Source organism: Quercus suber, unplaced genomic scaffold (genome assembly GCF_002906115.3).
Source record: "Quercus suber isolate HL8 unplaced genomic scaffold, Cork oak 2.0 scaffold_237, whole genome shotgun sequence".
In the NCBI taxonomy this organism is placed as follows: domain Eukaryota; kingdom Viridiplantae; phylum Streptophyta; class Magnoliopsida; order Fagales; family Fagaceae; genus Quercus; species Quercus suber.
The window spans coordinates 858,362-919,839 of record NW_027069694.1 but is presented as its reverse complement, the minus strand read 5'-3'; the positions used below and the strand labels follow the sequence as shown (position 1 = coordinate 919,839).

The window sequence follows — 61,478 nt, the reverse complement described above, 5'->3', positions numbered from 1 at the left end:
TTTTTTTTTTTTTTTTTTTTTTTTTTTTTTTTTTTTTTTTTTTTTTTTTTTTTTTTTTTTAGTGGAAATTACAGTAAATCCACCTGTGGTTAGACTCGTTTCACTTTGCCTATCTGTGGTTTAAAACTTAACACTTTGCCCACCTGAGATAACTTCCGTTAGGGCTCTGTTACCCACCTCTACCTTTGCCGTTGGAAAAACATATTTATAGGTAAAAACAGACATAACAAAAATAAAAAAGTTAGGGTTTTTGATTGCTTAAGAACTTCTATGAGAACAAAGTGGAGGAATAGATCTATATCAATATCAACAATCTCATAACAACTCAAAATTTTAAAACCAATTTTTACAACAAGACCAACAATTTCAAAACAACTAGCAACGTTATTAACAAAAGATGTTAGCACAATGTTGGAACAAAATGCTCTAAATGATTAGGAAATGCCAAAACTTCTTAGAAGAAATTCAAGTCATCACTCATCCTCAAAATCTCTTGGTGTGGCAGATGTAGTGAGTGTGCAGGAAACAACACAAATAGAAACCACTACTCCTGCTTTAGCACCAACCAAACTGCCTCCAGAAGTCTCACTTCATCGCTTGGCTCATCTTAACAAGCCAGAGATCCCAGTTTTACTTCTAGCCACAATAGCTGTTGTAGCCAATGGATTAATTTTACCTATTTACGGGATACTACTATCATATTACTCCTATTGATAATGTCAAAAATTGTCAGTGAGCTGCATAGTCCTCGCGTGCTCTAGACAGAACCTATGAAACAGAAATAAAGAGGACATTGCAGAGAGTACCGATGTGGTACCGGCCAAATACCCTCTGAACATTAAGTTAGAGAGGATTTCTACAACTCTAGAGTGCCAGAGCTAGGAAAATTATGCGTACCTTGATTTGTCAAGGTTTTGGGGTTTTTATAATAGTGTAGAGATGACCTTAATTTCTTGGTGGAGAGGGTATTTCCTTGTAGGGGAGATCTTCATCAATATTCGCAATTTACAGGATTATTTCCTTACATGGATTCCTATAATTATGGTAGGGCATGGAGCGTAAGACATTTCCATACCAGAATCCTTGGAGACTACCCATGCTATATGGGTGCCATGTAGATGCCATAAGGGTGACATGTAGATTCAAAAAACTATTCCTTTTTATCCGTTCACTCAAAAGTGTCTGTCCGTCTCCTTAACTTTCCGTCCGGGTCGCGAATCCATCTACCAGCTTTGTTAGACAAACTGTAACGTCTCTTCTGGTTACCTCGTCTCTAAAGTCTGATTCCATTAATTCAATCTGTCTACCCTGAAATTTACCCCTATCAGCTGCCTGCCCACTCCATAGGTCCTTAGCTTGATGCACCAAATGGACATGTAGGGTGACGGCCTTAGCTAGTTCTTGGGAATCGTGCTTTGATTGATAAGGTGGTTGAGAGTCATAAATGCTGTGGGACACGTGGTGAAATTTTAGTGGCTGGTTACTCGGATTAAAGCATCACTTTGTCTTTTACGCTGTTTCCTTTATATATATGTCGCCTTTCCCCTTCGTTTCTACTCTTTACAACCATTTCCTAGTGTTAGAGCGCCAACGTCATCTGCAAGAATTTAGTACTCCATCACCTCAGCACATCCGTTCACCACATTGCTTCCATCTCTTTTCTGCATCGTACACCTGTAAGTGCTCTCTGTCCTGTACTCATATGTTTTATTTTCTTTCTTTTTTAAGTGTTATATGTTCGTCGCGTATATAGACCTGTAGAGTCTTAGGAGTTTACCCGTCACTTGTAGGTGTAATAATGTCTAGTAAAGCATCAAGTGAACAAACGTGTGTCCGCGAAGGAGCGGGCTATAATGAGGTGTATCCGTCAGGTCAAGACGACCCTAGCACCTCTTATCCGAAAAGGGTCCTATCTGCCAACTCACCTTTTGAGAAGGAAGAGGAGGATTCCGACGTGGACAGGTCAGAGAGTGGTACAAGTGAAGACTCAGACGGCAATGAGAACATTGAGTCTCTTATTAGATCCATCATTGGCCCTGACGACCTTAGGAAGTTCGTTCTTCCCCTCATGTAGATGATCAACGACTTTAACTCAACCATTAAAAGAAAACATTTTAACACCTTACAGGAGAGATATCAGATCCTCGTAGACATCCCCATCCGTCTACCCTTTAAGTTGGAAAAGTGCTATTACCATGGAGTTGACAACGTCGAGGTGCGTGAGCAAATGTTCAAGGCGGGATTTAGACTGCCTTTGAGCGCTCTCCATCGTCGCTTACTCCAATACTTAGGACTAGACATCACCAAGACTTCTCCGAATGCTTGGAGGATCTTCCTTGGTGTGGAGGTGCTATATGGGGTTCTCACTAAAGGGAGACGTCAACTAACCATGGAGGAGTTCTTCCATTGTTACTGTCGTTTCGAAATTGTCAAGTCTAGGGGCATTTACAACTTCTTGCCAAGGAAGCCATCGCTTAGGCTAGTGTACAAGACTCTTGACTCTAATAGGAACTAGAAGAACTGGTACTTCTTCATCTAGGGGGACAACTGGATGTGCCATCCAAATGAACGGGAGAACATGCCCCTTATTGATAGAACTTAGGGTATAATGCCTCCATCTAGTAGGCTTTTACTTATTTAAATTTGCCTGTTTATTTATTTTGTTCGTTTTACTTATTAATCTAACTGTTTCTTATTGCAACTCAAGACCGTCCAGAGGTTAACCTTGAACAATGGAGCTTTTTGGAGAGGATCTTCAAAATCTCCTTAAAAGAGAGGACGTGGCAGAAGCTCGTCACCTTAGACACCTTGCACTAGTACTATAAGGGTCCCGAGCCAACATCTATTGCTTGTCGTTAGGAAAAACAAGCACACAAACGTGAGTCCGTCGCCTATTTCTTGTTTAAATTTGTTTATTTTTCAGTAATTTTTGTCTAACTCTTTCTTTCCGTCCCTTTTGGTGCAAAAATGGAAGACGATAAGAGGAGGGATTACATCCATTAACAAGCCGCCGCACAAGCAAAGAAGAAGTAGGAAGAAGGCGTGCCCCCTAAGGGAACGGGTCCACTAAATCCGTTCATTAAGAGAAAAATGACAGACAAAGTTGACCGTCCTTCCAAGAAGCCAAAGGTGGTGACTAGCTCAACCATCGGGGAGACGCCTCCGACTACCAAGCTACCTCCTCCGCCCCATCTTGGAAAAGGGAAAGGTTGATGACGGCCCAAGGTCCCGTGTTTGAGAAGCGCCCCGTCCTCCTCCGTGAGGATTCGCGGTACGCCATCGGGCAGCACTCGTCCATCATCAAGGATGATGATTATAACGACTTAGATAACCATGCAACTGAAGCCATGGGGGAGACGGGCCTCTTCAGCTTGGCACAGGTGTGTATCCATCCCTCTCACTTTCCCGTCTCTTTGTTACCCTTGTTTCTAAACCTCTGTTTTGATTTTTGCAAAGGGTGCTTATGATGAAGGGCCTGATGGACCATTGCATGGCTCGAGAGAAGTTGGTGGATCGTCTGAAAAAGAGGGCTAAGGCTGCAGAGACGAAGGGATAAGTCGAGGTGCTGAAAAATGTGCTTAAGGACAAGGAAGGGGAGATCTCCTCGTTGAGGAAGCAAGTCCTTCGGGCGAAGAAGGACGGGAAAATGGAGTTTTGTAACTTCAACGCCTTCCTTTACAAGCTTGGTGGTTGCTTTACCAACGGCTTCAACGACTGCTTCCATCAGGTCAAGGTTTCCTTTCTTGATCTGGACTTGTCTCAGATCTCCATCGATGTTGTGGCTCAGACCCCAACCAGATCCGTCAATCCTGAAGGAAATAACGAGTTGGTCGCGGACGACCCCACTCCCGCGCTCAAGGAGATAGGGAGGCTGCTCCTCAAAATGAACAGGTTAAATTGGTCGAGGATGAGAACCATCTTCTTAAGGAGGCCAAGACAGTTGACCATGAGAAGGTCATGGACGAGGATACCCCCGTTAACCAACCATAGATTTTGAAGTTTTATTCTCATTTTTCTTTTTTCTCTTTTATTGTTTTTATTGTAAAAATCTCTGGGAGAACAATATTTACGCAATTTTTTAACATTACCCATTGTTTTTAGGCTTTGGATATAAACATTTGCCCTCCATGGGCTTTTTATATCCATCGTTTTACTTGCTTGCTTGAGCATGTAGGATAATTTTTACTTGTTCGTTCTATGGACTTAGAGATGTTGGACTCTTTGTATCTTTTATTACTTCGTCCATAAACTTAGCAGTCTTTGGAAGTTGGTTTCTATCCGTCCGTTGGGGAACCTATATCGCTTGTCAGTGTTCGTTCACTCTATGGACTTAATAAATTTTTGAATATCAGTTGTACCCGTCTATTGTATGGGTTAAAAAGTTTTAAGGCATCCCTTGGGATGCATTCATCATCTTAAGGATTTCAATGCACCACTTGGGATGCGTCCATCCACATAAGGGCTTAGTAAATTTTAAGGCATACTTTGGGATGTATCCATCCATTTAAGGACTTTGTAAATTTCAAGGCATCTCTTGAGATGCATCCGTCCACTTAAAGACTTAGTAAATTTCAAGGCATATCTTAGGATGTATTCATCCACTTAAGGACTTTCTAAATTTTAAGGTATCCCTTGTGATGTATCCGTCCACTTAAGGAGTGTTTTGCCATAAGGTCCTGGTACCGTGCTAACCTTTGCTCAGTTCTTGCTTTTACCTTGTCCACTAGGTCAAGCTGTAGGTGCATGGCTTCGTCATTCATAAATCATCATGGTTTTTCACTCTGTAGCTTGTGAGTCCGACCTCAGCAAGGATAGCGGCTTCATTCCCGTATGCTAGTCGAAATGGTGTTTCTCCTGTAAGTGCTCTGGCCGTCGTTCTATATGCCCATAGTACACTTGGTAGCTCGTCTGGCCATATACCCTTTGCCCTCTCGAGCCGAGTCTTGATGATTTTGAGCAAGGATCAGTTCATAACCTCAACTTGTCCATTGGCCTGAGGGTGGGTGGGTAAGGAGTAGTGGTTCTTGATCCCCAGCTATGAGCAAAAATCCCTGAATGACTCGTTATTAAACTGTCTTCCGTTGTTTGAGACCAAGACTCTAGGGATCTCATACCTGCAGATGATGTTTCTCAAGATGAAACTTCGTACGTTTTTCTCCGTGATGGTGGCCAGTGCTTCAATTTCCACACATTTGGTAAAGTAATCTATACCAACCACTAGGAATCTCAGCTATCTCGCTACTGTCAGGAACGGGCCCATGTTGTCTAAATCCCATTGAGCAAAAGGCCTGAAGCTGTCATTGGAGTGAGCTCTTCCGTTGGTTGTTTGATGATGTTTCTAAACCTTTGACACTTGTTGCAAGGTTTAACATAGGCTTTGGCATCCTTCTGCACCTGCCCAAATCAACTTGTGTACTAGTGATCGTGACCCTGATTAGTTCCTGCAGATCCCTTCATAAACTTCTCTCATGACATAATCTGCTTCCTTGGGACTTAGGCATCTTAGGTACGGGTGGGAAAAGCCTCTTTTTTACAAGACACCCTTTATCAGGATGAATCGTGCCACCTGAACCTTCAGCTTCCTTACGGCCTCCTTACCGTTAGGTAATGTGCCGTCTTTTAAGTAAGAAACTATCGGAGTGGTCCAGTTGCTTCCCGAGCCTATTTCATATACACCGACGTCATCTATCAAAGGTGAAAGCTTAACAAAAGAAAGTACCTCACTGGGGATGAGCATGTGTTTTGTTGAAGTGGCTTTGGCAAGACGATCGGCTTGCTCGTTTGCTTCCCTTGGGATTTGAACAAACTTGGCATGAAGATTGCCTACCCATTTCCTTACTTGCTCCAAGTATCTCTTCATCTTTTCTCATTTGCATTCATAGTCACTGTTCACCTGACTTGTGACCACTTGAGATTCGCAATACACAACCATACTTATGGCCTCTACTGCTTTGGCGAGATCCAGTCCAACCATTAAAGCCTCATACTCATCTTCATTGTTGGTTGTAGGAAAGTCAAGATGAACCATGCACTTTATTTCCTGCACACCGACGTCATCTATCAAAGGTGAAAGCTGAACAAAAGAAAGTACCTCACTAAGGATGAGCATGTGTTCTGCTGAAGTGGCTTTGGCAAGACAATTGGCTTGCTTGTTCTCTTCCCTTGAGATTTGAACAAACTTGGCCTGAAGGTTTCCCACTCGTTTCCTTACTTACTCCAGGTATCTCTTCATCCTTTCTCATTTGCATTCGTAGTCACCATTCACCTGACTTGTGACCACCTGAGAGTCGTAATACACAACCATACTTGTGGCCCCTGCTGATTTGGCGAGATCTAGTCCTACCACTAAAGCCTCGTATTCCGCTTCATTGTTGGTTGTAGAGAAGTCGAGACGAACCATGCACTCGATCTCATCCCCTTCTAGAGAGTGGAGTACTATTCCTGCTTTGCTAGCCTGCTTGTTAGACGATCCGTTCGTATGGATACTCCACTAACGATGCTCTTTTGCCCCCTAGCCTTCCATATTGGTGAACTCCGCAATGAAGTCAGCAACCACCTGTCCCTTCATGGCAGTGCGCTGGCGGTACTGTATGTCGAATTCACTCGACTAAATTGCCTATAGTGCCATTCGTCTAACGGCTTCAGGGTTACTCATTGCTCTTTGTAGAAGTTTATCCATTAGAACGACCACAGTGTGGGGCTGGAAATATAGCTTGAGCTTGCGAGCCGTGGTTACTAAGGCAAAGGCTAGCTTCTCCATTAAAGGGTAATTCTCCTTTGCCCCTCAGAGTGCCCGGCTAGTGCTAGTGTAGTATACAGGCTTCTGCACCCTATTTTCTTCTATGACTAAAGCTACACTACGGCAGCTAGGGAGACGGCTAGATAGAGAAATAGCTCCTCCCCTACTTTAGAAGGACTTAGCAACAGCAGGGAAGAGAGGTATGCTTTTAGTCCTCGAATGCTTGTTGACATTCGGCCGTCTATTCGAAGGATTTTTTTCAACGTACGGAAGAAGGGCAGGCATTTGTCCGTTGCCCTTAACACGAACCTGTTCAGCGCCACTACCTTGCCATTTAGGCTTTGCACTTCTTTCACGTACTTAGGTGGTGCCATCTCCATTATGGCCCAGATCTTATCGGAGTTAACCTCAATGCCTCTCTGAGACATCATGAACCTTAGGAATTTTCTAGCCTGAAAGGCCACAATCTGAATGACCCCTAGTGATTAACCCTAATTAATTAATTTAGCCAAGTTTATTAATTAATCAATTAATCATGCAATTTTATGGAAGCATAAACAAATCACCAAAAACTAAATATGCAGCGGAAAATAAATAACACGATGATTTGTTTACGAATGGGGAAAACCCTAACGGCAAAAACCCTACCAGGTGATTTTCAGGTCACCACTCCCGAAACTCCACTATTATCAAATCAAGCGGTTACAAGTAAAGGAATCCCAAGTACCTTACCAACCTACAGTTGAACCCTTACCCCAATACCCAATTGGATTTGATCTGTAGTGACAGTTCCCACCTTTGATGCACGGCTCCCAAGTACGTGACTAACCAATGCGCAGATCCAAGTACGCGACTTCAGAACACCAACTAAGGAAGAATGGTTGGCTGCAGAGTTCTTCAATTCATCCTTTATGATGAATAGCAGGAAGATGCTTGGTTACAAAACCCTACGGTGCAAACACACAGCAACTTCTTGATGGAAGATGAACTAGGTCAAGAACTTTGTCTTTTGATCACAAGTTGCTTGAACAGAGATTGCTCAATGATAATGCAACTTGTGTCACACTTGATGGCTCTTAAAAGAATCCTTTTATATGTTTAGGGATAGAAGAAAAGAAGGCCCAAAAACATATTCACGAATCTCAAGAAAATCAGATTGGAAATCTGAAATTTTAAATCTCGACAGATAACAGGTGTCGAGGTAGCTATCGAAAAGGTGTCGAGCTTTAAAAACTTTGCACTTCAGCTTGCTTTTTCTTGGACAGACTTGATGACTTCAACACTTGACCTTGAAACATTGTTTCTTAAAGTATTAAAAACACCTAGAACTACCCAATTACAAGTAGAGTGCGTTTTGTCAAAGGATTAGCCAATTTACATAAATAAGTGACATATGTTTTTAATCAAGTTAAAACATATATGTCCTAACAATCTCCCCCTTTGGCAATCCGTGACAAAACCACAACAAACAAATGAGCATATGAGAGAAGTCATAAATCACTCAACTTATATTCACTTATTGAATACAATAAAATCTATCCTAACACAAACTCTTGAAAAAATTTACAAGAAGAGAGTTTATGGCAAGTAGACTTTGACAACCTGTATTTCTGAAACACTTTAAACAAAACTCATCAAGGCATCTTATGTGAAACAGAAATAAATAGATTGCATACAAGTATAAAGAACATGTGTATAAAGATAGAAAAGATACAACACATGAAAGAGAGAGGTGAAAGAAACATACATCCACATATAAAGAATATAAGTACAATGTATGTAAAATGGTCAAAGGACCTCATATACAAGATCAATGTATCTAAGAGATAAGAAAAGAAAAAAAACATATATAGCCTCACTATATCCCTCAAAAATGACAACACTCCTCCTATCAAAAATGTCCTATACTAACTCTCCCCCTAAGATGACTACTTTCATAGCCCAAAACTACTCCCTCTTTTTGTCACGAGTGACAAAGGGTAGAGTGTCATGTAGACATCTCATCGGCAGAGCTAGCATCCCCATCATCATCATCATCATCATCCTCATCATCCTCAGAATCTAAAGCTGCTGGAGTAGGTGGTGAAGGAGTAGCCTCTGGAGCAAATCCACCCATGGTCGCCTGCCGTCGTGCAATATGATCAACACGAACATTCACCTGATACAACTTAGCAGATAGTGTATCAAGATGAGTGTCCATGCGCTGCAGCTGCGCCATAATATCTCCAAGGGATACATCGCTCGAAGAGGAAGAAGGAGCAGATGTAGATGGAGCTGATCTGGATGGAGCCGAACGGGAAGGAGGAGTGGCACCCGGCTGTCTCGACCTGAACTGCGCCTCACTACGTTTTACGGTAGCGGCATCTATGGCAAATATGTGTGTGAAGTGGTCGAACACAGGAAAGGGAATGGAAAAATGGCGTAGAATCCGCGTGATAGCAGAAGGAAAGATGAGCTTATCACGGGACGCCGAATCAAGATAAACATCTATGATAGACCGGATGAAGTGAGAAGGAAAGTCTATGGTCAGATGCTCTAGAAGTGATAGCAAAAATCGAGCACGAGGCTCTGTGATAGAGTTATAGTGAGAAAGAGGATGGAGAACAAAAGTTATCACCATGTTGATAAATCTAGGACCTTTAGCAAAAGGCCTACATGATGTGAACTGATGCTCACCCCAATCAGCAGGGCACTCACAAAAAGCGGAAATGAGCTCATGTTTGGACACAGTCCTCAGACGCTCACAAGAGGGGTAATTAGGAAACTCTATCCTAGGTACCCGAAGCACATCCGCAACAAGCTGCGGTGTGACAGGGATGCGCGTACCTCGAACGCGAGTGAAGAAGAGAGGTACTGAAAGATCAATCCCGTGCATGTTGGAGTAGAACTCCTGTATCAGCACGAGAGAGCAAGTGACCAGGATGTCACACAGTGACCTCCATCCCCTACTGTGAATGACAGAGGGAAGGTCAGTATCAGCGGAGTCCGCCAGAATGACTTGGCGTTCCGAATGAACACCTCGTTTAGAAAAGTTCTCCGAAAATGCCTTATGGGCATCTCCATCACGGAACCGAAGGTTAAAGGGAGCAGTATCAGAAGAAGTAGAAGCTCCAGAACGTAGAGGGTTCCAAGCAGGAGTGGATTTACGTTTGGGTGCCATAGACACTACTAACGTAAAAGAATGAGAGAGAGAGAGAGAGAGAGAGAGAAACACTCAGAAAATTTCCTAAAACAGTTTAAAAATGACAAATATCTTGAATAACAAGTACCTATGCATGGGAATGCATGATCATGTGAGATGCAAAACAAAAAATTTCATCATGGGCTCAGCCCAATCCAATCCTACCAGCACACAGCATATAGCACACATATAAATGCAAGTAAATATCATTATAATGCACATGAAATGCAATGTATGACATTTTAACAACATTTAAGTGTAAACCCAACCCAAAATTTCAAGAAAAACTCAACAATTTTGAAAAACCCCAAATTTTTACAAAAAATCCCAAAAACTAGGTTTTAAAACATGCAATGCATGAAAAAGGAAGAGAAAAGAGATCTTACCAAGTGATTTGAGCAAGAAATGATCAAGATCCAAGAGGGTTGGAGGATTTGAGTGAAAGGAGAGTGAAAGGGAGATGAACAAACACGGAGAGATCAAGAGAGATCGAGTGAGAAATGAAGAAAATCGCGACAGATCCTTAAATAGGCACCTCAGTAAATCTCGACAGCTGAGGTGTCGAGAGGTATAGAGGAAGCTGTCGAGGAAGGTATCGAGGAATTAGCCGTCGACAGCTAAAGGTATCAAGAGGTATCGAGATGCAAGAAGAATTTCAGATACGTGATGCTCGATCGATCGCAAAGGTGTCGAGAAGGTATCGAGGAGACAGAAGATATCTCGATCGATCCACAAGGTGTCGAGAAAGAAGACTCAAACATAATAAGTGAATCTCGATCGATTCATCAGGTGTCGAGAATCTATCGAGGGGACAAAAACTTTCTCGATCGATCCATCAGGCGTCGAGACAGGTGTCAAGATTGCGATAAGAAACAACTTGAGAATCTAGACAGATGACTAGGTATCGAGGAGGTGTCGAGGAGGTGTCGAGCCAGCAGTAAAAGGCAGTTTTTCGAGAAGGAAAAAACACAGACATGAATGCAATCCAACACACATCTCAACCAAAGATCCACTCAACATATAAATCTCTCAAAACCATCTCTCAACAACAAAAAAAATAAGCACAAGGATCCTCCAAAACACACACACACATTAAACAAGTCTAACCAATTTTATTTTTCAAAAACAAGTTATGACAGTTTAGTGAGCATACATTAGCACATGTAGAACCTTTGTGATGGCCAAATCATATTGTACCTGCACATGTATCAAAAGTAGCAAAGAATATTGCGTGTTGTGTGTGAAAAACATCGCAAGATTGCATATGTGTATACAAGTTATGACGATCTGAGATATGAGAAAATAAATTTTAACTTACACACAATTATAACTGTTTGATGGGGACTATCACCTTCGAGGTACATCCTATAACTCCCACATCTCCTAGAATACACGCTTGCAACCATATTTAAAGCATTTTTTATCTTTTTGCTTTTTATTTTCTTTGCATGTTTTCTTTTATTTTAGCATATCATACATGGGCATATAAAAGAGAGAAAAGAAATATCCAAGATGTTAAGCATTTGACATCGCACTTTTACTATGCCGAAGCATACGAATGTCTTTGATACTGCACTTTTGCTATGCCGAAGTATACAGGTGTCATATTATGATTGGCGGGCAACAGTGGTGAGATGGTTATTTATGCCTTTCTCTTAGGATTTTCCAGTCCTACCCGTCAAAAAGAGTGATATGAGTGTTAAGTTTTAAGAGATAACCTAATCTTACTCATCACAAACAAGAGCCACAAAGCTCACTTGCTTAGTTGTGCATAGAGATGCTCATCTAAGCTACAAGAGATACAAAGTTTAGAGAACTTTGTTTCATTGGCCATCCAAGGTACACAAGTACCAAAGTACACAAAACGCACACTGTTTTTGTATTTTTCTGATTTTTCAATTTTTTATTTTTATTTTTATTTTTATATCAAAAACAAAATAAACAAAACTGAAAGTAAACACACAAAACATGTTAAACAAAATGAAGCAAAAACTAGACTGAGTCAGTAGAAAAACAAAACACACAAGCAATGCAATACACAGAAAAACAATAAGGGAAAAGAAAGTGATGAAATCACTTAAAATCTTTTTTCTTCCACACCTTGGAAGATCCTTTCCTTTGATTGAATCCTTGAACCGGCGGTGAGGGGGAAGAATATAACCCGTTCAAGTTCGAAAGGAACATGAGGGCTTTCAGAAGATCTCCAAGAGGAGCAAGAGAGGATTGAAGCTGATTTTGGCTTCCAGATGCTATCATACCATTGCTCTGTTGAGTGGCTAACCACTTATAGCAATTTGGTCTAGTATGACCGGCAGCTCCACAATGATGACAGAGATGCTGCTTCGTTTGTTTAGGCTTTTGAGAGTTAACTTTCTTAGCCCTAGGGTTTTTAGCATCTTTCTTATCTTGCTTAGGGGGTGCTCCTAAGATAGATTTACCCTTGTCTAAGTTCTCACTAGCTAATTCAGTTTTAACATCAATATTCTCAATTTCAGTATTATTAGCAAGAAGAACAAAAACAGTATTGCTAGTAGAAGCAGTATTAGAGAAAGAAATACCATACCCCAAACCAGTTCGATCCGAAGCAGATTTCTGATTGCTAAGCATCTCATCAAGCTTTGCACTTGAAGTCCTCTCTAGTTGAGCTCTGACTTGAAACAGCTCTGCTTCAAGCTTCTTGGTCTTCTCAGCCAAAAAGTTGTTTTAAATCTCAGTGCTCCAATAGTTTGATTCGCCTCATCAAACTTTGTGGACAACTCTTCACGATCAAGTTCCACATCACTGAGCTTCTTGGTGGCCAGCCTGTATAATTTCTCATGCTTTTCAGAGAGCTTGTAAATTCTCATAGGCTGAATGGTATCATCTTGATCATCCATTTTCTCAAATTTTGACTCCACCAGTTCTTCTTCTTCATCCACTTCTTCAACAATCCCTTCAGTGGATTGACTGTGGCAGTGAAGGCATTTAAGATTCCGTCATCCTCATTGTCGGAATCATCTTCAGGCTCAGTGTCACTTAGGTTGCAGCAAGTGCCTTGCTTTTCCCAATGCTCTTGAGATATGTAGGACACTCATGTTTCATGTGTCCAACCCATGACATCCAAAGCACTTTGGTCCTGCAGGAACAGTGTACTGACCCCATCCTTAGCATCCTTCTTTCCTTTGTCTTGGCTTTTAAACTGAGAAGAACTGAACTGCCTACGGTCCTTGTCGAAGCTCCTTCCATTGGCATTCTTCATAAACTTCTTGAACTGCCGAGTATGTAGGACTTCATCTTGAATCTTCATCATCGGAAGACTCATCTGTATCACTGCTCTTTGCCTTCAAGGCCATGCTTTTACCTTTACTTGACTTGCCAATCCTAGATAATCCTATCTCATAGGTTTGCAAGTTTCCTACCAGCTCAGTCAAAGGAATCTTGTCAATGTCCTTTGATTCCTCTATCGCCGTAATCTTGGCATGGAATCTCTCAGGTAGAGATCTGAGCACCTTTCTTACAATCTTGGGTTCAGGGATGGTTTCCCAAGATTGAAGGCTGAGTTACTATGTCCTTGAGCTTGGCATAGAACTCATCAAACGACTCATCCTCCTCCATCTTAATTTCTTCAAAGCTTGTAGTGAGCCTCTGAAGCTTTGAATCTTTGACAGCCTTTGTTCCTTCATAGGTTGTCTGGAGGATGGTCCAAGCCTCCTTATTTGTGACTGCGCTAAATAGGGCATTTAACGCTCTGCTGTTGAAGTTAGCCCCTTGATCTTAGTATCATCCCAATCGGCCGGTTTTCTGTTGGCTTAGTCCAGCCAATCTCTACAGCTTGCCACACCTTTTCATCTAAAGACTGCAAGAAACTCTCATGCGTACTTTCCAGTATGCATAGTTAGTGCCATCAAATAAAGGAGGTATAATTAAAGATTGTCCTCTATCCATGACAAACAGGGGTCAATGGATCAACACAGCAAAGATTAAACCCTAATCAGAGTGTGCTTGCTCTGATACCACTTGATAGGCCACAATCTGAATGACCCCTAGTGATTAACCCTAATTAATTAATTTAGCCAAGTTTATTAATTAATCAATTAATCATGCAATTTTATGGAAGCACAAACAAATCACCAAAAACTAAAATATGCAGCGGAAAATAAATAACACGGTGTTTTGTTTACGAATGGGGAAAACCCTAACGGCAAAAACCCCACCGGGTGATTTTTAGGTCACCACTCCCGAAACTCCACTATTATCAAATCAAGCGGTTACAAGTAAAGGAATCCCAAGTACCTTACCAACCTACAGCTGAACCCTTACCCCAATACCCAATTGGATTTGATCTGTAGTGATAGTTCCCACCTTTGATGCACAGCTCCCAAGTACGTGACTAACCAATGCGCGGATCCAAGTATGCGACTTCAGAACACCAACTAAAGAAGAATGGTTGGCTGCAAAGTTCTTCAATTCATCCTTTATGATGAATAGCAGGAAGATGCTTGGTTACAAAATCATACGGTGCAAATACACAGCAACTTCTTGATGGAAGATGAACTAGGTCAAGAACTTTGTCTTTTGATCACAATTTGCTTGAACAGAGATTGCTCAATGATAATGCAACTTGTGTCACACTTGACGGCTCTTAAAACAATCATTTTATATGTTTAGGGTTAGAAGAAAAGAAGGCCCAAAAACATATTCACGGATCCCAAGAAAATCATATTAGAAATCTGAAATTTTAAATCTCGACCGATAGTAGGTGTCGAGGTAGCTATCGAGAAGGTGTCGAGCTTTAAAAACTTTGCACTTCAGCTTGCTTTTTCTTAGATAGACTTGATGACTTCAACACTTGACCTTGAAACATTGTTTCTTGAAGTATTAAAAACACCTAGAACTACCCAATTACAAGTAGAGTGCGTTTTGTCAAAGGATTAGCCAATTTACATAAATAAGTGACATATGTTTTTAATCAAGTTAAAACATATATGTCCTAACACATCTCATAGACTATATGATAATGTCCAAATATTCATGTTGAGATAATAATAAAACAACTTTTTTAATTACAATATTAAGTCATACATAATACCATACATAATGTCATACATAGCATCATACGATAGGATTTAAGGACACTAATCCTAACACCAGAATGGTTGGCCAATGTGGTCATGGTAAAAAAAGAAAATGGTAAGTGGAGAATGTGTGTGGATTTCACCAGCCTTAACAAGGCATGCTCTAAAGATAGCTACCTGCTCTCGTGCATCGACCTCTTCGTAGACTCTATAGGCGGTCACCAATTGTTAAGTTTCATGGACGCCTTCTCCAGGTACAACTAGATTAGATTGGATGAAGCAGACCAGGAGGAGACTTCATTTGTCATAAGCCAAGGACTTTTCTATTACAAAGTCATGTCGTTTGGACTAAAGAACGTAGGGGCGACATACCAAAAGCTTGTGAACAGGATGTTCACCCAGCATATTAGGTGGAACATCGAAGTATACGTAGACAGCATGCTTGTAAAGAGCGCAAGGGAAATTGACCACCTAGACAATCTTCAGGAAACGTTTAAAACCCTTCGCCTTTACGACATAAAGCTCAACCCCAGTAAAAGTGTTCGGTGTAGCATTAGGAAAATTCCTAGGTGGCGGCCATATTAGAAATGTATGGTGTGGAATCCAATCCCGACAAAGTTTGAGCCATTTTAGAAATGATGCCTCCAAAGAAAACTAAAAAGGCACAAAGCCTGAATGGTAGGGTGGCGGCCCTCAACAGGTTCGTCTCCATAAATGTCTGCCCTTCTTCAAGACACTAAAGAAGGCTTTCGAATGGATCGACGAATGCTAGAAGGCTTTTGAGGAATTGGGGGTGTACCTTGCGTCCCCACCATTACTCAATCCATCTAAACTTGATTAAAAGCTCTCCCTTTACTTAGCCGTGTCATCAATGGCCATCAGTTCTACTCTTATACAGGAGGAAAACCATACGCATTTACCTATCTACTACACCAGTCGAGCACTTCAAGGAGTTAAAGGAAGATATCCCACAATGGAGAAGCTGGCTTTCGCATTAATCACAACTGCCCAAAAACTCAGGTCATACTTACAAGCACACACCATAGTGGTCCAGACAGGCAAACCACTACGGAAGGCAATGAACAATCTAGAGGCAGCAGGGCAACTAGTTTTATGGGCAATAGAACTCAACGAGTTTGACGTCCAATACCGGCCCAGAACTACAATCATAGCATAGGCTTTTGCTGATTTCATTGTCGAGTTCACAGCAAAAGAAGATGAGGAGGAAAGGTCGGCAACATGGATGATATGGACAGACGGTTCTTCCAACCAACGGGTCGGAGGAGCTAGGGTCCTGCTATGGTCGCCAGAAGGAGATACAATTAAGTGTGCAGTCCGTCTCCAATTCTCAACAACCAACAATGAAGCGGAATATAAAGCGGTCCTCTCGAGTCTTGACTTGGCTAAAGTAGTGAAGGCCATGTCAATAGTCATACACTGCGATTCGGAAGTGGTTGTCAGGCACATCAACGGTGACTACGAGGCCAAAAGCAAATGGATGAGAGAATATCTAAACCTGATCAAAAGAAAGGTGAGCAAGGGGCTCTCAGCCAAGTTTGTGCAAATTCCAAAGGAAGAGAATAAGCAAGCAGACCGTTTGGCCAAAGCTGCATCTGTAGAGTGTATGGTCATCACTAATCAGGTACTATCATTTGTCCAATATTCTCCTGCCATTGACGAAGTAGAGGTACAGGTGATCCCCATGGGAGTTGACTAGATGACGCCAATTGTATCCTATCTCAGGAATGGGACCCTTCTAGAAGATTGCAATGCTTCCCGCAAGCTAAAGGTACAGTCGTCATGTTTTGTACTAATTAGGGATGTCTTTTACAAGAAGGGCCTCTCCTGTCCATATATAAGGTGCCTAGCCCTTGCAGAAGTAGACTTTGTCATGTGAGAAATCCACGAAGGAGATGTGGAAACCATTCAAAGGCACGCTTACTGGTCTACAAGCTGATACGAGCAAGATACTATTGGTATACTGTGCAAAAGGACACCCAGTCCTAAGTAACGGCATGTGACAAGTACCAATGCTTTAGCAACATCATACGATAGCCATCGGAGGAGCTTACACCAATGAGTACCCCCTAGTCATTTGCCCAGTGGGGATTGGACATAGTAGGACCCTTCTCTATGGTAATGCGGCAGCTCAAGTTGCTTGTCGTAGGGATTGACTACTTCACCAAATGGGTCGAGATGGAACCATTGGTCACTATCACAGAGAAAAATGTTTGAAGCCTCGTCTAGAAGAGTATCATTTGCCACTTCTGGATCCCCAAAGTCTTCGTCTCTGACAATGGAAAGCAATTCGATAGTGACGCGTTCAGAGATTTCTGCCAACAATTAGGGATCAAGAACCACTACTCCTCCCCTGCCCACCCTCAAGCCAATGGAAAAGTTGAGGTTATAAACTGATCCTTGCTTAAGATGATTAAAACTCGACTTGAGGGGGCAAAGGGTATATAGCCGAATGAACTACCTACTATCCTGTGGGCATATCGGACGACGACTTGCACATCTACAAAGGAGACACCTTTTCGCCTCACATTCGGGAGTGAAGCCATCATCCCGGCAAAAGTCAGATTGACTTGCGATCGGATATCCCACCATAATGAAGAGAGGAATGAAAGGGAGATGTGCCTACAGTTGGATCTTCTAGACGAAGTCAGAGCAACGGCAGAACAATGAATTGCTTGTTATTAGGACTTAATGGCAAAACACTACAACACCAAAGTAAGGCCTTGTCATTTCCAATTTGGGGACCTAGTCCTGAGGAAAGTAACAACGGCTACTAAAGACCCCGCACATGGCAAATTAGGCCCCAATTAGGAAGGACCTTACAGGATCGTCGACTGCCACAGAAAGGGGAGCTACTACCTAGAGACCCTCAATGGACAAAGACTCCATCACCCTTGGAACACCGAGCACTTGAGAAAATACTACCAGTGGAAGACAAGTGCAGCCTATTTTATCGATTCCTTTTATTATTTATATTAAAGTTGGATATTGAAAGATGTTGAGGTTTTAAGGATATTAAGTTTTTTATAAGCTTTTCTTATTTATTTATAAGACTTAGAAGGATTATCGGAAACATTTTCTTACTATATATACCCCTCAGTGAATCGCCCAAAAAAATTATGCTAAGTCCTACCTACGAGGTGGAAGAATGACCAAAGATACCGACGGGTACCTGATTTCAAGAATTATACTAAGTCCTACCTACGAGGTGGACGGACGACCAAGGGTACCTGGTCTCAAGAGTTATACTCAGTCCTACCTACAAGGTGGACGGATAACCAAGGATATCAACGGGTACTTGGCCTTAGGAATTATACTAAGTCCTACATATGAGGTGGATGAATGACCAAGGGTACTAATGGGTACCTAGTCTCAAGAATTATACTCAGTCCTACTTACGGGGTAGATAGACGACCAAGGATACCAATGGGTACCTGGTTTCAAAAGCTTTGCTAAAATCCTATTTACAGGATAGACAGAAGACCAAGGATACCAACGGGTACCTAGTCTCAAGAGAGCCATTAAGTAAAATACACAAATATTACTAACGGATGAAATAAAATATCAACGGATAGCAAAGGCACAAACACGACCAGGGCATATCCATAATTGTAGTAAAAATAAAATGACAAGTATAAATAATGGTTAAAAAGCAGTAGATATAAACATAACGGGGTAAATGTTTTTACATAAAGCCTAAAAGAAGGGGCATTTACCACTATCTTACAAATAAACTTACAAAAAAGAAAGAAGAATTAAATACAACTAAAAAAAGAGAAGGATAAAAATCAGAATAGGGGAGCATTGGAGATAGGATTATCCCCAGTTGTTGGGCCATTCACAGTAGACGGGAATACAAGAGCCGTTGGGCCTTCAGGAGCAAGTTGGACGATGACCTCAGCATCAGGGTACTTTATTTCCTCGATGATGTGGACAGAGTCTTTAGTCTTATTGCTAACGGCGTTGTTTCCCTTAGGAGTCGGTGGGACGATGTCGTCTATGGCGATTTGGGACAAGTCCAAATCTGAGTAAATGGCTACAACTTGTTTCAAGCAGTCGTCAAACCCTTCGCCATAAAAGACATCGCAGTCATCGAAGAAAGGCTGCAAGATCTGGAATGCCGCCATAGCGTCAGCTTTGGCCTTGTCCATCTGCTTATGAAGAGCGACCACCTTCGTCGTCAGGTTGGTGTTCATTTTCTCTACCTCCTCACGAAGATAGGTTTCCTCCTTAAGCAACAAAAGCTTGCCCATCAGCACAGCATCAGCTTTGGCCTTATCCATCTACTCATGAAGAGTGACCACCTCCGTCGTCAGGTTGGTGTTCATTTTCTCTACCTCCTCACAATGATAGGTCTCCTCCTTAAGCAAGGAAAGCTTGCCCATCAGTTCCACGTTGAGAGTACAGACGGCCTTCTTGTACTGGTCCCTCTCCTTGTTCTTTATTTCTTAACATTTGCAGAATTGTCGGATCACTCCTTCGTTAGCCACATATCTGTCTTGGAGGGCCTTCATCTGCGCCAACGCTTGAAATGAAAAACAATGATGGTTTGGATAAGTATACAAGAATTACGGACTACTAAAAATGACGGATACATACCCTCAACAAGTCGTAAAGACCAGAAGCCCCCAGATCCTCTAAGGTGTGCTCACTACATGGGTGCAAGTCTGTCTCTTTAATGATCGAATTGACCATCTCGTCAGCATAGTCTTTGTGAGTGACCAACCTCTAGACGGGGCTAGGGAGGACAAGCCCTTTCCTCGTCATCAAGCCCTTTCTAGCCTCATGATGAGGAGTCGGGGGGGACTTCTACTACTAATCCCCAACATATGGGCCTGTCCCTTTCTTGGATGAATGGTCTTCCTTAGCATTATTCTTTCTCTTTAGGGCAGCTTTGGAGGCCACCTTAGGGACTGACGCCGATGCCTCACCTTGCTACTTACGTGCAATAGTGGACCTCTGCACCATCGCCCTCTACCTGCCTATGCCCATTTCTGAAAAAGAAAGGGGTGACAGAGAGAGTTAGAAAAGTAACAGATGAACTAAAAGGTGAACAAACACGAAAACTTACAATGACGGGAAAAGGCTTGCAACCGTCGGGCTATAGACGTTGCTTCTTGACCACCACAGAACGCATGAAGAGTATCAAGAGTGACCAAGTCCTTCCATTTCCTCTACTCAAAAGGGATTTCCAAAACACATCTAAGAAAGTCCTCCTGTTTGTTGCCAATCTGCGAATGAATTTGAGTTGGAAACGAAAAAAAAAAAAAGAAAAGTGTTAGATGTATAACTAAAATTGATGAGGTGGTGAAAAATGAATACAGACGACACACCTGACTCCCTCACAATGCCCCCAGTATTATCAAACCCGTCAGACATGCTATCCTACTCCTCAGGTCTATATACCCAATCCATCCCTTGAACAAAAAAGTATATGTTCTCCTAGTTCCTATTTGAGTCAAGCATATCTGACACCAGCCTAAGCGATGTCTTCCTGGCTAGAAAGTGGTAGCTGCCCTTCGATGAGGAAATCTACCGAGGCTTGTAATAGTAGAAAAACTTGTTGAGGATAAGGCGACGGCTACCACCACTTAGTTAACCCCATATCACTTCAGCCCCAAGGAATATCTTCCACGCATTAAGGGCGATTTGGCTGACGGATAGGCCTAGATAATTGGCAAGCTGATGATGTAGCTTCGTCAGCAGCAATCTCAGCCCTACAGTGAACATGGCATCATACATGCCAACGTCTGCTATTTTTCCCGAGTAACACCACTCAAACTTCCTAGGTAGATAGATGGGAATGTTCTCAGGAATTTGGAAATGGTCGCGGAGTTCGTCAAAGACCTTTTGGGACATGGTTGGGTAAATATCGTTCACCGTCCATATCAGAGGAAGGATAAAGCGCTTAGGGCCATTGTCGTCCACTTGGCCTACTGCCTCGTCACCTTCCTCATCCTCATCCTCCTTTTCCCCTTCTCCCTCTTCCTCTTCCTCCTTGTCACCCTCTTTATCATCGTCATTAGTTTGAGATCGTCATTAACCAAGAGAAGACATTACACATTTATTACGTTCATTAATGACTAAATGTAAGGGACGGAGCAACGATCACAGAGTGAGCTGTGAACTTCAGACAAAGATTTTGTAACGCTCTAACCGTTGAGCATAAATATAGCAATTCATTGCCCATTAATTAGGCATGTAACTATAAAAGAGAAGGCAACAGAAGTTAAAGGTACAGACAAAATACTCTACGAAAATTACTCTCTACTCAATTCTCTCTAAAATCCTTATCCCTTACTGACTTAAGCATCAGAGACGATTTGGCTAACGCCACACCAGCATGTCACTCTTCCATCCAGTTCATTTTTGTAGGTTATCCTCCAACAGAGACAACCCCAATACTTCGTCCATCCACTGCGACGAGAAGCTCAATTACTGATTTTTTGCACCATCAGTTTGGCATCATCTGTGAGAAGCGCTAATCATTCAAGCCATCTTTTCTAGTGACAAAAGAGTTCCTTGAAGTACGAGATGGAGCCAGAAACTACACAATAGCCAGAAGCTGTGTGATAGGATACAAACTGAATGACCCCTTGTGATTAAACCAATTAATTAATTAGCCAAGTTATTAATTAATCAATTTAACATGCAAATACGTGGAAGCACAAACAAATCACCAAATAACTAAATATGCAGCGAAAATTAAATGACACGGTGATTTGTTTATGAATAGGGAAAAACCTTGCAGCAAAAATCCCACCGGGTGATTTTCAGGTCACCACACCCAAAACTCCACTATTATCAAATTAAGCGATTACAAGTAAAGGAATCCCAAGTACCTTACCAACCTACAGTTGAACCCTTACCCCAATACCCAATTGGACTTGATCTGTATTGACAATTTCCCTTTTGATGCACGGCTCCCAAGTATGTGACTAACCAATGCGTGGATCCCAGTACGCGACTTCAAAACACCAACTAAGGAGGAGAGGTTGGTTGCAAAATTCTTCAGTTCATCCTACACGATGAAGATCAGGAAGATGCTTGGTCACAAAACCCTTTGGTGCAAATACACAGCAACTTCTTCAGAGAATATGAACTAGGTCAAGAACTTCGTCTTTCATCACAGTTTGCTTGAACAGAGATTGCTCAATGCTTTTTCAACTTGTGTACAATTTGACAGCTCTTAAAACAATCCTTTTATATGTTTAAGGTTATAAGAAAAAAAGGCTCAAAAGCATATTCACGGATCCCAAGGAAATCAGATCAGAAAATCTGATTTTATAAATCTCGACAGATAACAGGTGTCGGGGTAGCTATCGAGCAGGTGTCGAGCTAGCTATCGAACAGGTGTCGAGCTTTAATGAATTTACACTTCACCTTGTTTTTTCTTGGACAGACTTGATGACTTCAACACTTAACCTTGAAACCTTATTTCTTGAAGTATTAAAAACACCTAGAACTACCTAATTACAAGTAGAGTGCGTTTTGTCAAAAGATTTAGCCAATTTACATAAATAAGTGACATATGTTCTTAACAAGTGAAAACACATATGTCCTAACAATCTCTCCCTTTGGCAATCCGTGACAAAACCACAACAAACAAATGAACATATGAGAGAAGTCATAAATCACTCAACTCATATTCACTTGTTAAATACAATAAAATCTATCCTAACACAAACTCTTGAAAAATTTTGCAAGAAGAGAGTTTATGGCAAGTAGACTTTGACAACCTGTATTTCTGAAACACTTTAAACAAAACTCATCAAGGCATCTTGTGTGAAACAGAAATAATAGATTGCATACAAGTATTAAAGAACATGTGTATAAAGATAGAGAAGAAACAACACATGGAGAGAGAGGTGAAAGAAACATACATCCACATATAGAGAAAATAAGTTCAATGTATGTAAAACTGGTCAAAAGACCTCATATACAAGATCAATGTATCTATAAAGAATAGAAAGGAAAAGATACATCAAAACCTCACTACATCCCTCAAAAATATCAACACTCCCCTTATCAAAAATGTCCTATACTAACTCTCCCCCTAAGACGACTACTCTCATAACCTAAAACTACTCCCCATTTTTGTCTCGAGTGACAAAAGGTAGAGTGTCATGTAGACATCTCATCAGTAGAGCTAGCATCTCCATCATCATCATCCTCAGAGTCTGAAGCCACTAGAGTAGGTGATGAAGGAGTAGCCTCTGGAGTAAAACCACCCATGGTCGCCTACTGTCGTGCAATACGACTAACACGAACATTCACCTGATACAACTTAGAGGAGAATGTATTGAGGCGAGCATCCATCCGCTGCAGCTGCGCCATGATGTCTCCAAGAGATACATCGCCCATAGAGGAAGAAGGAGCAGATGTAGGTGGAGCAGATCTGGATGGAGCTGAACGGGAGGGAGAAGTGGAATCCATCTGTCTTGACCTAAATTGAGCCTCACTACGTTTTACGGTAGCGGCATCTATGGCACAGATGTGTGTGAAATGGTCGGACACAGGAAAAGGAATAGAGAAATGGCGTAAGATCCTCGTGATAGCGGAAGGAAAGATGAGCTTATCACAGGATGCCGAATCAAGATGAACATCTATGATAGAAAGAATAAAGTGAAAAGGAAAATCTATAGAAAGATGCTCTAAAAGAGATAACAAAAATCGAGCACGAGGCTCTGTGATGGAGTTGTAGTGAGAGAGTGGATGGAGTACAAACGTCACCACCATGTTTAGGAATCTAGGACCTTTAGCAAAAGGTCTACATGATGTATACTAATGCTCACCCCAATCAGCTAGGCCCTGACAAAAAGCATAAATGAGCTCATCTTTGGACACAGTCCTCAGACGCTCACAGGAAGGATAGTTAGGACAATCTATCCTAAGAACCCTAAGCACATCCGCCACTAACTGCGGTGTGACAGGGATGCGCGTACCTCGAACGCGAGTGAAAAAGAGAGGTACTGAACAATCTATCCCATGCATGTTGGAGTAAAACTCCTGAATCAGCACGAGAGGACAAGTGACCGGGACATCACACAGTGACTCCCATCCCCTACTGTGAATGACAGAGGGAAGGTCAGTGTCGGCGAAGTCCGGCAAAATGACTTGGCGTTCCGAATGAACACCTCATCGAGAAAAGTTCTCCAAAAATGCCTTATGGGCATCTCCATCACAGAACCGAAGGTTAAGACAAGCAGAATCAGAGGAAGAGGAAGTTCCAGAACGCAGAGGGTTTCGAGCCGGAGTGGATTTACGTTTGGGTGCCATAGACATTACTAACGTAAAAGAATGAGAAAGAGATAGAGAGGGAGACAATTAGAAAAGACCCAACACAGTTCACATATATCAAATATATTGAACAAGAAGTACATATGCATGGGAATGCATGAACATGTGACATGCAAATTTGAAAAACATCATGGACTCAGCCCAATCCAATCCTACCAGCACACAAACATAGAGCACACATCTAAATGCATGTAAATATCATTCTAATGCACATGAAATGCAATGTATGACATTTTGAAAACATTTAAGTGAAAACCAAACCCAAAATTTTAAGAAAAACTCATTAATTTTGAAAAACCCCAAAAATTTCCAAAAATCTCAAAACCTAAGTTTCAAAACATGAAATGCATGAGAAAGGAAGGGAAATAAGATCTTACCAAGTGATTGAAACCAAGGGAAGACCAAAAATCAAGTGGGTTTGAAGATTTGAGTGAGAAAAGGGTGTTTAGGAGAGGAACCGCCTCAGACAGATCGAGAGAGCTCGAGTGAAATGAGTGAAAAATCGCGACTGAGCTTATATAGACACCTCAGTAAATCTCGACAGCTGAGGTTTCGAGAGGTATTGAGGATGCTGTCGAGTAAGGTGTCGAGGAAATGGCCGTCGACAGCTGAAGGTATCAAGAGGTGTCGAGGTATAAGAACTAGTTTCAAAGAACAGAAGCTCGATCGATCAACCAGGTATCGAGGAGACAGGAACTTTCTCGATCGATCCATCAGGTGTCGAAAAAGTGTTGAGATTGCAGTAAGAAAAAGGCTTGAGAATCTCGACAGATAACTAGGTATCGAGGAGGTGTCGAGACAGCTTTTAAAAACAGTTTTTCGAGAAGAGAAATACACAGACATGAATGCAATCCAACATACACCTCAACCATTGATCCAATCAACATATAAAGCTCTCAAAATCATCTCTCAACAAAGAATTAAGCACATGGATCCTCAAAAACACACACACACACACACTAAACAAGTCTAACCAATTTTATTTTTCAAAAACAAGTTAAGACAGTTTAGTGAGCATTCATTAGCACATGTAAAACCTGTGATGGCCAAATCACATTGTACCTGCACATGTATCAATAGTAGTAAAGAATATTGCGTGTTGTGTGTGAAAAACATTGCAAGATTGCATATGTGTATATATGTTATGACGATCTGAGATATGAGAAAATAACTTTAACTCACATACAATCATAACTGTTTGATGGGGACTATTACCTTTGAGGTACATCCTATAACTTCCATATCTCCTAGAATACACGCTTGCAACCATATTTAAAGCATTTTTGATCTTTTCGCTTTTTATTTTCTTTGCATATTTTCTTTTATTTTTAGCATATCATACATGGGCATAAAAAGAGAGAAAAGAAATACCCAAGATGTTAAGCATTTGACATCGCACTTTTACTATGCCGAAGCATACGAATGTCTTTGACATTGCACTTTTGCTATGCCGAAGCATACAGGTGTCATATTATGATTGGCAGGCAACAGTGGTGAGATGATTATTTATGCCTTTTTCTTAGGATTTTCTAGTCCTACCCGTCAAAAAGAGTGATATGAGTGTTAAGTTTAAAAGATAACTTAATCTTACTCATCACAAGCAAGAGCCACAAAGCTCACTTGCTTAGTTGTGCATAGAGATGTCATCTAAGCTACAAAAAATACAAAGTTTAGAAAACTCTGTTTCATTGGCCATCCAAGGTACACAAGTACCAAAGTACACATAACACATACTGTTTTTGTATTTTTCTGATTTTTTTCAATTTTTTTTTATTTTTATATTAAAAATAAAATAAACAAAACTGAAAGCAAACAAACAAAAACATGTTAATAAAAATGAGAGCATGAAAGAAAGATGCAAATGCATGAAGGCATGATAGAAAGATGCAGATGCATGAAAGCATGATTTCAAAAGCAGATAAGAAATCAAGCAAAGAGAGTCCTACTATAGATAGAAAGAATTAAAGTAGAGGACAAACAGAAAAGACAATTAAGTCTTAGGATCCTTTATCACCCACATAGCACGAGTCCTTGGCGGTGAAGATGAAAAGGCACATGTCCTAGTATGACTACTAAAGGACATAGAGGAATTAGAATTCCCCTGAAATTGAGTCAAAAAGCTTAAAGTTTTTAATAACTCACCAAGAATAGGTACAGAGCCTTTAGACAAAGGATGAGACCTATTGGACACTCGCTTATGAGGAAACAACTTGAAACAATTAGGTTGAGTGTGACCAAAATCACCACAATGGTAACAAACATGAGTAGTTTTAGAGCTACTCGGCTTCCTAGAAGGAGGTCTAACCTTAGAGGTTGACAACTTAGGACAATTTGGCCTAATATGACCAACAATATGACAATGATGACAAGTGGGGACAAATTTAGAATTTTTGTTCAACGTAGGAGGAGTTTTAGACATAAGTTTAGAAACTTCAGCGTTAACATCAAAATTTTTACCTTTGTCTATCCTATCAATATTAGCCTTCAACTCTTCATTATTCCTTTTAAATGGAGGAATATAAAATCCTTTTCTTTTGAGTTAGGCTCAACAACAAGTTTGTCACTAGTTAATTTTTCAACTTTAGTTTTGAATTCAACTAGTTGCTCTTCCAAACTTTTAATTTTGTCCACCTGAGATGAAATTTGATTTTTAAAATTCTCATTCAAATTATTGGTTTTATCCAATTTTGCAATCAAATCATCTTTTTCAAGCTTGACCTTTTTAAATTTAGTTTTTAATTTTGTAGAACATTCAAGAGATTTCATACAAAAATTATAAAGCTTGCAATAGGCATCTTGAATATCATCATCATCATTCAACATAAGATCATGCAAATCAAAACAATCAAGAGTTTCCATGACAACAGGGGTCAATGGATCAACACAGTAAAGATTAAAACCTAATCAGAGTGTGCCTGCTCTGATACCATTTGATAGGCCACAAACTGAATGACCCATTGTGATTAAACCAATTAATTAATTAGCCAAGTTATTAATTAATCAATTTAACATGCAAATACGTGGAAGCACAAACAAATCACCAAATAACTAAATATGCAGTGGAAATTAAATGACACGGTGATTTGTTTATGAATGGGGAAAAACCTCGAGGCAAAAATCCCACCGGGTGATTTTTAGGTCACCACTCCTGAAACTCCACTATTATTAAATCAAACGGTTACAAGTAAAGGAATCCCAAGTACCTTGCCAACCTATAGTTAAACCCTTACCCCAATACCCAATTGGACTTGATCTGTAGTGACAATTTTCCTTTTGATGCACGGCTCCCAAGTACATGACCAACCAATGCGCGGATCCCAGTACGCGACTTCAAAACACCAACTAAGGAGGAGAGGTTGGCTGTGAAGTTATTCAGTTCATCCTACACGATGAAGATCAGGAAGATACTTGGTCACAAAACCCTTTAGTGCAAATACACAGCAACTTCTTCAGAGAAGATGAACTAGGTCAAGAACTTCGTCTTTGATCACAATTTGCTTGAACAGAGATTGCTCAATGCTTTTTCAACTTGTGTACAATTTAACGGCTCTTAAAACAATCCTTTTAAATGTTTAGGGTTAGAAGAAAAGAATGCCCAAAAGCATATTCACGGATCCCAAGAAAATCAGATTAGAAAATTTGATTTTATAAATCTCGACAGATAGCAGGTGTCGAGCTTTAATGAATTTACACTTCAGCTTGCTTTTTCTTGGACAGACTTGATGACTTCAACATTTGACCTTGAAACCTTGTTTCTTGAAGTATTAAAAACACCTAGAACTACCCAATTACAAGTAGAGTGCATTTTGTCAAAGAATTTAGCCAATTTACATAAATAAGTGACATATGTTCTTAACAAGTGAAAACACATGTCCTAACACTGTGCAACAGCAACAAATCCAGGCCCTTCTGGCTAATGTGGAAGAGCTTACTCACTAGAATGAAGAGTTGCGAAAGAAAATGAAATCCTAAAACGCAGAACGTCGGGGAATAGGTAAAAACCAAAATGAAAAAGAGTTAAACTCCCAAGCCAACTGACAAGACAGGACCTCAGGAGAAGATTCCTCTAGGATGGAAAATGAGCTTCACAACATGAGGAAGGAGATGGATGAATTAAGAAGTGCCATGAATGATAAAGGCAGGGAGAATTTGGATGGGATGATCCAAAGGATGGACTCACCATTCACCACTGAAGTACTGAACTGTCCCCTCCCACCGAAATTTCATCTCCCACAGCTGGAATCATATGACGATTCCAAGGATCCCTTGGATCACATTGAATCAGTCAAGACATTGATGTTGTTGCAGATGACCTCAAACGAGGTGATGTGCAGGGCATTCCCAACGACACTGAAAGGAGTAGCCAAAGTATGGTTCAGCAAGATACACCTAGGAACTATTGCAAATTTTGAACAACTTAGCAAGGGTTTTTTTCGTCATTTCATTGGAGGCAAAGACACAAGAAGCCAACCGGTCATCTTCTCAACATTCAACAAGTGAAAGAAGAATCACTGAGATAGTACGTGACCCGATTCAATAAAGAGCTACTGCAGGTAGGCGAAGTTGAAGATCAAGTCATCCTAACAACTTTCCAAGCAAGGTTGCTACCCAAGGATTTTTTTCTTCTCAATCACCAAAAGCCCACCAAAAACGGTTGTAGAATTGCTTCGAAAAGCTCAGAAGTACATGAATGCAGAAGAAGCGTGCTTGCAAAAGAAATGAAAGGAAAAACAAAGAGAGACGAAGAAACAAATAGCAATCGCGATAAGATAAAGGAAACACAAAGTGTTGGGTAGACCACAAGAAAGAAGAAGGAGCTTCCAAATAAGAGGCCAAAGTTCACTAACTTTACTCCTCAAATAATGTCAATTGAGCAAGTCTTGATGCAGATAAGGGACGATCCTTTCCTACAATGGCCGAAGCCAATCAATACTCTAGTAGAAAGAAGAGATAAGAACAAGTACAGTAGATTCCATTAGGACCACGAGCATCACATCGACGAGTGTAAACATTTGAAAGGCTAGGTGGAGACTTTAATTTGGCAAGGAAAGTTACAGAAGTATGTCAGGAAAATGGAGCCTTACAGATACCAACGGAAGGACGATAAAAACAAAGATCAAGAATCAGGAGATAGCAAACCTCCTGTAGGAGAGATGAAGACGATCTCAGGAGGATTGACAACAAGCGGAATGCTAAAGTCCCTGAAAAAAGCCCATGAGAGAGAAATAAATAGTGTCCATTCACAGTTCCCTCCAGTGAAGATGCCAAGGAATGACGGATCTGATATTGTCTTCTTAGAGAGAGACGGTCACGGTTGATGATGCTATGATCGTCAGTAGAGATGGTCGTCTAGATTGGGATCATCCACAATCGCTCTAGAACCTGGAATACGTCAAACTGCGAAAAATGTGGTCACCGGTGTGGCACCAGCCAAGGAGTCTTCGATGCCAAAGTTAGAAAGGTTTGGAAACAAAGGAAAATGATATAGCTTTAGAAAGTGAAATTTCTAGTAAGTGTTTTTCGTACCTTTCTGGAATCTTGTTTATGAATATATATATAGGTGATTTCTTTTCTCTTCTAGCCGTTGGTTCTATAATAATGATGGTGTTATTGCAGAATCTGTAATGCTTGTGCTAGGTGTTAAGTTGACAGATACACCTTCAACGGTATCGACATTCATTGCTATTTTTGTAAAGGCTTGTCTTGATTGAAGGACGATGGCCAGGTCATTGTTAGGCAATCCCCTTAGACAGTGTTGACATTGGGGTTGTGCTTCTAGATCATCCTTCTCATGTGGACGATTATATTTTTGGGACTATCAGCTGCCCCCCTCATTCCAAGGTCGTCCATAATTCAGACGGTCTTAGGAATGTGAGAAGTTTTTTTTTTTTTTTTTTTTTTTTTTTTTTTTTTTTACGCTTGGGGATGTGTTCTCCGCATTTATTGCCTTATGGCGACGTGGCACGCATTGTGGCCACGTGTCTAGTTCTGATCGAGGAAGAGGTTTTGCTTCCAGTTAATACCTTTTCAGTTTCCCGCAATTTGCAAGGCATGCTTCAATACTTTGTTTCCCTTTCTCTTCATCTCTTTACCTTCCTCTCATATTCGGCTTCTCTGTGTTTCAGCTTTTCTTTTTTGTTTTCTCTGTTGTTTGATTTTTCTGAGTTCACCGCCGCTGCTGCCTAGCTATTTAGATTTTCTTCCTTTTTTCAGGTGCGTATCCTTCCTTTACGCTTTCTTTCCTTTTTTTTTTTCCTTTGCTATTTTGTATTTCTTTTCTTTGTACTTTTCTTTCGAAATGCTGTTCTTATTTTGTTTCTTCGAAATGCATATCTTTTCTTAATGGTGGATTACACCGAGTTTAGACATATTTCTCCCTCCATCGCCTTTCTTTTTGCCCTTTATAAAAGGACTATTAGATTCTTCTGGTGACGGTATCCACAAATTGGGGATTTTGTGGTAGGGGGTAGTGGTTTAGAATTAGTGTTGGGTGATTTGCATCCACTGTTGCTACAATCCTTTTCTTGGTTCAAATCTATCCGTGGGGTCCTTAGGAGAGAAAATATGGGCTCCGTTGTGAGATCGAGTAATCAGGAGAGGGGTTTGTCTTCTGGCGTGTCTGTGGACAGAGCTGTAATGGACACAGCTACCTCCGTGCCTCCTCCTTCATTTGTTCTTCCTTCTACTTCCACTTCCACTCCTCATCCATTCCATGCCCTCAAGGAAAAATGTAATTTGAAGGTAGATGTCTTCAATAAATTTAGGGATAGGTTTCAATTTCTTGAGGAAACTAGGGTTCGTCTTCCCAGGAAGGGTGAAAAGGCTTGCGCCTTCGCCCATGGTGAGGTTTGCTTTTATGAGGCGGCCTTCTTGTGTGTCTAAGATTTCCGTCCATCCATTTATTATGGAGCTTTTAGATCATCTGCAGATTGCCCACGGGCAACTTATGCCTAACTCTAGGAAAATTGTCATAAGCTATATGGTGATCTGGATGACAATAGCAATGGAGAGATGATTACTGTGAACGAGCTTACCCATCTTTATCGCCTAAAAGAGTCCAAGGAATTTGGGTATTATGAACTTGTTCCCTAGGACAAGCGATCTCGTCTCGTTGTTGACCTTTCTTCGTCTTTACGTTACTGGAAGTCAAGATATTTCTTTGTGTCAAGCGATGGTTGGGAGACTTTGTCAGATGACTTTTAGGGAAATGTCCCTAGGTTGCAGCGCCGGTGGGAGACCCCTCATCTTGGTGCGTTTGCCTTTTATGTCTTTTCTTTCTAGCGTCGCTATTGTTCATGGTCGTCCTTCTGACCTCACTCGATTTTTGCTCTGTTGTGCAGTGAAGGAACGTCTTGAACTTGATAGCCAATTTGAGGAAAGAGTTCAAGAAGCATTTAAATATGCCAAGACGATCGACGACTTCGACGAGCTTGTTGATCCGCGCACTTTGGCTCGTCACTGTTTGGGGCCTGAGCCTTCACTCTACGCCTTTCAAGTGATTGATCGAGAACAGCGAAAACGTAAGTAGCTTCGATATGCATGATTGTTCTCCTTTACTTTCCTATTTTAACTCTTGGACCTTCTTTGATTCTTGCTGTAGAAATGATGAGCAAATTTAATAAGGATATGTACGCGAAAATCAGGGGAAGAAGAACGAACCCCTTTCAAGCATTAGCCGAAAACTTTGAAGTTTACTGATAGAGAGAGAGAGAGAAAGAGACGACGAAGAGGGGCTCGTCTACCCCCACTTTGGACTAAGCAAGGACGACTTCTCCTGCGGTTTCGATTGAAGAGGTCCCTACTCCTAAAAGACAAAAGACAGGGTACAAGGGTAAGGAGAAGATGGGTTCCAGCATTTGGGACGATACTGATACCACTGTGGCTCCAGCAGAAAAGAGATTTCCTTGTGCCTTCCCATGAGATGGTGAACCAGCATGTCCATAAGCTTGTGTAGGTACCCTTTTCTTGCCTTATCATCATCATTCATTTTTTTTTTTGAATGACTCCAGTGTTTATTCTTAGGTGTTGAGGGAGACGATGCATCTTACTTCACAATTTTTGGCGAGTAAGGAGAAAGTTGTCATGGCCACTTCGAAGGTAGAGGCTTTAGAGGCTGAGGCTTAGGGCTTGCAGAAGGACTTGATTGCAGCGATGAATGCACATAATACTTCCAAGGAGCAAGTCAAGACCTTGGCCGAGCAGCTTGAAGCTGAGAAGTTATTGACAAAGCAGAATGACGAGCTTCTCGCATCAGCAGGCCAGAGAATGAAGGTTGTCGTGGCTAAAGCCGTCCTTGCCTTCTAGACAACAGATGAGTACAATACTATCCTCTTCCAATGGTGCTTCAAAGGCTTTGAATTGTTAAGAAGGTACCTGATTAAACATGGGCCAGGAGTTAACCTAGAAGACCTGGATTTTGAAGCCGTGGATAAAGAAATTGAAGCGGATGAGGCATCCTTGTGGCTCAGGCTTCTTTGGCATCTGGAGAGGATCCTTCTAACGCTGACAAGGGTGGTGATGATGTTTTTCAGCGTGATCATACCGTTCCTTTTATGGTGAAATTTTATATATATATATGTGTGTGTGTGTGTGTGTGCCCTATGTGTTTTGGGGCTTTTGGATGAACACTTTTTTCTTTTTTTTTATCCCCATATGCTTTGGGGTTTTTGAATAATTTGCATCTTTAATTTATATGATGTATTTGTTGCCTTTTTCCTTCTTGTTCTAATTGTGGAAGCACCCTTTTTTTTTCGTCCTTTAGTGGACTTAAAGAATTTTTTGTGTCGAATCTTGGGTTGAAGTTATTTCTTCGTCCTTCTGTGGACTTAGATGATTTTTGCTGAGGCATTATTGGACGATGTACATCCCTCTGGGGATTTTTGTCGCCTTTTCTATCTAGACGACATTTCTTGTTTGAAGGAATTTATCGTCTTTTTGATCTGGACGACGCACATCCTTTGAAGGAGTTTTCATCGTCTTTTTGATCTGGACAAACGCACATCCTTTAAAGGAGTTTTCATCGTCTTTTTGATCTGGATGAACGGCCGTTTTATGTTTTTGAAAAGAAATAAGTAGAACATAAAAACTGCTGAATGAACCTGAATGATTACTTATGCAACTCTGAATAATTACTTACTTCGATACATTACTTGTATTAGAGAACATAGAATCAATTTGCGTTAATAGAAAGTACGGAATCAAATAATGTTAACTGCTTACAATTAGATCATGGATTCTTTCTCATAATACCTCTTTAGATGCTCGACATTCCATGGACAGGGTAGCTTGTTTCCTTCTAGGTCTTCTAGGTGGTAACTTCCTTATCGTCAATAGTGGACGACTTGGTAAGGTCCTTCTCAGGTTGGACCTAGTTTGCCTTGTGCAGGGTCCTTAGTGGTAGGAGTTACTTTCCGAAGGACGAGATCACCGATGCTGAATCTTTTTAATTTCACTTTTTGATTGTAGTATCTTGCCATCTTCTATTGGTACTTGGCCATTCTTTGGGAGGCTTGGTCTCTAACTTCGTCCAAGAAATCCAGGTTCTACTCAGTTGGTCGTCATTGAGTTTTTCATCAAAAAACTCTCTCCTGAAGCTGTTGAGCCCTACTTCCACTGGGATGACTGCTTCTGTGCTGTACGTTAAGTTGAAAGGATTTTCTCTGTTGGTGTTCTTGCCATCGTCCTGTAAGCCCATAGGACGCCTGGTAGTTCCTTGGGCCATGCTCCTTTTGCCCCACTAACTGAGACTTGATAATCTTGAGCAAGGTTCAGTTTGTTACTTCCTTCTGTCCGTTAGCCTGAGGATGCCCTAGTGACAAATACTTGTTTTTGATACCTAGGCTCGAGCAAAATGACCTAAACCCTTGACAATCGAACTGACAACCGTTGTCTGAGATAATCGTCCTTGGAATCTCGAACCTGCAAACAATATTTTTCCACACAAAATTTCGTACCTTAGCTTCTATAATCGTTGCAAGAGCTTCTGCTTCGACCCATTTCGTGAAGTAATCAATCGCGACGAGCAGGAACTCCATTTGTCTCTTTCCTTATGGTAGAGGGCCCATGATGTTGATCCTCTATTGTGCAAATGGCTAGGGTAAAGAGATGCTCGTCATTTCTTCCCCTAGGACTCGTTGAACATTCCCATATCTTTGACAACTGTCACATTTCTTCACAAAGTCCCCTGCATCTTGCTGCATCGTGGGTCAGAAGTAACCTGTCTTCATAATCTTCCTGACGAGGGGTTTTGACCCCATATAATCACCACAAATTCCTCCATGCACATCCTCAAGGACATATCTAGCTTCTTCTTCCTCTATGCATCTCAAGTAGGGCTGGGAGAAGCCTCTTCTATAGAGTTGATCATTCAATATTGTGAATCGGGTAGCTCGTTTTTGGACTTTCTTGGCTTCTTCAGGATTTTGTGGTAGTCGCCCATCCTTAAGGAGAGACAAAATTGGACTCGTCCATCCTTAGCGAGTATGCACAGGGAGGGTTTGAAATTCTTTGATACTGGGGAGATTCTGTTCTTCTAGCTTCCAATTGTTTGTCTTGTCCTGGATATTTGCTTATGTGCACTGTGCTACTTCATCAGCTTCTGCATTTTGTTCCCATGGAATCTGTATAAACTCCACACGATTAAAGTTGCTTACTAGCTGATTCGTCAATTTGAGATATTTTTGCATCCTTGTTTCTTTTGCCTCAAAGTTGCATCCTTGTTTCTTAACCACAATATTTTCAGCTCCTAGTGCCTGAGCTAGTCTGAGCCCTGTTAACAGAGCTTCATACTCTGCTTCATTATTAGTTACTAGGAATTTCAGTTGGACCACATATTTGAGAACATCTTCTTGAGGGGAGATAATAACGACACTTGCCCCACCTCCTTTTTGGGTGGAAAATCCATCTGTATTAATCGTCCAAACTTCTTCTCGATCGTCAACCTGCTCGTTGATGGTGAATTCTGCTATAAAATCTACCAATGCTTGAGCTTTAATAGCTGTTCATGAGCGGTATTCGATATCAAACTGGCTAAGTTTGATTGCCTATTGCACCATTCGTCCAGCTGCCTTAGGTTTGTTCATTGCTTTTTTGATGGGCTGGTCTGTCATTACTTTGATTAGATTAGCCTGGAAGTAGGGACGAAGTTTTCTTGAAGCCACTATTAGGGCGATGGTGATCTTTTCTATTCGTAAATATGGAGCCTCAACTCCCTGGAAGGCCTAGCTGACATAATACACAGGAAGTTGTATCTTATTTTCTTCCCTAATTAAGGTTGCGCTTACTGCCATGATAGACACCACCAAGTATAAGAACAAATCTTCACCTTATTTGGACGAACTCAAGAGTGGGGGATTGCTCAAGTAACGCTTCAACTCTTGGAATGGTGTCTCACATTCCTCCGTCCAGGCAAATGCCTTCTTCAGAGTCTTGAAGAAAGGGAGGCACTTGTCCGTTGCCTTCGAAACGAACGTGTTAAGGGCTGTCACTCTTCTGGTGAATGATTATACCTCTCTAGTTGTCCTTGGTGACGACATCTCGAGGATGGCCCTCACTTTTTCAGGATTTGCTTCAATTCCCCTTCGTGAAACCATAAACCCGAGGAACTTCCATGAGGAAACTTTAAAAGCACATTTGGAGGGGTTTAACTTCATGCTGTACTGTCTGAGCGTGTTGAATGTCTCCTTAAGGTCGTCCAGGTGATCATTTTCCTCTTTGCTCTTGACGAGCATATCGTCGACGTACACCTTTACGTTTCTTCCAATTTGTTTGTTCAACATCTAGTTTACCAATCTTTGGTATGTGGCCCCTGCGTTCTTCAAACCAAAAGGCATGACTCTGTAGCAATAAAGCCCTTGGCTAGTGATAGAGGCAGTTTTTTTTTTTTTTTTTTTTTTTTTTTTTTTTTTTTTTTTTTTTTTTTTTTTTTTTTATCTTCTTCGGCCATTTGTATCTAGTTATACCCCGAGAATGCGTCCATGAAAGTAAGAAGCTTGTGTCCTGCAGTAGAGTCTACCAGTTGATCAATTCTGGGTAAAGGGAAGCTATCTTTTGGGCAGGCTTGGTTTAGATCCTTAAAGTCGACGCACATTCTTCACTTCCCATTTGCCTTTTTGACCATGACGACATTGGCCAGCCACTTAAGATAGTAAACTTCTTGAATAAAGTTTACAGCAAGCAGTTTGTTTACTTAGTCCATTACTGCTTTGTTTCATTCAGGGGCAAAGACTCTTTTTTTCTATTGGACGGGCCTCTTTCCTGGGTCTACATTCAAGCGGTGTTAAATGATGTTTGCTGGAATCCCTGGCATATCTTCGTGGCTCCAAGCAAATACATCGAGATTGTTTCTCAGGAAATTGATGATTCCTTCCTTCGTCCTCGTGTTTAGATTCGACCTTACCTGGGTCGTTTTTGATGGATCCCTTTTGACTAACTCTATCGTTTCTAGCTTCTCAACAATCTCGAGCGTCTTATCTTCGATTACTCATGTATGGTTTTCTTTCGAGGCTAGGACAGCCTGGTAGCACTCCTTTGCCAACACTTGATCTCCTTTCATTTCTCTGACCCCCTGTTCCATTGGAAATTTTACCTTCAGACAGTAAGTGGAAGTAGCAACTTTCCAACGGTTGAGGGTAGGCCGTCCTACGATCACATTGTAAGATGAAGGTGAATCTATAACCAAAAAATTGTGTTTGTTGGTTACTTGGAGGGGATATGAGCCAGCTATGACCGTCAGCGTCACTATTCCATGGGGATATACCTTGTCTCTACTGAAGCTGACAAGGGGTGATTCGAAAGGACGAAGCCTTTTTGGGTCTACCTTTAATTGCTGGAAGGCAGAAAGGTAAATAATATCCACCGAGCTCCCATTATCTACAAGAACTCTCCTTGTGTTGAAGCCTTCGATCATGATCATGATGACCAGTGGGTCGTCATGAGGTTGCTTTACCCCTCTGGCATCTTTTTCTGAGAAGTACATGTCGTGGTTCGTCTGTCTTTGTTTCAAGGGAGGTAAGCTATGAACACTGTTTACTTGCCTTTGATGTGATTTTTTGAGGGATTAGAACGACCCTCCTGAAGTTGGTCCCCCCGCGATGGTTTTTATCTCCCCTATTGCACTCTGTGGATGAAGTGGTGGGTGATCTTCCCCTTGTTGAAAACTTCCATGCTGATCCTTCTAATTGTATTTGTTGGTTTCTCCCCTTTTTACATACTTATGAAGTTTCCCCTTCTAGATAAGTTCTTCTATCTGTTCCTTCAAATCTCGGCAATCCTCTTTGTAATGCCCGTGGTCTTTGTGAAAGCAGCAATATTTCCTCTTGTCACGCACACTAGGTGGTGACTGAAGTGGTCTGGGCCATTTAAGATATTGTTCCTCTTTAATCTCCATCAAAATCTGGTCAACAGGTATCACTAATCGTCGATTTCCATCATCATTCCTTCGGTCACCTCGATCTCTCTTCTGTCCCCTTCGATCGTCGTCTTTTTCCTTCTTTTTCTCCCTTGGTTTTTCTGCTCCATCTATGGCTGTTAGAGTGTCTTCAGCGTTCATATATTTCTGGGCTTTCAACAGCGCCTTCGCCATCGTCTTGGGAGGATTCTTTGCCAAGGACACCACGAAGTCTCTGGACTTCAATCTTGCTTTAAAAGTCGTAAGCTGCACCTTATCATCTGATTCATCTACCTCCAACATTCCCCGTGTGAAGCGTGTCACATAAGATCTCAAAGTTTCCTTTTTTCCTTGTTTGATTGTGAGCAAATGATTAGCTATCCTTTTTGGGCGTTGTCCACCAACAAAATGACAGACAAACGACCTGCTTAATTGCTCGAAATTGTCAATGGACGATGTTGGCAATTTGGTGAACCATTCCCAGGCTGCCCCTTTAAGGGTAGTGGGGAATAAGCAACACAGAATCTCATCAGGGGGCTGCTGAAGACCTAAGGTCGTCTTGAAATTGTTCAGATGATCTAACAGGTCTTTCAACCTGTCAAAAAGTTCGAGCTGGGGTAAACGAAACTTGGAGGGTACTGGGCACTCTTGGACGGCTGCGGTGAAAGGTGAATCCGTCTTTCTGACAATTCTGTCCAACCCTTGATCCATTTTTCCCTTAATAGCGTTTCTCAATTCGTCCATCTCCTTCCTCATTTCCCTAAGGAAATCCGAGTTTTGCCCTTCTGGAGTGCTAGTTCGTCCCCTATGACTATCTTCGTCCTTGTCTCTGTTGGTTTCTGGGTGGTTATCTCCCTATTTTAGCTGTTGCTTCATCTCCTGATTTTTCCTGGTGAGTTCTTCCACAGTGGCTGCGAGTGCCTGAATTTGTAGACCCAATGCAGCAGAATTCGAGTTAGAGCTGGATTCCATCTCTTTAAAATAGAACAGTGTCCTTGAACTGGATGCTCAAGAATGTGTTTGTTTCCCACAAACGACGCCAAACTGATGATGCTATGATCATCAGTAAAGATGGTCGTCCAGATTAGGATTGTCCACAATCGCTCTAGAACCTGGAATACGTCAAACTGCGAAGAATGTGGTCACCAGTGTGGTGCCAGCCACGGAGTCTCCGATGCCAAAGTTAGAAAGGCTTGGAAACAAAGGAAAATGATATAGCTTTAGTAAGTGAAATTTCTAGTAAGTGTTTTTCGTACCTTTCTGGAATCTTGTTTATGAATATATATAGGTGATTTCTTTTCTCTTCTAGCCGTTGATTCTATAATAATAATGGTGTTATTGCAGAATCTGTAACGCTTGTGCCGAGTGTTAAGTTGACAGATACACCTTCAACGGTATCGACATTCATTGCTATTTTTGTAACGTCTTGTCTTGATTAAAGGACGATGGCCAGGTCATTGTCAGGCAATCCCCTTAGACAGTGTCGACATTGGGGTCGTGCTTCTAGATCGTCCTTCTCATGTGGACGATTATATTTTTGGGACTATCAATGGCATTAGACAATCCTATGACGGTCCACTGATAATCATGCTCAGAGTAGAAGAATTCAACATCCACTAGGTACTTATTGATAATGAAAACTTCGCAGATATTATTTACTTACCTACGTTTCAACAGATGAAACTAGACAAAAAAAAGGATTAGGCCTTTCAGCTCTCCTCTGGTGAGCTTTACTGGGGATAGAATCGTCCCTAGAGGCATCGTCATTCTAACCATGATTGCAGGCACTTGCCCAGCATAGATCACCAAGGAAATTGATTTCCTCATAGTTGACTACCCATCAACATACAACATCATCTTGGGAAGGCTTACACTCAATAGGTTGAGAGCACCGACGTCAACATATTACTTGAAGGTGAAATATCCAACAGCCTATGGGGTAGGAGAAATCAAAGGAGACCAAGTTCTGGCAAGAGAGTGCTACCATGCTCCCTTAGCATCTAGGGAGAACCATACATGGGTGATCAATAAACTAGAGCCCATCCTCGAACCATCAGAAACACCACAAGAGTGAAAACCTGTATAGAAAGATCAGAAACACCACATGGGGATATACCTGGAATTGATAGAAAGATCATATAGCATCATCTTAACGTCAACCCAGAGTGAAAACCTGTATAGCAGCGGAGAATATTTGCACCAAAGCGCAACAAAGCAGTAACTGAAGAAGTAGAGAAGCTATTGGAAGCTGGTTTCATCAGGAAAGTTTTCTACCCAGATTGGCTAACAAACGTAGTAATGGTAAAAAAGAGCAATAGCAAATGGAGGATGTGCATTAATTTCACAGACTTGAACAAAGCCTACACAAAGGATAGCTTCCCCTTGCCAAGGATTGATCAACTAGCAGACTTAACTGTTGGGCACAAGCTCTTAAGTTTCATAGATGCATTTTCTGGATACAAGCAGATCCTCATGGATAAAGAAGATCAAGAGAAGACCTCGTTCATCACCAACCAAGGTTTATAATGCTACAAAGTTATGCCCTTTGGATTAAAGAACACAGGAGCCACATACCAAAGATTGGTGAACCGCATGTTTTCTCATCAAATTGGAAGGAATGTGGAAGTATATGTTGACGATATGCTGGTGAAAAGCAAGGACGAAGCCAACCACTTGGATGATCTGAAAGAAACCTTTAGCACACTACGTAAGTACAATATGAAATTAGACCCTGTAAATTGTGTTTTTTGCTATTGCTTCAGGGAAATTTTTGGGATTCAAGGTGTCCCAACGAGGCATAGAAGCAAATCCAAACAAAGTAGAGGCAACCATCAAGGTCAAATCACCAAAAATAGGGAAGGAGGTTTAGAGCTTGACAGGAAAGATCGCAACTCTAAACAGATTCATCTTCAGGACAACGACCAAGTGCATGCCATTCTTCAAGGTCTTGAAAAAGACCTTTCAATGGACTGACGAATGTGAAGAAGCCTTTGCTAAATTAAAAAAGTACTTGATGAAGCCACCATTGCTAAGTCCCTCGGTGATGGAAGAAAAGTTGTACCTCTACTTAGTAGTGCCTAACACCGTAGTAAGTTCAGCACTAATCAAAGAAGAAGAAAATGTCTAGAAGCCAGTCTATTATACCAGCCAGGCATTCCAAGGAGCAGAGGCAAATTACCCAAGGATGGAAAAGATAGTTTTCACATTGGTGGTCGCTTCCAAGTTACTCCATCAATACTTCCAAGCACACTCCATCGTCGTCAAGACAAACCAACCATTTAAAAAGATGATGAACAAGATAGATGCAACAAGATGACTCGTTCAATGGGCAATTGAGCTGGGCCAATTCAACATTGAATATCGGCCTCGACCAGTAATCAAATCCCAAGTACGAGAAAACTTCATCGCAGAATTCACTTACCCCTATAAGGAAGAAGAACTCCCCATGGAAATATGGACAATCCAAACAGATGGGTTTGCCATGAAGAAAGTATGAGGGGCAGGAGTAGTGCTCATATCCCTAGAAAAAGAAATATTGAAGTATGCAATTAGACTGCAATTCTCAGCAACGAATAATAAGGCAGAGTATGAAACATTACTAACAGGACTAAGTCTAGCAAAAGCTCTCGGAGCAAAGAATCTAATCATCCAAGCTAATTCTCAACTGATAATTGGACAAGTGAAGGGAGATTATGAAGCCAAGGAGGAGAGGATGCAGAAGTACCTGAAGATCGTCCAACAACTCTTGTAGCGCTTTGATAGCCTAGACTTTGTGCAAATCCTTCAGGCCAAAAATGCAAAAGCTAACTTCCTAACAAGATTGGCCTCGTTAGACAACTACAATGCGCCCTCTGAACTATGTGTAGAGATAAGGGGGCAACCAAGTACAGAAGGTGAGCAGGTTCTGAAGATAAAAGAACAAGACGAGTGGATGACTCCCATTGTCCGTTATTTGAAAGAAGGATGGCTCCTAGAAGATAAAATGGAAGCAAAGAAGGTACAAATTAAAGCAGCTCGCTTTGTCATCATTGACGATGTATTGTACAGACGAGGTTATTCACTCCCATACTTAAGATGTGCTAACTCAAAAGAAGCAGATTATGTACTCTACAAGATACACGAGGGAATTTGTAGAAATCATGTTGGAGTAAGGTCTTTAGCAAGAAAGGTATTTAGAGTAGGGTATTACTGGCCGACTTTACAAGAGGATGCACATGACCTTATCAGAGCGTGATAAGTGTCAATGCTTCGTAAACGTCCAGACGAGACCAGGAGAGATGACGATGCCCATATCCTCACCATGGCCTTTCGCCCAATAAGGGATTGACATTATGGGCCCATTCCCTTTAGGGAAGAAGCAACTTAAATTTCTAATGTCGCAATTGATTACTTCATAAAATGGGTAGAAGTAGAACTAGTAACAATGATAACAGATGCTAAAATCACTAGCTTTGTATGGACGAACATCATTTGCAGGTTTGGAGTCCCATGCGTCATAATATTGAACAATGGAAAGTAATTCGAAAATCCTAAGTTTCAAAAATTTTGCCAAGAATTAGGAGTCAAGAACCACTACTCTTTTCCAAGACTCCCTGAGGCCAACGGTTAGACAGAAGTGACGAATAGAAACTTGCTTAAAATTATCAAAACTTGGCTTGAGGGGGCAAAAGGGGCATGGCCTAAAGAACTACCAAATGTCCTTTGGGCATATAAGACGACCACAAGAGTACCAACAGGAGAAACGTCATTCAGACTGACATTTGGCACTGAGGCCGTCATACCAGTGGAAGTGGGACTGACGAGCCTCTGAGTCAAAACTTATGAAGGTCAAAAGAACCAATAGGAGCTTAACAGCAACTTAGATCTAATTGATGAAGTTAGAAGGAAGCCATGAAGTGAATGGCCAAACACAAGGAAGCAATGGCCAAATACTACAACAGAAAAGTCAAGGTAAGAAGGTTCAACACAGGAGACCTCGTCCTCAGGAAAATATCACAGGCAACAACGGACCCATCCCAAGGAAAACTGGGACCAGCCTAGGAAGGCCCCTACGAAGTAATCCATCACTCCAGAAAGGCTCCTACTACCTAAAGTCTTTAGATGACTTGGAACTGCCTCAACCATGGAACATAGAACATTTGAAGACGTACTACCAGTAAGGAATCTTTTACATTTCAAGTTACCTAATCTTCATATCAGTATGTACGACAGTTATTACTTTCGTCATTCATAGATAAATAATACATGAAAGCATTATTTATGCGTATTTACTAATGATTATCCATAAGTTATTTATCAACAACAACAAGTGCAACACTCAGGAGTTATTCTTGGGAGACGTCTCAAGAATCTCCATTGTTAAAAGTTCAAATCAAAAGCTGTTCAAACACAGCTAAAAATAAAAAATAAAAATAAAAAAAGTTGTTCAAACGCAACTAACATCGTCATTCAAACATGACTCAATAAAAAAGCTGTTCAAACATAGCTAAATATAAAAAAAGTTGTTCAAATACAACTAACATTGTCATTCAAACATGACTGAATAAAAAAAACTATTCAAACACAGCTAATAAAAAATTTGTTCAAACATAACTAACATCGTCATTCAAACATGACTCAATAAAAAAAGTTGTTTAAACACAACTAACACCGGCATTCAAACATGGCTCAATAAAAAAGCTGTTCAAACCCAGCTAAACATAAAAAAGTTGTTCAAACACAACTAACATCGTCATGACTCAATAAAAAAACTGTTCAAACACAGCTAAACATAAAAAAGTTAATCAAACACAGCTAATATCGTTCAAACATAGCTAAAAGCAAAAAAGTCGTTACTATCATCATTCAAACAGGACTTAATGAAAGGTTGTCCAAACACAACTGAGCATGAAGAAGTTATTTAACACAACTAAAGCATGAAGGTATCCAAAAAAACTTTCTTCATCTGAACACAGCAAAGATTTACTTATAAAAAAAATTACATGTTAGCAATTCATAAAAGAAGTTGCCATTGTTAGAAACAAATTGCATGCCCAAAACACACAGGCCTAAAGAAATTGTTCAGAAGAATTGCTCAAAACAACGAGCCCATAAAAGACATTGTTTTTGTCTTACAACCCCAAATAAAAATAAAAAAAAGGAAAAGAAAATAAATCACTGTTCATTGGGAGTTGGATCTGCAGGAGTTATGGTCGTGATCTCTTTAGTCACCTTAGCTATGGTCGTAGCCTCTTCCATCACATTCTCAGCTGTAACCTCGGAAGGACGATCAGCTAGTAATTCCTCCTCAACTTCACCCATGACAAGGCCAGAAAGGTCCAAATCCAGGTGATGCTTTGCCATCCATTTTCTAAAGAGATTAAGCCTTCCACATAATACTCACACAATTCGTCGGAGTCCTTGAACTCTTGCACCACCGCAGCCCTAGCTTTTTGCAACTTGAATTGCAGATCACCTATCTATTTATCCTTTACCTTTCAAAAATCTTTCTCCACTTGAAGACTCTTTTCCAGACACGCTCTTTGTCATTTTTAGCTTCAACATTAAGGACAACGACCTTGTTTTTTAACATCTCATTCTCAGCAGAAACGGATTTGATCATAGGCCCAGATGTGGCCACCTTCTTCTCGAAATCCAGAAGCTTCCTAGAGACAAACAAGGACTCCCCTAAAGCCTACATATGAAAAAAAAAATCTCTCTTAGCAAAAGCAAAACAAAAAAGAAGAAAGCAACCTACATTATCAAAACATACCTGCACAAGTTTCTGGATATGAGACAACATCACTTCACTGGATGAATTTGCCATCAAAGGACTTAGGTCGTCCACAGAGAGCGCCATATGAGCCTTCAAGGCAGCAGCATCGGCATCATCCTAGAAAGTTGGAAGAAAAGACTTGCCAGCAACCTTCTTCTTCTTCTTGGTTTCCTCTTCTGCAGAAGCAATCACCTCTAGAGGCGAGGTAGGGGAGGCAAGACACTTAGTAGGTGAATGGGCAGAGGGAGGAGTCACTACAAGGTCGTCTTTAGACGCATTGCCCGCCTTCAAACGTTTCCTTGATAGGAGGCCACTAACGAGGCCACCTTTCGCCTTCTTTTCCTGAGTTTCAGTCAACTTTTGTTTACTGAATCTAGTTTTTGTTCCTAAAAGGAAGAAGAAACTATAAATAAATAAATTTTTTTAAAAAAAAGTAGGAACACTCACTCTTTTTCACAACTTCAAGGTTTTTCCGAACCTTACTAGATGGTTCTAGACTTAGAAAATGAAGGAATAGCGATTGGGGAGAGACAAGCTCATCAAAATCATTGACAGTCTCTAAATATTCTTTCACCTTCTCAACACAACCGTGATATCTCTTCTTCAGACGAGGGCGTTGAAGAACTGCAAAAAGCAAGCATATTACATATCATCGTCACTTACAAAGAATAATAAATAACAGAAAGAACAGAAAAGAAGGACGCACCAAACACCAGAGTTCCCCAACTACGAAAAAATTTGGGGGCTTCATTTAGGCCCTCACTAGGGATGAGCTCCCAACCACTGCCTGAAATAAAGAGGAAGTTTGGTTTCTAATTTCAGAGGGACAACAAAGAGTCAAGTATTAACCTAGAAGCTGTATCCCACAGCTTAAATTCATAGTAGCCAGGGTCTTTGGACTTTCTCAGATGATAAAAGTGAAGAAATTCGTCTTTCTTGATGACGTCCCTGTCATTGGCGGACATCCACACCACCAAACAAGAAATGACGATCCGCCAAGAATTAGGCACTAATTGTGCTAGGACAAGGTGTAGATACGCAACAAGTTCCCTAATAAAGGAGCGAACGGGATGATGAAGACCGCTAGCAAAATCTGCTTTGTAGAAACAAACTTCATCAGCATATAAGTGACGGGCCCTATCCTCGTCACTCAGAATCCTAATTCTAACCGAATCAGGAAATTGAAACCTATCCCTAATTCGCTTGTCATCTTTCTCTAAGAGGGCACACTGGATGTTCTAGGTTTTATAGGGAGTAGAAGAGGAAGTAATTTCAGAAACCTTGTGATCATCAGACGAAGACAACCCTGTTTCCAACTTACTAGGCCTAACTTCCCCAGACATCTTCAGAAACCTAGTCACTCTAGCAGAATAAGAAACCAACGAAAATAAAGAGGAAAGGACAAACCTATACAGACAGTTCTCTCCCACAAAGAGATTAACCCCCTTGAGATGCTCTCCCTCCACAATCTCAAGCAAACAACCTAAGTGAGCAAAAAGAAAGGATACTAAGGGATAATCGACCCTAACAAAAGAGTAATCTACCATGGAAGAGCTGAAAAAAGAGAGAGGAGCATGAAGAACTGACCAGAAAATGCAGAACTGAAAAAGAAAGCTTGAAGAAGAGAAAAACCATAAAATTCGAACTGAATAAGGAAAGATTACGAAGAAAAGGAAACAGGAGGGAAAAATGTGAGATAAATGGCCAAAATGTGTGCGGGAAAACCGAGAAAAGTCTGCACGTCAAACACATCTTGACTGTACACGTGGCACTCAACAAATCAAACATCAACTCGTCATAAATGCGCCGTATATGAAATACGAAGCGTCAGACTGCTATGTTTTCATCTCGTCTAACAGACAAAAATTCAAACAAAAAGTCAACTGATGAGTAAGAAATTTATGATCTTCATTAGTTTGAGATCGTCATTAACCAAGAGAAGATGTTACGCATTTATTACGTTCATTGATGACAAAGTGTAACGGACGGTGCAACGGTCATAGAGTGAGCTGTGAACTTCAAACAAAGATTTTGTAATGTACTAGCCATTGAGCATAAATACAGTAATTCATTACCCATTAATTAGGCACACAACTATAAAAGAAAAGGCAACAAAAGTTAAAGGTACAGAAAAAATACTCTACGAAAATCACTCTCTACTCAATTCTTTCTAAAATCCTTCTCCCTTATTGACTTAAGTGATAGAGGCAGTTTGGCTAACGCCACACCAGCATGTCACTCTTTCACCCAGTTCATTTTTGCAAGTTTTTCTCCAACAAAGACGACCCCAATCATAGCTTTGTCCATCCACTACAACGAGGAGCTCAACTGCTAATTTTTTGCATCATCAAGCACGATTTAGAGCCTACAACTCACTGACAATTTCAGCACATCATCACTTCACATGATCCTTTTGCGCACAAGCAGAGATTTCAATAATTTGCTAGGAACATTGACAACAGTAGTGAAGGTGAAGTGTTACTACATCCTACGCTTTTTGGGTGAAGGTATAGGTCTGAAAACGATTTATTGCTTAAAACATTCATGCATGTGCAAGCACATGTGATTGTCTTGGTAATTCTCTTCGTTTGAAGTTTATGGCTACTGGACTTTATTGTTCTTAATTACTTATTAAATTGCAATTATTAAAAATTTAAAACTGATCAGGAAAGGAAAAGGCACGAATATGGACCATCAATGCTTAAAATTCATTTGGAGCTCATGTGATTTTATGTGCTCTAATGACATGAAATTTTTCCTTCTTCAATTTTTTTGCAATAATCATAAAGAGTAACAATGCTTAGTTTGATTTGTTTAAACATAACATTGTGTTATTTGAGTTTTATAACTCAACTGGTACCTTTTAATTAAAGTTTCCAATGAAAATTCAAATCCACCCCTCTAAATTATCAAATTATAAAAAAAAATTATAAAAAAAATTCCCAAATAGTTTGCTCATAACTCTCTACTTCATTTAAAGATTACAAACAAAGTAGTTGAATTGCTCAGTAGGCTAGTAATGCCAATACTTATTAATTTACTTGCTAATGTATATATCCTCTCTATTTTTTTTAGGGAAGTATATATCCTCTTTACCAAAAAGGAAATTTGTTTAAGTGATATAGGCCTTCGCGAAGATGTCAAAATCTATAAGCAAACCTAGGTTATATGTTTAAATGAAACCTAACTTATTACTAGTGAAAAAAATTCAAACTCTATACCTAGATGCTTTTGAGTAGGGATAGCAATAAGGCAAAATGGGGTTGGATGATTCAGGGGTGCCGTGTTCTCGTTTTATTCCCTCTTCAGGGTAGGAAAAACCTGTACGGGACAAATTTGGTGTGGAGGTTTGGAGGTAAATTGTCGTTTCTAATGTGATGGTTTCAACATTGATAAGGTAAGGATGAAACAAAAAAAAGTGAATGGGCAGTCAAGAGATAGAGAGTGCACCCCCAACTTGTCCCAAAAAAGTGTGTTTTGGAGATAATAATAAAATGTGTTTTGGAGTTTTCCTCATTTAGAGATTATATATATACACACACATTTGAAAATGGTAAGACAAGCAAAACTCATCCTCATCTTTTTACCTCTTTAAACGAGGAAAACTCGTTAAAGTTAGGGCCGGTAGTTTTTGCCATTATTACTTTTGAGCAGGTCTTCTGTTGCATTTTCTCCGCTCTGTACAAGTTGAACTAATATGTGATAGCATATATTGGGTTGCTATCAAAAATGAATGTACACACATAGAGTGGTCAAAGAAGAAAACAACACCACATCATATGTGAATTGGGTTGCTATTATCAATGGCCCAAATTGGCACTCTAATTTGAACTCTCTCAATGCTGATTGACGCTCAACTCAAATTTTCTATTTTTTAATCCAATTTCATGTCTTTTCTTTTCTTTTTCTTTTCTTTTTTTTTTACCCTTTTTTATTTCTTTTGATCAAACATGTTAACCAAGGAACAATTTTTTTTTTTTTTCCTTAAAAAAAGAAAAGAAACAAGGAACATATTGATGTTGGAAGAAGATTTCACTAGTAGTCGTGGAGTCATAATAGTGGTGTAAGAGAAAATTTCACTAATTATTGTTGTATACACTGAATTATATATATATTTTTTTAGTTTTAAATTATAATTATGAAGTCATGAATCACGAAGAATAACAGATACTCAGAAGGAACATAGGGAAGATCCGACGGCCGCATGTGTAAGCCACGTGTCACACCGTTTGTTGAACCTCATGGAGTTTTCGAAATTCCTGACCTTACTGAATCTCGGACCCCCCATGATTCCAAGAAGAGGCAATATAATATAATATAATATATTCTCAGACAAAAGAAAAAGAGAAGGCCTGCGCAGGTGACTCTGTCGTACAAGGTCTCAGTTTCTGTGGGCGAAGAGAGGAAAAAAAAAAAAAAAAATCCTTTGACCCAGTTTGAAGCATTTGTTAAGCTAAAAGATGGAGACTCTGAGAGTGGGATTTGCTGGGCATACAGATACAGTGGTTGGTAATGGTGCATCATCCGCTTCTACAGAAAGTTCAAGCAGTGCTCGAGCTTGGTTTCAATGGGGTGGAACCATCTTTGCATTGTAATAAGTTCTAATTCCGCTACCCATCTTTGCTTATAGTTGATTTCTCTTTAGGAAATTTACTGTGTTGGTTTTATATTTCTATTGTATAGCAGTGGTTTGGGTGATTTTGATGTATGTGTTGAAAAGAAGTGGAAAAATGCAGAGGTTGAGGCATGTGAGTGATTAAATTATATGCAAAACACAGCTTGATGATTTGCTTTTTTTCATTTTTGTTAGATAAATTATTAAATTCACCATTTCCTAACAGCTTAAACTCTCGGGACAGTAGCTATTGTAGGTGTTATCACAACATTGTAATGATGTAATGGAATTTCGAAAACTCACACAGTTCGTTTAGGTAAATTCCTTAGGTGTTTTACCTTAGTTTTCCTTCTCCATTAAACTCAACTATGTGACTGTATTGACTAATAATCATGTGTAGCTTTTGGGTTGGAGTACACATGGTAAATTTGATCTAGATCAGGTCAAAGTATTTCCCTGTATTAAGAATCGATGTGTGTGCTGTAACTTGCTTTTTTTGCATATTTTGTTTGTGTTCTATGTTTCTCACATACAATAGTAGCTTGTTTGAGTCTTAGTTTCTCACAGTGCATAATCCAAATGATGATTGGGCAGAAATTTGTTTTATGTTACAGCCTGTATCAGGGTAAGACTGCAAAATACTTCTAGAAAAATCATGGACTACTGTTGGTACTGAACTTGGAGAGGTCTAATCCAATACACAAAGCTTGAGCATTTCTCTGGCGGAAGAAAATTCTATTATAATAATAGTTCCCAAAAGCTTCTTTCAGTAAATAGGCTTGCTATTCATGTTCCATCCATCTTTTTTTTTTGTTCATGCTTCAATCAAATGGCATACCGAATATTATGATCTCATTGATACATGTTAGATTTTGATATATTCCTTAAATTCAATGTTCACTGAAACCACCATAGCAATAATACGATACATCCTAATGTCAACTTTATATTTTGGTTCTGTTTTCATGAAGAACATTGGGACTTTTTACATTTAGGGTGGTCTGTGAAATTTATAAATTGGTGCCCAGTCTGTTGTTATTGCATTTCTCTTATCAAAAGTTTCATATTGTATCTGTCTTTGTCCTACAGGTTTTTGTTGATCTTGAACCGAACAGGCCGGAGATCATCTCTGCAAACCACCCTTCTAGTATTATATCTCGTTACAAGTTTCCCAACTGCGCTATTCAAAATTTTAAGGTGCTTTGCAACTCTCTATATGTTACATTATTTGCTTTAGATCCTTGTCCTGCTATTAGATTTACTAAACCTGTTAATCTAAATATGCAGAGGACAAATTGGTTGTTGGGTTGCCTTTCTTGCTATTGCAGCAAACCTCTACTTCCCGCAAACCTTTCCAGGTATAAATCTATACTGAACTACAACAAATCAATTTATTCATTATGTCCATTGTATAACTGCATTACAATTTTAAAAATTCTGCTCTGATTATGAATTATCTATCTGTGCAGTTTCTCGTTTTCTCCTATTTGTTGTTACACCTGATTGGCTGACTGATAGACTGCGAGATGGCATTGTGAGTGGTATTGTTTGTCTAGTAATTGGAGTTTCACTAGTTATAACTGAGGTTAGAGGAATTGGAGGATTGGGTAATTGTCAATGTACTTTCCACTGCTTTGGTTGTTGTCTAGGTATAGCTTTTCTGTTCTTCTTTACAATACGGTATTTGTGCTTGGGAACTTGGTAGAGAAATTGTTTTCCTGGGAGGGGCACATACCCAATATAATGACCTATTAGATCATGTATATTGCTTCATTTTTCGATAATTCTCCCAAAAGAATGTCTTTGGTTAAAATGATAGAAGATTTCTTCATGAGCTTTCTCTGGCTTCCATAATGATAATGAATTTTCTTGACCAGTGCTGGCAAATGTCAACTACTTTTGTGTTTTGTCCTCTTTTTTTTTTTTGGGGGGGGGGGGGGTTTTTGGGGGGGGGGGGGGGGGGGGGGGGTGGAGGTCTGCTGTTACATTTGAAACCAATGAGATTCAAAATAAGTAATTCAAGCCCTATTTTTATTTCAAAATTTGTGCTAGTGTTTGCAAGAATTTCAATTCAAGATTTTGGATCTTGCTTTAGTGCCGGAATAATAACACGAACTGTTCTCAGCATTGAGAGTTCACCACTGTTGGGGGTTGTGACAGAAGACTTAGGATCCTTGGAAGCAGACGTGGGGAGACCTGTTCCCATACTTGGAGGGTCTCTTTTTTCTTTTCTTGGTAGAACTTCAATAGAGATGTCAAATAAGAATGCAACAACAACAACAGACAAAATAAAACAACAGTACATGTTAAAATTTTACCTTTGCCTTATCTATTGCCCTGTAGACACGAAAAGTTGTTTGTGTGCGTTTGCCTAGCAGCTTCTGCATTATTGGAAATTCTCATTAGAGATGTCTGGGGTCTAACCTCCTACATCCTAATATAGTTTTCTCTGATATTTTCTGGATAGCTGGGATATATTAGGCTTATAAAATATCTCTCTCTCTCTCTCTGATGCCATTTGAATGGATGAGTAAAATTTTGGGTGTCAGATTTGATAGATCACCAACTGCCACCATATGCTCCAAAAGCCTTGCTGTTCTTTCGGTAGCTCAGGCATGCTTTATGGCCTTAAACTTGATAGTGATATTGATGGATGTGGCAATACGAAAATTTTATATGTAATTCGTATCTTGAAGGGTTATAATGACATAACTGGTCTAAAATAACGCAGGCATGGAACTACCTGTTCCTGTTTATTGAGCCCCATGCCTAATTTCCTTATAATTGCTCCTAAAAGAATACATATGGTTTAAAATTTACAAGGTATTTCTTGAGCTTTCTTTGGGTTCTAAAATTCTAATGAAGGGAAAATTACAATTTGTCCCGTTGAGGTTTGTCCCTATCACAAGTTAGTCACAAACTTTCAATTGTTACATTTGACCCCTTAAGTTTTCGACTAAAATGAAATCATTAAGTTTCCATCCAAAGTACCCTTATCGATTTCATTTTAATCTAAACTTTTGGTGTCAAAATGTAACAATTGAAAAAGCTTGTGTACTAAACTGTTATTGGATCAAACCACAAAGGGATAATTTGTTTGCCCAAAAAAAAATGCAAAATCTATTAATTTGGATGGAACCTTAATAGTTTCATTTTAATCCAAACTTTAGGGGATTCTAATGTGGCAACTGAAACTTTGTGGATTAAATTGTAATAAGGCCGAACCACAATGGGGTAAATTGTACCCTTAATGAATTTTCTTGATCCTACAAACTTCAACTACTTATGTGTTTTGTTTTACAATGGGGTAAATTGTACCCTATAATAAATTTTCTTGATCCTACAAACTTCAACTACTTATATATTTTGTTTTGTTTTGCCCTCCGCCAACCCCCCAAAAAAGAAAATATATTCTCTCCTAGTCCAGGAAAGAGAGAACGTAATCAAAATAAGGAATTCAAGCCTTTTTTTTTATTTAAATAATGCACCAGTGTTTGGAAGAATGCCAATTCAAGATTTTGGGTCTTGTTTGAATTGTTTTCAGCAATGGGAGGTCACCACCATTGGGAGTCTCTTTCTCTTTTCTGGGTAAGTGGAGATGCCCCAAATAGTACAATAACAGCGCACAAACAATTGTTGATACCCAAAAAATTACAAGAAGCCCAACTTGGCGAACCAGACCATGAGCCTTATGTGAATACAAAGGACCCATTGTTCTATAAAGACACTCTTATAAAAGAGGCTGAAGAACCATGAAGAATGGGGTATAAGCCTATTAGCAAATAAAGAGAGAAAATGGCTTTGAATAAGGTGCAAATGACCCAAGAAAATGGTCATAAAAAGGTCATTGGAAAGTCCAATAAAAAATAGGGCAAGCCCAAAAGAGCCCACCAAGAAACCAACCACCATGATCGAGTTCTTTGGAAAGAAAAGAATGAAGGAGACACACTGTGCTCTAAAAGGTATTGAAATTTTGGAATTGAAAATTGACTAATTTATGTGAAAAGATTTGAAGGACCTCGGTTAGAGGGAAAAGCAAAAGGAGAAAGATGCTTGGGAGGCTTTCAGAGTTCACCCATCTCAAAAAAAAAAAAAAAAAAAATGTATACTACTTTTAAGAAAAAGAGCCAATAAAAAAATTCACTATTAACCCAAGGAACCTTCAAAATGTCCCTTTCTCAGCCTTGAAAATGGACTCCCTCCTCATTGAACTCAAATGGCATCTAATACACCACATGCCAATACACTACTTTCTATAAAGAGAAAACAATTAAAATACTTTCAAATGCGGGTTCCCGGGAAAACAGAATAAGAATGGAAAAAGGAAAGAAGACCAAGAACTCCTTCAGAGTCATGGCAGAAGGCCATTGTTGATTCAGAGAACTAAAAGCTGCTCTGTTTCAAGGAATCAGAGCATACCCACTATAAAAAGATCATCAAGGCAGATTTAAGGAAGGAGGAAAAAATACTAAGCATTTAAGATCTACATAGTATCAAGAAAAATAAGCAAGAAACACCAACCCAGGTCAAGGACCTTGAGAAGAAATATTGTGTGAATAGAAATTTCAACTTGTAGAAATACTTGGGAGCTCCACACTAATCTAAAGCCCTAGATCTCATAAATCTTGTAGAGTCTCAAGGACCTACTTAAGTCCGTGAAATTTGAGATTTTTAGGCTTTGTGGACTTTTTCCCTAAACTCTCTAAGAAAAAGAAGCATTGTAGAAAGGAAAATCTATACTTATAGAACTTGTATTTTTGAAAACCACATTGATCTAGGCTTCCAAGTTTCACAAGTCTTGTGGATCCCAAAGTGTATATTGAAGTCAGTGGAACTTGGGATTTAAAGGTCTAGTGATTCTAGGAACCAATATTTTAGGTTTCACAAATAAATAATATAATCCATTAAACAATACTTCTTTTCTCTTTAATTCTTTTAGTTCCTTCATATACATATATGTATTTTTCCCTCTTGGATTTTTGGATTTGTGTTTGCACATTATCTTCCGCGGTGGAACCAAACCCAGCTCACCCATAACTCTATTATGGCCTTGCGGAGCCCAAGCCTTAAAACTAGAGCATGGGCCTGATTAATGACAAAAAATTGGACTTCAGCAAGAATCAAAACAGCGAGGATAATATCAAAACTATACCTTCTAATGTCCTCTAGAGTCTAGACAGTAACAGACGTTCATGCACAATTGCCTATCAGCTACTGTATTATTGGAGATTCTCACTAAAGATATCTAGGGAGTAGAGCCTAAATCTTGATATAGTTTTGCTCTTATGCTGGAGAGGATATTGGGCATATAAAATTTTCGTCACTCTCTCTGCTACTGATCTGAATGGATGAGTTAAATGTTGGGTCTCAGATACTCAGATTTGTTAGATCACCAACTGCCTCTACCGAATGATTGACAAAAGCCTTGCCATTCTCAGTTGAAACTTGAAAGAAAATTTTATACATCCTTGCTTGATGTGAAGCCTGGATTGGTGAATCACCCTTCTGCCTATATATGACTGCTGAGGCTAGAATCTGCACCAGTAAGACATGCATGCATTATTTATGGACTTAAAAAGTTCATATTTTGAAATTTGACTTGTTGTATGACATAACTGATCTGAAAATCATACATGCATGGAACTACCTATGTTGGCATCATTGTGAAATTATTGTAAAATTCATTAAGGTTCTCTTATTTGAATCAAACAAGTTTACACTGTTGCCTCTTGTTAAAGGCATGCCTCAGCAAATTAAATTTCTTTTAGTTGTATTATTAAAGTATGTTAACACTTACTAAAGCCACCACAACCATAATAATTAACAAGTTTTCACCCAACCTTCGGTCAAGTCAAGGCCTTCGAAAGTCGGGGGTAAAGTATGTTTCTTATCTTATCTTATTGCAGTTAAATAAATTAGTCTCTGAGACGTGTAGATTACTGCTAGCATTTATATATAAATAGAAGTTATTTTGATAATCTATAAATATAAGTTATTATACCTTGTTCTAAGTTCTAACTGAATAATAAAAAAATTAAAATTTAAAAAAAAAAAAAAAAAAAACTTTTTCACAAAGATTGACTTGGTGTTTGCAAAACTTCTGATTCACGCAAGAGGGTTGGACTATAATCAGGGTTGAACTCTTCTATGACATGATAGTTGGTTAGGTTCTCATATGAATTGGTTGAAACATTAGAGAATGTGTCACCTGCTTTAACTGATAGTAATGTTGGCAAAATAGCGGTTTCCAGTGCATCCACAAGTGATGGATACCAATAAGAGTTGTCTTGAAACAACTGTATATTCTCAGAGGCTAGGTTGCTGGATTCAGCTACTGATACACGACTGACCTGAAAGAGATCAGATATATTTCCTAAATCCAAAAATGCTGGTGGCTGTGCAAAGTATGCAACTATGCTTACATGAGGGAGGTGAATCCACAGAGCATGAGAAGCCTGTGCTGGTGTTGTTGGAGGTTGATTGAATGTGAGATGAGTGGAGGAGAAGGACAAAAGCAGCAGGAGAATGAGAGGAAATAAATTGCCATTCTTAGGGAACTGGATGGTAAGGATGTGAAGTAGTTAATGTGATATGTGCTCAATGAAAGAGAAGTTTCTTATTCTATGAAAGAAAAGACCCTTGGGGGGAGGAGGGAATATGAAGGTTGTCTTTAGAGACTTAACAAAGGTCGAAGAAGTCAAATCACAGAAGTCTTTTTTTCTCTTTCTTTTTAATAATTGTAATTCACGAATGTCAAAACAGCATAGTTGTTGTTGTGATTATTTCAATCAAGAATAAAATAGACTTTGTTTTATAAGAATATTTTTGATATGGTGCACAAAAGATTCACATAAAAATGGGAACAAAAAAAGACAAAACTTTAATCTTGTTATGATTCCCTTTTCTGCTAAGAATCTTTGAAGCATCGGATTTATTCAATACAATGCCACACATGCAAAATCGCCAGCTACTGGGCTAAAGAAAATAACTAAATAAAGGCATCAAATTTGATGGCTCCACCTAGGATTTTTTTTTTACTGGTCACGGGAGAAAAAAAATAACAACTAGGATTCTTGTAGTGCATAGAGTTCGGATTGTTCCTGCATGGTGCACCAGATCATGGTATTCTCTAGTATTGGCTAGATAAATGGTTGTCAAGAACATGGATGGCGCAATGTGCTCAAACATATTCCAAAGTTGAATTCAATTGGCCCTTAAAATGATTTCAGGTCGGCTTGCTAAAAAAACTTCCAATTGCATTGCGCTGCGTCAATTCTATTGAGATATTCCTAAAAAACGAAGGGATGTATAGTTACTTCCCAAAAAAGAAGAGGTGATGAATACTCTAAAGTTTTTTGAATCACAATGAATTTTTAATCCAATAAAATGATCACTCTTGGGCGGTATCACAATGTTCTTTAATCCAATAAAATGACAACTTGGGTGGGACTGCTTCACTTTGCCATTCAATCTGACAGTATGTATGCCCTAATGATTTGGAAACACATATATCACAATAGCTTTGGTTCAATAGACCAAGTGGCAATAATTCATTTCTTGGTGTCACCTTTTTTTAAAATCAAAATAGCCTCCCTTTCATAATCAAATTCTTGCACAAGTTTATTTACAAACAACAGCATAAAAGAATGGTAGCAATATTCAATACAAACATAAACAATTTTACTTTGGTTTCTTTTCAATTAGTCAAAAATAAGAAGCAAAAAAGGATAGTATGTATACTATCGATCCTTGACAAAAGTAGCTCAGTATACAGTTTGAAACAGATCATTGTTTGTTTTTTCAAACCATTTAACTCTAGCCAGCTATTGATGCAAAGCTTTGGAATAAATATTAAAAACGCGTGTGAGATCTGCAGAGCTCACTGTCCATATGTGACCACGCAATGTTAGTGGAAGAACTTGTTTATTTCCTCACAATTTTCTTCTACAGCAGCAGCCTCTCGCCGCTTGCCCTCCTTCCAGAGACTCTTTACAAGCAACTCTTTTGTGTGCATCAGGCACCAAATTTGAATTCCTCAAGTCTTCAAAAACCCTCCAGCAAGAGCGCTCTCTCAGCTTTGCAATAAGCTTGGATCAGTACTTTAAACATATAAGCATCTGGCTCCACNCGAGTAAGGACTAATAAGTTCAATGATTTTATTAAAAAGACCTAGTCTTGGTTTCAAGAAATTAGTGGTTCAAACCAAGTATAAAACCATAACAACAAAAGTTTCTCATTGAATGGACATGAAACCTTTTAAGTTTTGTAACTAAATAATGATCTCCTGAATTTGCAAACAAACTAGATTGCATATTCCTATTAAAAAAAAAAACTAGATTGCATATGGATTCCCCCAATAACGATTGCATTGAATTTTCATCTAGATATTCTTTTCAATGGTTTAAAGATTCAATTATTGACTTTTAAAATTATAATCGCAACATTTCTTTAGATTCTCATTAAAAAAAAAAGGAACACAATTTTCAGGACTTCTAAAATTATAATCGCAACATTTCTTTAGATTCTCATTAAAAAAAAAAAAAAAAAAAAGGAAGACAATTTTCAGGTATTTTGGTTACAACTTACAATAGTAAAATAAAGCTTAATAATCAATTTAACAATCATATGCCACCCAAGTCTAGCTATAAAACTTGAAATTTTAGACAGGATTAAGTGTTTTCTTTAAAAAGTTTTTAAGCCTAAGAATGAATAGAGAGATGTTCAATCAATCCCATATTTGCTGATGATGACGTATGGTCAATCAGAAATTGCGGTATGTCTGCCATTATATACCAAGAAGACATTATTATACTCAGCATGCACTGCTTCTGGGAATTTTCTTAACAGGGAAGGACAACTTGATCTTGACTAACTTTGTTGAAATAATAAGCCAATGATCAACCTACTGTCTGCCATAAGTTCCATAATCTTCTTCAGATCTTTACACTTCAACCCACAATGAGTTTCCTCTGCATTCATGTTTTCACAATCTTTTGTTCTCGTTCTGTTCTTTGATTCTAGCTCAGCAACCATATGTGGGAAAGGCCACAACAAACTGTAGCAACACAGATATTTCAACTTCTGTCCTTGGCTACTACTGTAATCGCCAAAAGGACCAAAACCACAGTTGCCAAGCCTACCTCACATTCAGATCCCAACCCCCTTATAATTCTGTTTCTGCCATCTCTGCTCTCTTGGCTTCTGACCCATCTCAGCTCTCTCAAATTAATTCAGTTTTTGAGAATGTTAAACATATAAGCATCTGGCTCCACACCACTTTGCCTAACCATTGCAAAGAGTTTCTGCACTGTTTTGATATCCCCATTTAATGCAAAGTGATACATTAACCCAGAAAATGTCTGTATATCTGGGCAAATTCCACCCAAAATCATCTCCTCCAGTACGTCCATGGAATCAGAATTCCTCCCACACTTGGTCAATGTTCGTAATAGAGATGAATACAACAGCATCATATTGAATTTTGATATTGGACCACAGAGAGTTCTATCATAATGAAAGACCTTCAAAGCAGCATCAGCTTTCTTTGAGAGGCCATAAAAATCGATTATCAACCTGATGGTGCTGAAAGGCAATCTCATTCCCTCCCTTCTTATTTTGGACATGAGTTTATCAACCAATTCAGTACGCCCATGGCGTGCTGAAAGGGCCATCATCCTTTCTACTGAGTAAACATCATGAGTAAATCCTGGCTGATAAGCAGCCCAACAGAAAAATTTCCAAGCTGTTTCTGGTGAGTTGAAATGCCTAAGAATCTTGCAAACCAACCGAGTTGTCCACACCAATTTTGCATCCTCCAGGGCTGATACATCTTCATGGTTCCAATGTTGCAAGGCACTTGCCAAAGCTCTTGGGTCTAACCATGGTTTTAACTGAACCCCATTAACACCATCAACTCCACTAGCATGACTAACCTCATTACCCTCATCATCATCGTCATCATCACTACTATCGACACTACATCCTATATTCTTGATTCTCTCATCCGGCAACATTGCTTTAAGAAATTCATCAGTTTCTTGGACAAATCCCGCCTCATTCATCCGTCGCAATGACAAAAGCAGGGCTCCTCCGGGAAATTTCCCATCAGCCTGCATTTCATCAAGTAAAGTCTTGACCTCATCAAACCTTTCAACACCAATAAATCCTCCAACTAAAATCGAATATTGCTTTAAAGTGCGTCTAATTCTCATCAAGGGCAATGTATTAAAAACCTCCATTGCAGAATCTAACTTTCCCGAATTCATGAGGTGCTCAATCACTATGGTATATGTTCTAGAATTTGGAATTGCCCCTGCATCAATCATCCTATGGAAAACCTCCACAGCTTCAGTGCCCTTACCCATTTGCACATAAAGGCCCATAACAATGTTATAAGACTCAGTGCATATCCGCTTGCTTGAGAGCCTATACTCATCCCAGACACGAAGAACCAACTCAAGGTCTCCAATGGCAGCATACCATTGCATGAGGTTCATAAAGCTAACACGAATGCTGCCAAAACTACCAGCATTTATGGCATCAATGAGGCCTTTGAGTTGCACAGTCTGGCAAGACTTGGCAAGGACTGCGGCCAGGGCGTGGAGGGTGTTCTGGGTATGTGAAAAATGCGGAATTGTTTCAAGGGTTTCAACGAGGGACAGAGCAGAGTCTGCAGAAGGTGCAGACCGGAGCGCTTGAGTGACAACAAAGGAGTCAAGAAGGCGATCATTTAGGATAGGGGCGAGAGAGGTGGGACTAGAAGGGTTGGAACGAAGGCCAAGTCGAATGGAATCAATGAGTTTGGCACGGTACAGGTAATGGGAGATTTTGTTGGGAAATGGGTCTCGTGCATAGCAGCGAGTTTGCTGGGTTGTTAGACTGTTGAGCAGGGTTATCCCACCAAAGAGTTGCTTAAAATGCAATCTCATTACTGATTAGGTGAAGAAGAGAACACTCAGAACTGTAGTCTATAGATGGTTCTGAGTATGCATTGTTGATTTGTGAAGTTGTTCTGACACTTAACACGGGTCTTAATGTCATGGTATCAGCCATCCATTGTAGACTTGACTCACAGTCACAGAGACAAAATATCAAACACCTAGCGTGCAATGGCAAATAGACCATCAACTATCAGAAGAAGGAAACACTCGTACCAACTACCAAGGTTCTTGTAAGGTCCAAATGGTGGTGTGGTGGTAGACTGCTACGGCTCTTTACCCAAAATTACCGCCAAAATCAAGACCAGGTCATGGTTTCAAAATGAGATGGGTGGGGTGGGTCTCTGCACTTTGCACCTTCCGGGTTAAGCTCCCAGTCCCCTTATATAGTCGGGGCTGGAAGGCTGGCAAGTATGGATTGGGTTAATGTATGTGGGTATATTTTAATTAAGCAAATGTTAACAAGTATCACATGGTACTTAAAATTATATTAAGTAAGTCTCATTTAATAAAAAAATTAGATAAATAAATAAAAATGACATAAAACTGGTCTTACAAGTTATTTTAATATTTTTTTTCTATAAAGTTGACCCTACACTAAAAAAAATGACATAAAATTGCAAAAAAAGACAAAAAACTGTCAAAAAAATTGCTATTAACGGGCACCGTAAAGATGCCCGTTAACACAACCCTTTTAATTATCTGCTTTAAGGAACTTTTTATGAGAAATTGAAAAAATTGTTAAAAAAGTTACTAATGATTTACTAAATTGCCACTTTTTCATTTTCCCATAAAAAGTTTCTTTAAATGGTTTATTAAAACCCTTTAAGTATTTAATTACTTCATTTTATTTTATTTTAATATTAATACAAAGAGCCACACATATTTTGTTTCTTTTTTTTTTTTGGGAAGTTGGCCTGCAACATAATTTGTTGCCTTTATTCTTGCAATTATTTTTTAAAATAAAATATTGTTTTGGTCCTTAAACTCTATCAAAGGTTTGTTTTTTATTCTTAAACTTTTAATAATTCATTTTTTTTGTCCCAAAACTATTGAAAAGTTCATCATTGTTCCCCAAGCCATTAAAAATGTTTTATTTATGTTCTTAAACTTTATCAAAAGTTTGTTTTTATCCCTAAACTATAGCAAAAAAAATTCTTTTTTCATCTATATTTTTGTCTCTAAACTATTGAAAATACTGTAAGGACCTGATTTGAACTTGAAGCCCATTACGAGGAATGACTCCAGCCCAAAAAGCCCAACAACAATGAATTTATAGAGAATTGGTTGGAAAACTGGATTGTAATTGACCAAACAATCATTGAAATATATTCATATCAGAAGAGAACGAAAGGAAATAGGGTTATATTGACTAAAAGTTGTCTTCGGCAAGGTCCGAGATGCACTGTTCTTGTATATTACTTTCAAATTGGGTTACAAATTTAGTTCATGCGTACTCTCGTGTTTTTCCTCCCCCCCCCCCCCCCTTCATG

At 39.7% G+C, this 61,478-nt stretch overlaps 3 protein-coding genes across 3 annotated transcripts; 1 reads left to right on the top strand and 2 right to left on the bottom strand.

The window, feature by feature from the left end:
• Positions 1 to 37,520: 37,520 nt before the first annotated feature.
• LOC112032927 (uncharacterized) lies at positions 37,521 to 38,435 on the bottom strand. The gene has a single exon (XM_024065693.2). It carries the CDS (start codon positions 38,433 to 38,435, stop codon positions 37,521 to 37,523), a length of 915 nt encoding a protein of 304 aa, XP_023921461.1.
• Positions 38,436 to 48,774: 10,339 nt separating this feature from the next.
• On the top strand, positions 48,775 to 50,879 carry LOC112032938 (cold-regulated 413 plasma membrane protein 4). The gene is made up of 4 exons (XM_024065703.2): positions 48,775 to 49,024; positions 50,138 to 50,245; positions 50,336 to 50,406; positions 50,518 to 50,879. Exons 1-4 carry the CDS (start codon positions 48,894 to 48,896, stop codon positions 50,751 to 50,753), a joined length of 546 nt encoding a protein of 181 aa, XP_023921471.2. The 5' UTR covers positions 48,775 to 48,893; the 3' UTR covers positions 50,754 to 50,879.
• A 5,763-nt stretch (positions 50,880 to 56,642) lies between these two features.
• LOC111998178 (pentatricopeptide repeat-containing protein At5g66631) lies at positions 56,643 to 60,419 on the bottom strand. The gene is given in 5 exon segments (XM_065780507.1): positions 56,643 to 56,979; positions 56,982 to 57,057; positions 57,059 to 57,106; positions 57,108 to 57,169; positions 58,309 to 60,419. Coding segments are annotated over 5 exon segments (1,962 nt in total). The 5' UTR covers positions 59,977 to 60,419; the 3' UTR covers positions 56,643 to 56,871.
• Positions 60,420 to 61,478: the final 1,059 nt, after the last annotated feature.

Excerpts from the sequence above, each read along its gene's own strand:
- LOC112032938 (XM_024065703.2), top strand. The coding sequence starts at position 48,894 with ATGGAGACTCTGAGAGTGGGATTTGCTGGGCATACAGATACAGTGGTT. Across the intron at positions 50,246-50,335 it reads GCGCTATTCAAAATTTTAAG|AGGACAAATTGGTTGTTGGG; the intron begins GTGCTTTGCAAC and ends CTAAATATGCAG. Across the intron at positions 50,407-50,517 it reads CTTCCCGCAAACCTTTCCAG|TTTCTCGTTTTCTCCTATTT; the intron begins GTATAAATCTAT and ends CTATCTGTGCAG.
- LOC112032927 (XM_024065693.2), bottom strand. The coding sequence starts at position 38,435 with ATGAGGAAGGAGATGGACGAATTGAGAAACGCTATTAAGGGAAAAATG.